General features: G+C 44.2%; 4 protein-coding genes and 1 long non-coding RNA gene across 5 annotated transcripts; 1 reads left to right on the forward strand and 4 right to left on the reverse strand.

The window, feature by feature from the left end:
• Positions 1–17,928: 17,928 nt before the first annotated feature.
• LOC141098793 (homeobox protein not2-like) lies at positions 17,929–22,474 on the reverse strand. The gene is made up of 4 exons (XM_073586778.1): positions 22,150–22,474; positions 21,694–21,887; positions 21,367–21,485; positions 17,929–17,947 (listed from the first exon to the last, which is right to left on the reverse strand). The coding sequence occupies exons 1-4, from the start codon at positions 22,472–22,474 to the stop codon at positions 17,929–17,931; spliced, it is 657 nt and encodes a 218-aa protein (XP_073442879.1).
• Positions 22,475–32,768: 10,294 nt separating this feature from the next.
• LOC141098846 (homeobox protein not2-like) lies at positions 32,769–33,948 on the reverse strand. The gene is made up of 3 exons (XM_073586807.1): positions 33,600–33,948; positions 33,136–33,329; positions 32,769–32,927 (listed from the first exon to the last, which is right to left on the reverse strand). Exons 1-3 carry the CDS (start codon positions 33,922–33,924, stop codon positions 32,769–32,771), a joined length of 678 nt encoding a protein of 225 aa, XP_073442908.1. The 5' UTR covers positions 33,925–33,948.
• LOC141098847 (uncharacterized) lies at positions 33,813–35,123 on the forward strand. Its single transcript, XR_012234376.1, has 2 exons — positions 33,813–33,954; positions 34,716–35,123. It is a non-coding gene; the product is annotated as an uncharacterized lncRNA (long non-coding RNA).
• Positions 35,124–40,856: 5,733 nt separating this feature from the next.
• LOC141098849 (homeobox protein not2-like) lies at positions 40,857–42,268 on the reverse strand. Its single transcript, XM_073586808.1, has 3 exons — positions 41,697–42,268; positions 41,222–41,415; positions 40,857–41,015 (listed from the first exon to the last, which is right to left on the reverse strand). The coding sequence occupies exons 1-3, from the start codon at positions 42,163–42,165 to the stop codon at positions 40,857–40,859; spliced, it is 822 nt and encodes a 273-aa protein (XP_073442909.1). The 5' UTR covers positions 42,166–42,268.
• A 6,653-nt stretch (positions 42,269–48,921) lies between these two features.
• On the reverse strand, positions 48,922–50,288 carry LOC141098850 (homeobox protein not2-like). The gene is made up of 3 exons (XM_073586809.1): positions 49,964–50,288; positions 49,401–49,594; positions 48,922–49,192 (listed from the first exon to the last, which is right to left on the reverse strand). Exons 1-3 carry the CDS (start codon positions 50,286–50,288, stop codon positions 49,034–49,036), a joined length of 678 nt encoding a protein of 225 aa, XP_073442910.1. The 3' UTR covers positions 48,922–49,033.
• Positions 50,289–72,089: the final 21,801 nt, after the last annotated feature.

Genomic DNA, 72,089 nt, shown 5'->3' on the forward strand with positions numbered 1-72,089 from the left:
ATTTCCTTGATCCACCCAATCAGTAATACCATCATAGAAGGAAATTAAATTAGTCTGACATGACTTATTAGTTACAAACCCATGCTGACTCTGTTTAATCACTTCATTCTTATCCAGGTATTGACATACATGTTGTTTAATAATTTGTTCAAAGATCTTTCCTGGTATAGAAGTCAGACTCACCGGCCTATAGTTGCCTGGGTCCACCTTCTTCCCCTTTTTGAAGATAGGAACAACATTTGCTCTTCTCCAGTCTTCTGGCACTTCTCCTGTTCTCCAAGAATTTTCAAAGATTATGGAGAGGGGTTCAAAAATTTCTTCTGCTATCTCCTTCAGTACTCTGGGGTGTAATTCATCTGGACCTGGAGACTTGAATACATTTAGGTTAGCTAAGTGTTTCCTCACTATCTTTCTGTTTATAGATATCCTGGATTCTTCTATTCCCTTAATAGGACAGTGAATAACAGTTGATGTTACATTTCCTTTCTGAGAGAAAACAGATGCAAAATAGGAATTTAAAAGTTCAGCCTTCTCAACATCCTGTCTTACCATTTCATCATTTTCATCCTGTAAAAATCCTATAGCATCTTTGACTTTTCTTTTACTTTTGACATATCCCCAAAATCCTTTATTATTGCTTTTGACATCTCTTGCAAGCCTCAATTCATTTTCAGCTTTAGTAATCTGATTTGTGCCTTGCAGGTTCTGCAGACAGCATTATATTCTTCTTTAGATATGCCTTCTTCTTTCCATTTTATAAACATTTTTTGCTTCCTTTTTAGCATGTGCTTAAGTTCTGTGTTCATCCATCCTGGTTTCCTTAAATGCTTCCTATTCTTCCCTCTTTTCGGAATTGTTAACAACTGTGCTTTGAGAATTTCATTTTTCAAGATTTCCCATCCTTCCTGGACATTTTTGTCTTTAAGGATATCCAGCCATTGGATCCCTCCAATTCTCTTTCTGAATCCCTTAAAATCTGCCTTTCTGAAATCTAACCTTGACGTCTGAGTCTTCACAGGTCTTCCGCCTCTAGTTATCCAAAATTCTAAAATAGCATGGTCGCTACCTCCTAGGGTCCCAGCCACTTTTACCTCCTCAACCATTTCCTCCCTGTTTATAAGGATTAGATCCAAGGTAGCAGTTCCCCTTGTTTTCTCCTTTACCTTTTGGAAGATAAAGTTGTCAGCAAGAGAGGATAAGAATTTCCTTGACCTGTTAGTTTTGCCTGAGAGAGATTCCCAACAAATGTCTGGATAGTTGAAATCTCCCATGACAACTATGTCATATTTTTTGGAGAACTTGGCCATTTGATGCATAAAGAGTTCATCCATATCTTCAGCTTGCACAGGCGGCCTGTAGTAAATGCCTACAATGGTGTCCTTTCCATTGTTCTGTCCTTGTATTCTTACCCAAACAGTTTCCACAGAACTCCCAGTCTCTGAAGCTTCAATCTCTGTGCAGATATACGCATTTCTAACATACAATGCGACACCCCCTCCTCGTTTATCAAGTCTGTTTCTTGCAAATAAGTTGTATCCTTCTAGTCTTGTATTCCAATCATGTGTATTGTCCCACTAAGTTTCAGTGATTCCAATGACATCATATTTCTTTTCCTGTGTTAGTAGTTCCAATTCTCCTTGCTTGTTGCCCATGCTTTGTGCATTAGTATAGAAACATTTTAGTTTGTGATTGGTTTCTCTTTCTCCAATATTTTTTTTTAATTAGATTCTTTCGTCTTTGTTCTTCCTTTCCACTTCTAATAGCAGAGTTCTCAGTAGCATTTGTCAGGTGTATGGCTTTTTCTGGTCTTTTGCTTCCCTTCCCATGTTGTTCTAGTTTAAAGCTCTCCTTACAAGTGTAGCAAGGCGACTTCCAAATACCTGCTTTCCAGTCTTCGTAAGGTGCACCCCATCTCTAGCAAGTAGTGCATCGTATAAGTAGTTCACTCCGTGATCCAGAAATCCAAATCGTTGCTGACGGCACCATCGACGTAGCCAGTTGTTCACCTGCAGAATCTTATTCCACCTCCTTGTTCCATGGCCATCCACTGGGAGGATGGAAGAGAAGATCACCTGCGCTCCCAGTTCTTTCACTTTCTTGCCTAAGTCTTCAAAGTCTCTGCAGATGGTTTCCAGGTCGTTTCTTGCGGTGTCATTTGTCCCCACATGTAGTAGCAGGAATGGGTAGTCATCTGTAGGTCTGAAGAGTCCTGATATCCTGTCAGACACATCTTTAATTTTTGCACCTGGAAGACAGCACATTTCTCTTGAAGTTATATCCGGTCTGCAGATAGCGGCCTCTGTTCCTCTCAACAGGGAATCCCCCATGACCACCACTCTCCGTTTCTTCTTCACAACATTTTTCTTTCTCCATCCAGGAGGACTCTGAAGGCGTACAAGGTTGCTGTTTGTTGGCAAAGTCTTATCCTGATGTATTTCTTCATCGTTTTCCTGCGTGAGAGCCTGGTACTGGTTTCTGAGCAGTATGGGTGCTGACTGCCTCCTGATCCTCCTGCTTCTCTGGGTCACATGTCTCCAATCCTCTGTTTCTTCAGGTGCACTTCGAATTTCTTCTCTTTCTGTAACATGAATAGATAATTCTGCTCTGTCCAAGAACTCTTCACCTTCCTTAATGATCTTCAACGTAGCTAACCTCTCTTCGAGATTTTGCAACTTTTCCTCCAACAGGGTCACAAGCTTGCATTTGTGGCATGTGAAGTTTGGCTTTTCCACTGGTAAATCTGAACATGTAGCAAGAAATGCAGCTCACCAAATGGCTCCTGGCCTCTTCCATCTTGAGATTTCTTAAAAAGATGAAAGATGAGCCAAAATTCTCCGATTTCCTCTTTTCAGCTGCAACGGCCAAAACCCAGTGATCGTTGAGCTCGCGGAGACTCTTCACTTATCCCAGAAGGCACTGGGAATATGCAAATGATCTCCTTAAGACTCTTCCCCTGGTTTCTCCGATTTCCTCTTTTCAGCTGCAACGGCCAAAACCCAGTGATCGTTGAGCTCGCGGAGACTCTTCACTTATCCCAGAAGGCACTGGGAATATGCAAATGATCTCCTCAAGACTCTTCCCCTGGTTTAGTATGTAGTATGTATGTAGTATATATGTAGTATGTATGTAGCATGTAGTATGTATGTAGCATGCATGTAGTATATATGTGTTATGTATGTAGCATGTAGTATGTATGTAGTATGTATGTAGTATGTATGTAGTATGTATGTGGTATGTATGTAGCATGTAGCATGCATGTAGTATGTATGTAGTATATATGTGGTATGTATGTAGCATGTAGTATGTATGTAGCATGCAGTATGTATGTAGCATGCATGTAGTATATATGTAGTATGTATGTAGCATGTAGTATATATGTAGTATGCATGTTGCATGCATGTAGTATATATGTAGTATGTATGTTGCATGTAGTATATATGTAGTATGCATGTTGCATGCATGTAGTATATATGTAGTATGTATGTTGCATGTAGTATATATGTAGTATGCATGTTGCATGCATGTAGTATACATGTAGTATGTATGTTGCATGTAGTATATATGTAGTATGAATGTAGCATGTATGTAGTATGTAGTATGAATGTAGCATGTATGTAGTATGCATGTTGTATGTATGTAGCATGTAATTTTTTTTTTTTTTTTTTTACATTCAACACATTAGCCGGATGATGGGACTACTACTGTCCCATCATTGGCTAATGTGTCAATCACTGTCATGGTAGCAGGCATCGCCTGATGGGACTTGTAGTCCCATCGGATGATGCCTGCACAGACCCCCGAAGCCTGCACAGACCACCGGCAGGCCGGCACAGCCCCCCGGCAGGCCGGCACAGACCACCGGAGCCTGCACAGACCACCGGCAGGCCGGCACAGCCCCCCGGCAGGCCGGCACAGCCCACCGGAGCCTGCACAGACCACCGGCAGGCCGGCACAGCCCCCCGGCAGGCCGGCACAGACCACCCAGAGAGGCTGTACAAGGCAAAAACAGGGTTTTTCTTATTCCAATACCGGAAGTCCCATAGACTTGAATGGGACTTCCGGTATCGGAATCGGCGATACCGATACTTTTTTTTAAGATCGGCCGATCCATTCCGATCCGATACTTTGAAGTATTGGACGGTATCGCTCAACTCTAATGACGACTACTGGTTGGCCAGCATCCTGGATCCACGCTATAAAGGCAAATTACAAAACATCATGCCACAGGAGAACCTTGACCTAATATTAGCTAATAAACAAGCAACTCTGGTAAATCGGTTGCTTGAGGCATTCCCAGCACACAGCAGCGGTGATGGTTCTCACACGAGCTGTACGGGCCGGGGGCAGCTTGGCAGAGATGTTCATGGTGCACACAGCAGAAGTGGCGTTGGAGACAGGGGTTTCATGACAATGTTGTGGACTGATTTTTCAAGTACCGCTCACACAACTGGTAATACTGCATCGATGGAAAGTGACAGGAGACAGCAGTTGTCAACTATGGTTACAAACTACTTTTCCTCCCATATCGATGTTCTCCCACAAATGTCATTCCCCTTTGACTATTGGGCCGCTAAACTGGACACCTGGCCTGAATTGGCACAATATGCCTTACAGGAGCTCGCTTGCCCAGCTGCAAGTGTGCTATCGGAAAGAGTCTTCAGTGCAGCTGGATCAATCCTGACAGAAAAAAGGACCCGTCTGTCAACCCAAAATGTGGATGATCTAACCTTCATTAAAATGAACCATGCATGGGTTTCCAAGGATTTTGTCCCACCTTCCCCTGATGACACATAGGGTGACAGAAAAATGGCTTGCTTTGGTCCACCTCTTCCTGGGACTTGACCTATTTCACCTTTTGCATCAGCTGAATGTCCAACATCAACATATGCCACTTTCTAAAACTCCCTAACTGTGCTGCCTCCCCCCCCATGGCCGGGGTCACCACCTAGCGCACGACACCGTGCAAGTGCCGTTGCCCTGGACAGGTGGGTAGGCCGACTCTTGGGTGCGGGCAATGGCACAGGGTCCCTCATAGTGCAATCAAGTGTCTCTGACGGTGGTGGTGCACACCCGCCGTCAGACACACCGCCGTACTATGAGGGGTCCAGTGCCAGTACCGACACCCACGAGTGGGCCCCCCTTGCTTGGGCAGGGTCCCAGCATTTGCAATCTTTACCTCTCCCTGCTCCTCCGCTGTGTAGTCTGGGCCGTCAAATCCATACTGTGCCTGACTCCGTCTGAGCCTGTCTCTTGATGTATAAACATATATTTTGAATGTGTACGCTATCCATACATGTTATCCGGGGATACGGTACCCTTTCTCACCTTTGTGCAATCACGTGCAAGCCATACTGGGCCTAACACCGTCTGAGCCTGCCTCCTGATGTATAGACATATATTTTGAATGTGTACGCTATCCATACATGTTATCCGGGGATACGGTACCCTTTCTCACCTTTGTGCAATCACGTGCAAGCCATACTGGGCCTAACACCGTCTGAGCCTGCCTCCTGATGTATAGACATATATTTTGAATGTGTACGCTATCCATACAAGTTATCCGGGGATACGGACCCTTTCTCACCTTTGTGCAATCACGTGCAAGCCATACTGGGCCTAACACCGTCTGAGCCTGCCTCCTGATGTATAGACATATATTTTGAATGTGTACGCTATCCATACATGTTATCCGGGGATACGGTACCCTTTCTCACCTTTGTGCAATCACGTGCAAGCCATACTGGGCCTAACACCGTCTGAGCCTGCCTCCTGATGTATAGACATATATTTTGAATGTGTACGCTATCCATACAAGTTATCCGGGGATACGGACCCTTTCTCACCTTTGTGCAATCACGTGCAAGCCATACTGGGCCAAACACCGTCTGAGCCTGCCTCCTGATGTATAGACATATTTTGAATGTGTACGCTATCCATACATGTTATCCGGGGATACGGTACCCTTTCTCACCTTTGTGCAATCACGTGTAATCCATACTGGGCGTGAGAACGGCTGGCGAGCTGTTAAGCAAGCTACAGCACCTGTGGTTTGCACACGTCAGTTTTTCATTTTTTCAGGAATGACGGTTAGGCCTAATTCCGGAACTGCGGTTGACCTGCACTTACTGGGAAATCATCGTTCGCGGGTAATAATTGTAATCAGTGATCCCCATCACTAACGTTGTTCAGCGGGTTATCTGCACCTGTAAGCGACAAACGCTGGCCTTTTCAGTGTAGCGCACATGCAGCCACGGACATGTAAGGGCATGACACACCAGTTATTGGCCAATCTCATGTGCCAGAGCCTCACGTGTCCCTCTAGTAAGCCGGACTCGGACCGCGGGGCATGACGGAGTCTCGTTCGTTAACGGAATTAAGCTTGCAATGTGTGCATCTTTTCTGTAGCTGGCATGGTTGAGGTTTCCCAGGTGGAGTCAAATTTAACCGTAGGCTACACTCCTGGTGGTGCCCTTCTGGACATTCCTTTAAGGTTCAGCTTTGCAACCATACTGCCCACGTAAAACAAACACTTTGCCTTCATGAACACTGTTTGGAGGGTCATGACTCGTGGGAATAACGCCGCCCAATCAGTTAACCTGCTAGAGAGATCCTTCGTTGCTCCCAAGCATGACATCACACTCCCTAGGAGGAAGGTAATGCCACTGTGGCGATCGTACTCCTGGGGGCGACATAAGTGCACTGATGCTCAGCCACTGCTCGATGAATCTGCTGGTACATTGACCCAGACCACTACATTCCCCTCGCATGCTACACGGCCTGAATCTGACCCTGATGAAACTCAGGTTACCCTTCCCATATACAGTTCCATCTTACACGGTGACAAAGAGGAAGCTGGCCCCCCCTGCTTGCTCAGGATCACAGCACTTGCAAGGTTGAAATACTGTGCAGTGAGATGGAAGATGGGGACGACGAGGAGTCCAGACTAGTACAGGGATTCCCTAGCGAGGAGACTTATTTGATTGTTTTCAATGTTGGGACAGCAATTTTTGGGGAGCACTATACTCTGGAGAATGATAGATGGGGCCCACCATACACTGGAACATTCCAAAGGTGGACATCAGACACTGGAGCAGCATTTACAGGGCCCATTATACACTAGAGCATTAGAAATGGGGCCCATTATGTTTGGAGCATTATTTGGGCCCATAAGACAGTGGAGCTTCATCCATGGGGACCAACATATACTGTAGCATTATGTGGAGCTCATCATATACTGTTTCAAACATTATATGGGACCAATGATTCTGTATGGAGAAATAGATGGGCCTCGTCATGATATGTAAAAAGTGAAGTATTTTTCATTGTACTATACAGCTATTTCTCTGCCGTATCGGAGCATGATGAGTTGTGGTATGTGTTAAAGGGGCGCTCTTTCACCCAGGGCACATGAAAACCTGGAGCCAGCCCTATCCCCCCTCAACTTTAGCCAAATAACCCCCATTTTTCAGTGCGTAACTTGTATTATGAAGTTAATTAAGGTTGACAAGCTTAAGTAAGAAGAATTGATGCTTTTGGCATTCAAATGGGCACTGTAGGTGTGTTTCCTGTCCTCCTCTCACTGCCGACTTTTATTCCCCATTGACTTACATTGGGTTTCGTGTTTCGGGACGACCCCGACTTTTCCCTATAATCGGCCGATCTTGCTCGACCCGACTTTTGGAAAAGTCGGGTTTCACGAAACGAAACTCAACCCTAAAAAAACAAAAGTCGCTCAACTCTAATGAGCGACTTTGCCTTTCATAGGGTCGGGTCGGGTCGGGTTTCATGAAACCCGACTTTCTCAAAAGTAGAGTCGAACGAAATCGGCCAATTACCGTGAAAAGTCGGAGGTCCGACTGAAATACGAAACCCAATGCAAGTCAATGGGGAAGAAAGTCGGCAGGGAATGGAGGACAGTAAACACACCTAGAGTGCCCATTTCAATGCCAACGACATCAATTCTTATTACTTAAGCTTGTCAACCATAATTTACTTTATAATAATAGTTACGCATTGAAAACTGGGGGTTATTTGGCTAAAGTTGTGGGGGGGTAGGGCTGGCTCCTGGTTTTCGTGTGCCCCGGGCGAAAGTGTGTCAGTGTGCCCCTTTAACACATATCACAATTCACGATGCTCTGATACGGCAGAGAAATATTGGTATAGTGCAATGACAAATACTTCACTTCTTATATTATATGACTGATACCTATTTTAAATTCTACAATAGCTCAAAAACCGGACAGTATATTCCTCCATACAGTATTATGGCCACCACATAGTGCACCATACAGAATAATGAGCCCTATATATTGCTGCATACAGAATAATTGGTCCCATATAATGTTCCATACAGTATATGATGAGCTCCACATAATGCTACAGTATATGATGGTCCCCATATAATGTGCCATACAGTATAGGACCGTCCCCATAGAGTAGAATGAGCCCCACATATTGCTCCATACAGTATAATGAGTCGCATATAAAGCTCCATACAGTATATGATGGGCCCCATATATTGCTTCATAAAGAATAGGCTCCATATAATGCTCCATACAGAATAGGCCTCATATATGCTCCATATAATGCTCCATACCCTATATGATGCCCCATGAACCCCATATGATGCTCCAGTATATGATGGACCCCATGGATGATGCTCCATTGTATGATGGGTCGATATAATGCTCCATATATAATGGGCCCCATATGATGCTGCAGTATATTATTGGCCCCATGGATGATGCTCCAGTGTATGCTGGGCCTATACACTGTGTGCAGAATTATAAGGCAAATGAGTATTTTGATCACATCATCCTTTTTATACATGTTGTCCTACTCCAAGCTGTATAGGCTTGAAAGCCAACTGCCAATTATGTAAATCAGGTGATCTGCATCTCTGTAATGAGGAGAGGTGTGGTCTAATTACATCAACACCCTATATAAGGTGTGCTTAATTATTAGGTAACTTCCTTTTCTTTGGCAAAATGGGTCAGAAGAGAGATTTGACGGACTCTGAAAAGTCAAAAATTGTGCGATGTCTTGCAGAGGGATGCATCAGTCTTGAAATTGCCAAACTTGAAGCGTGATCACTGAACAATCAAGCGTTTCATGGAAAATAGCCAACAGAGTCGCAAGAAGCGTGTTGAATAAAAAAGGCTCAAAATAACTGCCCATGAATTGAGGAAAATCAAGCATGAAGCTGCCAAGATGCTATTGGACGCCAGTTTTGCCATATTTCAGAGCTGCAACGTTACTAGAGTATCAAAAAGCACAAGGTGTGCCATACTCAGGGACATGGCCAAGGTAAGGAAGGCTGGAAAACAACCACCTATGAACAAGAAACATAAGATAAAACGTCAAGACTGGGCCAGGAAATATGTTAAGACAGATTTTTGTAAGGTTTTATGGACTGATGAAATGAGAGTGACTCTTGATGGGCCAGATGGATGGGCCCGAGGCTGGATCAGTAAAGGCCAGAGAGCTCCACTCTGACTCAGATGCCAGCAAGGTGGAGGTGGGGTACTGGTATGGGCTGGTATCATCAAAGATGAACTTGTGGGACCTTTCTGGGTTGAGGATAGAGTGAAGCTCAACTCCCAGACCTACTGCCAGTTTCTGGAAGACACCTTCTTCAAACAGTGGTACAGGAAGAAGTCGGTATCGTTCAAGAAAAACATGATTTTCATGCAGGACAATGCTCCATCACATGCATCCAAATACTCCACAGCGTGGCTGGCCAGTAAAGGTCTAAAAGAAGAAAAAATAATGACATGGCCCTCTTGTTCACCTGGTCTGAACCCCATAGAGAACCTATAGTCCCTCATAAAATGTGAGATCTACAGGGAGTGAAAACATTACACCTCTCGGAACAGTGTGGCTGTGGTGGCTGCTGCACGCAATGTTGATCATAAGCAGATCAAGCAACTGACAGAATATATAGATGGGAGGCGTTTGGCTGTCATTGGCTATGTTGGTCCCTTTTTTTTTTTTGGTTTTGAATGTCAGAAATGTTTATTTCTAAATTTTGTGTTATTATATTGGTTTACCTGGTGAAAACAAACAAGTGAGATGTGTATATATTTGGTTTTTATTAAGTTGCCTAATAATTATGCACAGTAATAGTTACCTGCACAAACCGATATCCTCCTAAGATAGCCAAATCTAAAAAAAAACCCACTCCAACTTCCAAAAATATGAAGCTTTGAAATTAATGAGTCTTTTCAGTTGATTGACAACATAGTTGTTGTTCAATAATAAAAAGAATCCTCTCAAATACATCTTGCCTAATAATAGTTATGCAAACAGTGTATAATGCTCCATATATAATGGGCCCCATTTATAATGCTCAAGTGTATAATGGGCCCTGTATATGATGCTCCAGTGTATGATGGGCATCATGGATGATGCTCCAGTGTATGATGAGCCCCATTTATAATGCTCCAGTGTATGATGGGCCCATATAAAGCTCCATATGTAATGGGCCCCATACGATGCTCCAGTGTATAATGGGCCCCATCTATGATGCTCAAGTGTATGATGGGCACCATATATAATTCTCCAGTGTATAATGCTCCCCATATGTTGCTCCAAACATTTAAAAAAAATGAAATACCTCTCCTCGCTGGGCACTGCTCTACTCTAGACTCCTCAGCATCGCCATCTTCCAGCTCTGTGCACTTGGACTGTTTAGGCAGATGGCGTACAGACGTGATGTCATCGTGCTCTCTGACCTGAATGTCACTGTCAGGAAACGCAGAAGAGGTCACAGCGGTGGAGCACGGAGAGGTAAGTATTGCAAGTGCTGGTGTCCTGAGCAAGCAGGGGGGGCCCACTCATGGGCGATGACACTGGCACAGGGCCCCTCATGGTACGACGGTGTCTGTAACGGTGAGTGGGCCCCCCCACCTGCTCAGGGCACCGCCACTTGCCCGGGTGCGTCAGGTGCTCACACCGGCCCTGGGGGGAGACAGCCCAGTTAGGGAGGTGGAAAAACTGGCATATGTTGAGGTGTAGGCTGGACGTTCAGCAGCTGCAAATGGAGGAATTGGAGAAGTCAGAGGAAGAGGAGGACAAAGCGAGCCATTTTGCTGGCAACCTATGTGTCATCAGGGGAAGGTGGGACAAAATTCTTTGAAACCCATGCATGGTTCATTTTAATGAAGGTGAGATCATCACCAGTTTGGGTCGACAGCCGGGTCCTTCTTTCTATCAGGATTGCTCCAGCAGCATGGACTCTTTCTGATAGCACACTACCAAGCAGGGCAAGCGAGCTCCTGTAAGGCATATTGTGTTAATTCAGGCCAGGTGTCCAGTTTATGACCCAGTAGTCAAAGGGGAATGAACTGTGAGGGAGGACATCGATAGGGGATGAGAGGTAATTTTGAACCATAGTTGACAACTGCTGTCTCCTGTCTGTTGCAATCGATTCAGCATTATCAGTCGTGTGAGCGGTCCTAGAGAAATCAGTCCACAACATGGTCATGAAACCCGTCTCCAACGCCAGTTCGGCTGTGTGCACCACGAACACCTTCAATTTGGCCCAGTATGGCTGGTGGTAGAACCTGCACCACGGCTCTGTGCTGGGAATGCCTCTAACAAACGGTTTACCAGAGTTGCTTGTTTGTTCACCAATATTAGCACTAGGTTCTCCTGTGGCATGATGTTCTGTAATTTGCCTTTATATCATGGATCGAGGATGCTGGCCAACCAGTAGTCGTCATCCTTCATAATTCTGACTATGCGAGGGTCCCTTTATAGGATCCGCAAGAGATAATCACACATGTGGGCCAATGTTCTGGGTGTCAATGATGCACTGACAGTGGTGGGTGAAGGAGCACTTTCTGCCAAGTCCACATCCCTCCAGTCATGCACAAACCCTGTAACTGACCTTGGCAAGCCAACATTTTCTCTTGCCCCCCGAAAAGCATCCTCCCCCCCAAAGTAATCATCCCCCCATCCTCCTCTTCCTCTTCTTCCTCCACCTCGTCCAGGACAGTTCCCTGACCAAACAATGGCTGACTGTCATCAAGGCTTCCCTCCTCTTCCACTGCAGATGCCTGATCCTTAAAGTGCATCAAAGTTTGCATGAGCAGACGCATAAGAGGGATGCTCATGCTTATGATGGCATCGTCTGGGCTTACCAGCCACGTGCATTCCTCAAAACACTGAAGGACTTTACAGAGGTCTTTCAGCTTTGACTACTGCACACCCGACAACTCTATGTCTGCCCTCAAACTGCCTGCCCGTGTATCCTCCCACAAATGCATTACAGCCTGCCTCTGTTCGCACAGCCTCTCAACCATGTGCATGGTGGAGTTCCACCTTGTTGCAACGTCTATGATTAGGTGGTGCTTGGGGAGGCTGAGCGATTGCTGCAGCCTCTGCATAAGGCTGGAGTCTACGGGCGAGCGACGGATGTGCAAGCACAGTCTTCGCACCTTATGGAGCAGGCTGTTAACTCCAGATAATTATTTAGGAAGCACTGTACCACCAGGTTCAAGGTGTGAGCCAGGCAAGGTATGTGTCTGAGTTTTGCAAGAGCTTTGGCCGCCACAAAATTACGGCCGTTATCACTGACTACCTTGCTTGGTTCAAGATGTAGATGGTCCAGCCATGACTCTGTTTCTCGCTGGAAGTAGTCGGCCAGCACCTCCGCGGTGTGTCTGTTGTCACCCAAAGACATCATCTTTAAAACAGCCTGCTGACGCTTACCACTAGCTGTTCGAGAGTGGGACACCTTGTGTGCAACACTGGCAGCTGTGGATGGAGTGCTCGTGCAACTGCACTCTGTCGACAAGCTTTCGCTTCTGGAGGAGGAGGGTCGAACGCCTACAGCCAACTGTTTCCTATACCGTGGGCTAGGCAGCACTGTTCCACTGCCACTGTCCCCTGTGGAGCCTGCATCCACCACATTAACCCAGTGTGCAGTGATGGACACGTAACAGCCCTGGCCATGCCTACTGGCCCATGCATCTGTTGTGAGGTGCACCTTTCCACTCACTGATTGTTTGAGTGCATGGACAATGCGGTCTTTCACATGCAGGTGGAGGGCAGGGATGGCTTTTCTAGAAAAGAAGAGCCGACTGGGTAGGTCATAGCGTGGGCCAGCAAAGGTCATGAGCTCTCAGAACGCTGCGCTTTCAACCAAACGGAAGGGCATCATCTCTAATGAGATCAGTTTGGCAATGTAGGCGTTCAAACCCAGTGTACGCAGATGAGAGGATGAGTACTTTCTTGTCCTACTCAGAGTGTCTGCTAGGGTGAGCTGGACTTGAGAGCTGCATAGGGGGGAACTAGTGGAGGACCTGATGGACTGAGAGGGGGTTGGTGATGGTGCTGGTGTTGATGGCCTAGATAAAGTCTTTCGCTGCAAAAGCATTGTGATTCACTGACTGCTTTGGCCTTGCGATGACACCTCAACATTTCTTGCTCGTTGTGTGCTTACTGGAAGGCTTACAGTTGGGGAAGCGATGGAGCATTGCTGGCTACCTTCAGTCGGAGCAGGTGCACATGTGCTACCTGAGGTTTTGAAGTCCGTTCACGCTTGCAAGTGCATGGTGATTAAATGTCTAAACATGCATCTGATACTCAGCTTTCGGAGATTTTTCCCTCGACTAAAGGTCCTTCCTCACTTCTTACAGATAACCTTTGCCTCATCAATAGGATTTTGGTCAAAAAAGTGCCACACTGCAGTCTTCCTACTATGGTATAAATTTTCAAGGCTTGCACGTTATGCTAATTTGACCGTCTGGGCACGCTGTCGTGCAACTCTTTGTTTTTTTACCATGTTTTTGGACAGCTACGGGCCTGCCAGAAAACCGCTGCTGCGATGTCGATGCCTGCTGCGGATCATTCTCCTCTTCTGAGCTATTGTCAGTGGCGCCTTCTTCCCCCAATGGATGACAATCCGGGTCAGCAACTGGGTCATCCATCACCTCCTCTTCAATTTCATCTGCACCTTCCTCTGTGTCACCGTGTAAGGTGGTATAGTATGCGGGAAGGGGCACCTGAGTTTCATCAGGGTCAGATTCTGGCTCAGTAGACTGCGAGGGCAATGTAGTGCTCTGGGTCAATGTACCAGCAGAATCATCTAGCAGTGGCTGTGCATCAGTGCACTCCATGTCAGATTCATCTTGGACAGGGGAATTCAGGATTTGACTTGGTAACCCAGGCATGGTATGTGAAAAGAGCTCCATGGAGTAATCTGAAGTGTGGCCTGCCACGTCCTTCACTTTTGGTGGAGGTGAAGGACACAAGGAAAGGTGTTGTTCCTGAGCAGAAGCCTGCACTGACGACTCAGTGCTTGCATTTTTTGACACTTCAGAAGAGGAGGCGATAGAGCTGGAGACTGTTTTGGCAATGTAAGCCAAAACCTGTTCCTGATGCTCCGGCTTTAAAAGCAGTTTACCTACTCCCAGAAAAGGGACTCTTCCAGGCCTTCTTGAGCCAGACGATGACACCTCCTGCCTTAGCCGCTATTGTACTTTTGGCATAACCAGCAGATGCACAACCACACAATCAGTACCAGTGCCCCCACCCATGTCCGCAGCCTCTTCCACCAAACTTCCTCATGTTTGGGAAAATGTACCAAAAATACCAGCAGATATATGGTACTGTATGAGGAGCGTACAGCTGTATACGGTGTAGGGGAAAATTTATATCTCCTTTTATATATTCCCTTAGTCACACACACACTCTCCCTGTATGTATTTGACCGTAATCCAAACAGCAGATATACAGTACTGTATCAGAAACTAACAGCTGTATACTGTGTAGGGGAAACTGTAAATATCCGTATATGTTTCCTTAGTAACACACAGACGCTCTCCCATTATGTATTTGACCATAATCCAAACAGCAGATATATGGTACTGTATCAGAAACGTACAGCTGTATATAGTGTTGGGGAAAATTTAAATCTCGGTATTTATTTCCATAGTCACGAACAGATGCTCTCTCAGTATGTATTTTACCATAATCCAAGCAGCAGATATGGTACCAAAAATACCAGCAGATATACGGTACTGTATCAGAAACGTACAGCTGTATACAGTGTAGGGGAAAATGTAAATCTCCTTTTATATATTCCGTTAGTCACACACAGAGGCTCTCCCAGTATGTATTTGACTGTAATACCAACAGCAGATATACGGTACTGTATCAGAAACATACAGCTGTATACAGTGCAGGGGAAAAATTAAATCTCTGTATTTATTTCCGGAGTCACACACAAATAGTCAGCATGTATTTGTCCGTGATACCAGCTGGTACACGATAGTGTGTGAGGAGCGTACAGCTCTATACGGTGTGGTAAAAAATGGTCAGTAACTGTGCAGAAAAAAATAAAAGTATTATTGCTGTGTAAAAAGCAGTCTGCACAGCAGTGTACACACAGCAATACAGCTATCAGGCAGCCTTATAACCAGCGCTGATGCACACAAGAAAATCCTCCCCTGTCCCTGCACACTAACTGTACAGCACAATTTCTATCAGCACAAGCACAGAATAACTTTTCTTTCCTGCCTAATTCTCTCCCTACTGAGAAACAGTGGCAGCAACCTCTCTTTATGCTTCGATCGGCAGAAGTAAGATGGCGGTCGGCGGTCAGGGCTTTTATAGCCACTGTGACGCCACACAAAGCCAGCCAATCACTGTAATGCCATTCTCTAAGATGGTGGTGGCCGCTGCCCATGTCATCTTGTTGCCCACAGTGTGCGTCCTTGCTCATTGGCTGAGAAAAGGCGCCTGCAAGCATTATGGGAAACGTGACTTTGGCGCTGGGGTCAACGACCGCATGGCCGACCTTATGCTATGGTCGGGTTTCTGTCTGCGAAACCCGACTTTGGTGAAAGTCGGCAATTTTTGAATCTGACCGACCCGTTTCGCTCAACTCTAACGATGATAAATGTTGGATATTTTTTTCTTATTTCCAGTAAAGATATGGTTTCACGGGAAAAGTGCCAAAATTGACAGGGTACGCCTTACCTGTGGAATACATACATACCGCAATGTGGAACTACTTTTGTATACAGTGCTGAGTGCCACCATTTTGGTGTCCTTATTTGCACTTTTTATGTATGTTATTTTGTATTGTCTTATGTGCTAATAAAGAGTTTTTGTACGAGTTTTTTTGAAAAAACGCTCCTATGGACCTCTTTTTTCTAGCTCTGTGATCTCTGGAGAGGTTTGTTAGTAGCTAAGTGAATTTCACTTTGCGAACGAATCAATAGGAGTCTGGGTTTTTGTTTATTGTTCTCCTTAAATTCAGCACTTGACCCATCCATTTGAACATTTTCACTGCCCCCAGACCACTTTCCAGGGTTTGACAGAAAAAAAGCTTGAATTTCACATTGACTCCCATTATACTCATTACTCGAAACGAGCACCTCAGCATTTTAGTCCTCGCTCATCACTAGTGTCAACTAATTCCAGCCAGAGCACCCTATAATGATGAGCTTCATCCCCCACATCCCTGTAATTACTACTGATACTTTTCTGCTAGAAGATCAAGTCTAGGAGACTCCTGTGGTGTCTGCTCCTCCCCAGTGTAGAGGCCTTGGCCGGGTGTGGACCTTCAACTTCAGAGCTGCAGGGTAACAAGTTTCATTCCCTGGGGCTGATAATGACTGACCTGATAACAAGGGGACTCTTATGGCCTTGTATGAACAGAAGAACCACCCTGAGGTCCAATGTGCCCCAGAGGCAAATCTCACATCTACACAGCTTTACTGAGCCCTTCGCTCCCCAAACGCATGGAGACCTCCATTGTGTGATGATTGCTACAACTAGGATGTACCTTTTTAATGCCTTTCTTTGGGGGGGGGCGGTGGTAAGGTGGGGTGTAAAAGTATATTGGCAAGATTAATATCTTTACAAAAGCTGCTCAATAACTACATTTTAAAAAAGTTTTGGTAATCTTTAACAACCGTCATCCCTGGCCATTTTCCATTTTCGTTTTTCACTCTACTTCCCAGAGCCACCATATTTTTCTGCCAACATGGCCGTGTGAAGGCTTTTTTTTTTTTTTTTTGTTTTTTTTTAGGAGGAGTTGCACTTTTGACAAGCATCAATGATTTTGCCATATAATGTACTAAAAAAAAAAAAAAAAAAATCCAGCTGCTGTGAAATTGGAAAAAAAGAGCAATTTCTCAATTTTCTCAATTTTTTTTACCCTGTTCACTAAATGTTAATACTGACCCCCCCATTATGATTCTCCAGCTCATTACAAGTTCACAGATACCGAAGATTTATAGGTTCTTTTTTTTTATTTAAGTGGTGAAAAAAAAAAATCCAAAATTTGTTGGTTTATGTTGCGGTGACCAAAAAAAAAAAGAAAAAAAAAAGTAAATTCTGAAGTTTTGAATTTTTTTTTGCACTATGCCGTTTACTGATCAGTATAATTAATTTTATATTTTGATAAAATCGGCCGTTCCTTATACCAATTTTTTTTTATTACTGTCTTATTTTGAATGGGGTAAAACTTTTAGTTTTTTTAAATACATTTTTTTTTCTACTTTGAATTTAGCTGTCATGTGCTGGAGAAGATGTCAGCTCAGCGCCGGAGCCCGCATTAAAGTGGAAGACACGACTTAAAACGTTTTTAGGAGTGATAAGCATTACAGTGAGACACTTGAGAACTAGTGAAGAGCGAACATCCTGGGGTAACGTGTTATCGAGCATGCTCAGGTTGTTATCTGAGTATCTTGGGCGTGCTTGAATAATATGTTCGAGTCCCCGGGGCACCGTTTGTCGCGGCTTTTAGACAGCAGTCACACATGCGGGATTTCCTGTTTGTGTGTTGCGACTGTCTAACAGCCGCGAGACTTGCAGCGATGGGGACTCCAAACATATTATTCGAGCACGCCCAAGATACTCGGGTAGCACCTCAGCATGCTCAATAACACGTTATCCGAGGACATTCGCTCATCAATAATGAGAACTAATTCTAAGAGAAGAGATTGACCACAAAAAGATAATTTGGTAATATAAGTATAAAAAGGTTTTATTTAAAAGTGTAGAATAAATACCAGTATAAAACATCTGATTTAAATAAAATAAACAAACATAAAATTGCACTGGTCCTTCACGAGCCACCATAGGGGCTGAGATGTATCATAGAACATTGGGTTGGGAACCCTGTCTGAGTCATATCCCTGTCTGACTCTTCTCTAATAGTCCAGAGAAGATAAAGTGGTGGAGTTCTACTGATCCACTTCTACCTCATCCTGTCCTTCAATCTTGGTGGGGTCTAGGCAGCGTCGGACTGGCCCACCGGAGAACCAGAGGATTCTCCGGTGGGCCCTGGCACCTGCTGGCATACAGGGCCAGCAGTTGCCAAGGGCCCCCGCTGCTCCAGGGGCCCCCAGCCAGTGGTGTGTCGCACACCATGCAGCTGCTATGGGGGCCCCTGCCAGCGGAGCAGCAGTGGGTGTCAGGAGGGAGGAGCCCCTGTCCCCGCTGCTAAAGAGAAATGAATATTCACTGCGAAGCAGTGAATATCATTTCAGGACTCCACCCCCAGAGGCCCCGCCCCCAGCCCAGTAAGCTGCTCTGCAGACTACAGCTGTAAATCAGGGCCGGCGCCGCCCTCAGTCCTCTCTGCTCCTGGCTCACAGCCAGTGCGCGATGACGTCACTACATCGCGCACCCGCTGTGTGTCTGGCAGAGGGGGCAGCTCCTGACACTGAAGCCGGGATCAGCGTGGGAGCGAGGAGGAGAGGTGAGTATTGTGGTTTGTTTTGTTTTTTATATCTCTCTCGCTCTATCTATCTATCTATCTATCTATCTATCTATATATATATATATATATATATATATATATATCTATCTCTCTTATATCTATCTATCTTTCTATCTCTATCTATTATCTATATCTATCGCTCTATCTTCATATCTATCTTTCTATCTCTACATCTATCTCTATATCTATCTATCTATCTATCTCTATATCTTTCTATATATATCTCTATATCTATTATGTCTATCTTACTCTATCTATCTCTATATTTATTATCTATCTAGCTACCATCTATATCTATCTATCTTTATCTATATATATATATATATATCTCTATCTAATATCTATATCTATCTCTATACCTATCTAGTCATCTATCTGTTATCTATATCTATATCTTTTCTCTGTATCTATCTCTATATCTATATCTCTCGCTATCTATCGCTCTATCTCTATATCTATCTCTATATCTATGTCTATATCTATCTCTATATCTCTCTATAACTATCTATCTATATATCTCTATCTATCTCTATATCTATCTCTCTGTATATCTATCTATCGCTCTCTCTATATCTATCTATCTTTCTCTCTCTATTTATCTCTATATCTTTTCGCTGTATCTATCTCTCTCTATATTTATCTCTATATATATCTATTATCTCTATATCTATATCTATTTCTCTCTATATCTATCTATTTATCTCTATATCTATCTCTCTGTATATCTATCTATCTATCTCTATATCTATCTCTATATCTATCTATCTTTCTCTATCTATCTATCTCTATTATCTATATCTATCTCTATCGCTCTATCTCTATATCTATCTTTCTATCTCTACATCTATCTCTATCTCTATATCTATCTATATCTATATCTAGCTATCTCTATTATCTATATCTACCTATCTCTATATCTTTCTATCTTACTCTATCTCTATATCTATCTGTTATCTCTATATTTATTATCTATCTTTATCTATCTCTATCTATTATCTATATCTATCTATTTATTGATCTCTGTATCTATCTCTCTATATCTATCTCTCTACCGCTCTCTCTATTTCTATCTATCTTTATATCTATCTAGCTCTATATCTATCTATTATCTCTATATCTATCTACCTATCTATCTCTATATCTATCTACCTATCTATTTCTATATCTATCTCTATATCTACATCTGTTTCTCTCTATATCTATCTCTATATCTCTCTCTATAGCTATCTATATATTATCTCTATCTATCTATATATTATCATCTCTATATCTATCTGTTATCTCTATATCTATCTATCTCTATATCTATCTTTCTATCTAACACTATATCTCTATATCTATCTCTATATCTCATTATCTATCTATCTCTATCTCTTTATCTATCTATTGATCTATCCATCTATCTCTGTATCTATCTATTATATCTATCTATTATCTCTATTATCTATATCTATCTATCTATCCATCTATCTATCTAGCTATCTCTATATCTCTCTATATATCTATCTATCTTTCTAACTCTATATCTGTCGATCTCTATACATATCTCTATATCTAGCTATTATCTCTATATCTGTCTCTATATCTATCTATCTCTATATCTATTATCTCTATATCTATATATCTCTATATATATATCTCTATATCTATTTTTTATTTATAGCCATCTATCTATATATATATTTATCTCTATATCTATCTATATGTCTATATTATTATTATTATATCTGTATATCTCTATCTATTATCTATCTCTATCTATATATCTCTATATCTTTCTATCTATAGCTATCTCTCTATATCTATCTATCTATCTATCCATTATCTATTTTCTATCTATCTCTATATCTATCTACCGATCGATCTATCTATCTTTCTTTCTATATCTATCTCTATCTATCTATCTCTATCTCTATGAATCTTTCTATCTATCCATTATCTACTTTCTATCCATTATCTACTATCTATCTCTATATCTATCTATTTCTACATCTATCTTTCTATCTATATCTATCTAACTCTATATCTATATAGCATTATTCCCTATGAGGGGGCAGCATTATACCCCTATGAGGGGGGCAGCATTATACCCCTATGAGGGGGGCAGCATTATACCCTATGAGGGGGGCAGCATTATACCCTATGAGGAGGCAGCATTATTCCCTATGAGGGGGTGCATTATACCCCTATGGGGGGCAGCATTATACCCCTATGAGGGGGGCAGCATTATTCCCTATGAGGGGGTGCATTATACCCCTATGGGGGGCAGCATTATACCCCTATGAGGGGGGCAGCATTATACCCCTATGAGGGGGGAAGCATTATACCCTATGAGGGGGGTAGCATTATACCCTATGAGGAGGGCAGCATTATTCCCTATGAGGGGGGGGCAGCATTATTCCCTATGAGGGGGTGCATTATACCCTATGAGGGGGTGCATTATACCCTATGAGGGGGCTACCCCAACTCCTGCTACATAATTAAGACATGTACAACCTTATATTATACCCGGATATTAGCGTGTTTTACCGCATAATTGGTGGTCTGGTATTTAACTCTATGCAGCTACATAGTGGGCCCCAAGAATGATTTTCTCTGGTGGGCCCAAGGTGTTCCAGTCCGACGCTGGGTCTAGGGCTGGTGGTTCTTCGGGAAGGACTCTAAATTTTGACAGCGTGGCATTCTTCTGTTCCAGACTTTGCTTTCTCCACTTAATCCGGCGGTTCTGGAACCAGACCTTCACCTGTGAAGAAAGGAGAAGACGTTGTTGAGAACTGGGATCTGGCAAATATGTGAAACTCTTTAGTTACATCACAGTGACCCAAATTATGAGTGTGAATATATATATAGGAAAATTCCAAAGCAAATGTGTTCAGCTAAAAAAATACATTGTCAAACCAAAAAGGGCTCAAGTTGAACAACAGTTACAAAGAGCATGTACCGGCTCTTACCTGGGTTTCTGTGAGGCTAAGTGTGGCAGCCAAGTCCACCCGCTCTGTCCCCACCATATACTGCCGCTTTAGGAATTCCTTCTCCAGCCTTTCCAGCTGTTCTGGAGTGAAAACTGTCCTAAATCTCTTCAGCTTGTGGGATCCTGTGTTGCAGGGCAGAGATCCTATTGGGCAGTTGGTGAAGGACGAATAACCTGGAAGAAGCAGAAGGTGGCGCTGTCAGAGAAAGAAAGAAAGAAAGACGCTCCTTGGACTGGAGAGCACAGACCTACAACTTCTCATAGTGAGATTCAAGATAACTATTCTGATGTGAGAAATACAAGTCTCAGCAATTCTTATCCTGAAGAACAAAAATCCACATCTCTCCTGATATAACCAACTTTTTGTAGAGATATTATTAGCACCAAAAACTAATTATGAGATAGAATTAATATAGCATAAGGAGTGTGGACTCACCTCTGTGGCTGCACAGGGGGTCTGGACATCTGCACCCTCCACTGAAGTGCTGCTGGGGCTGGACATAGCCAGGGAAGGCTGCAGGTTGGCAGAGCCACACTGGAGAGTAGGACATGGCCCCATAGGTATAGCCATGGGGTGCAGGGGGCATCTGCCAGACGGGTTCCTCCACAATGACTCGGGGAGCCCGTCTGTCCTCCCTGGACAATATCGAGTCTATATCAAAGGCGTTCCTTGGTCTTGTCTGGTCCTGAATGGCCGCTGGCAGAGCAGGAGTCTGATCCAAATGGTGGCCAAGCCTTGGGAAGATGGGAGTAGGCTGCATGATGGCTGCGAGAAGGGAAAGTATCCTCAGGTGATTAGAAGTACTTGGAGCAGGTGATCTCTGCTGGAGAATGTAGGGTCCTGAGCTCTGAGCCTCCTTATATCCAGATCTGGGCTCTGTGAATTGCAAATACACTATTAGCATGCCAATAGCCCAGAGCAGAGATCAGCACTGAGTGGAGGAGTGGGCTCGGCACACAGACCCCACACTGCCCCCGAGAGGAGAGGAAATGGCCATGGGGCAAAGCTTCCTACAACCTCCCCCAGCTGGACCCAAAACCCAGGGGACACAGGACACCTGTAATGAATCCATAATTAGCGGGAATCGTGTGATGAGTGTAACTATATCTATATATCCACGTGTCTATACACCGACCTGTGATCCACCCGTCCACGGGGCGCAGGATTCTGTTATCTGCTCATCTATGTATACAGCTCATATTTAGCTGGTAGTTATTAATGGATCTCATATTTCACTGATTATCCACTTATCTATGTATCTAACGCTACATCTCACATATTTATTATCTATCATGTTTATCTGTCTATTTATCTCATAACTGTTATCTACTTATTGATGTATCGATCTCCTATTTATCTATTGTTCTTCACCGGCAGAAATAGAAATAATGGATGGATAGAAACTAGATAAAGACGGACTTTATAGGATGTGAGAACAATCTATAGAATGGCTTTAAAAGGCTAATTATTATTATTATTATTATTATTATTATTATTATTAATAGATTCTATATAATTATCTCCAGATCTCCGGCCCCCGCTATCAGTAGCCGCCTAATATCCTCTGAGGGCAGCGCCCCCGTATGTCTCCATATCTGCTGTTCTCGCCGGTCCTGGTAATTACAGAGAATTGCTCTAATGATACATTACACTGAGGAGAGATCCCCAGATCTCAGGAGACCTCCAGGACCAAAACACCGAGCAAGAGGCACAAAGTCGCTTTCTACATCGATGAGGATCGAAATGTGTAATAACCGGACATTAGACAGATCCATAATGATCTCCTCTCTGCTGCCAGGGTGGGCTCTCCTGGGGTCATACCGGGGTCCAGCTCCGAGCCCCTTATATTATGGATTTTTAGGGACATATTTTCCATTTCTCTTTATATTCATCCATCTCTTACTTTCTAAATAAATTTCATCATTGAAACATTTTTAGTAAATTGTGAAATATCTTTTTTATTTTGTCATTTTCAAAGTAACATTTTTCCTCCTTTATTCTCCCAGACAATAGATGATTGTACAATGTGACACTTACATTTTATTTCTGTTGTATACATTCAGTAGACGTCTTGGAAACAATCAAGTTTTTCACTGGTTTTCTTTTTGCTCCAGTTTTGCTATTTTTTTTCTTATGACAGAGATCTGATATTTTTTACATTTTCACTTTGACAATGTCTTTACACGTATAAGGCTGTGTGCACACGTAATTGGAAATGCTGCCGATTTTGAAAAATCCACAGGTCAAAATACCTGCAGTTTAGCCCTGCGGTTTCATACCTCACAATGGTGAAGGTGTGAAACCGCAGCGGAATCCGCACCAAGAATTGACATGCTGCGGATTGTAACCCACGGAAAAATCTGCAGCATGTGCACAGCGTTTTTGGTTTTACCATTGAAAACAATGGTACTGTACAACACAGCAGAATCTACACCGTGTGCACAAAGCCTAAGTGACTGGGTTTAATAACAGAGGTGACGTTGTTTCATTTTTATTCCACTTTTCCCCTCATTTTCATGTCCTTCCTACTTTTTACACTTTTTTTGCTTTACTTGGATTATTGATAATTTTTTATAGCAAGTCACTAGTTTTGCTTTTTGTTCCAGTGAAGTTTTTTCTTTTCTTTTTTATGTCCTTTCCATTTAACACATATTTCCTCTCTCTTTGTATCGCTGTCTTCAGTATAATTAATCTCCTGATAACACCAACAAAGGTCAAACTACTCAAATAAAAAACAGCATCAATTACATAACAATAAAAATACAAACAATTACAAAACTGCAGTAAAGGGGGTGAGTGTGTACAGAGCCTGAAGTGGTAATTCATGATCTGTATATCTCATTTCATATAGCCTAAACATCACGGTATAATATCAATGTGTTCCGTCTTCCATGGAGAGACACAGTAGAAATAGAAGTAATGCGCATACAAAATACAAGTCGTCAGACCCCTCAGGAGAATCACAAAACATCTCCAGCTTTTATTACCTTTATTTGGGTAGTTTGATCTTTGTTGGCGTTTTCTGTTATTCCTTAAAACTCCCGCCCATTAGCTGCTGCCCCAGAATTGTTTAATTAATTCATCTCTTGGTTAGACATTGGGCTGCTCCGACCCCTCATCTCCATACAACGTGTAAGTCTGCATGTGTAGCCCATTCACTATCTCCATCCATCCCTCACTCCATCAGGATGGCCGGGCCATCATTGTAAATACACACCTTGGCGCTATATAAAGATTATTATTATTATACAATGAGGTGTGATTGGATAATTAGAGGAGATCTGATTAATCAGTGTCGTCTTCTTCTCCTGGTCGGTGTCTGCTGTTTCTCACCTCGGCCGAGACGGAGGACAATCTCGGTCACTGTAAGAGATGAAGATGGTGGCAGCTCCGGTGGCTCCAGCCCAACAATCCACATTTGGTGACAGTTCCTCCATTGTTCTGTGGGAATCCTTGTGCTCCACATATTGTTCTCAGTTTGACATTTTTCTTTCCTCTTATTCCAGTTCTGATCCTTTATAATGTGATTATTCCGATCATGAAATCACTTTTTCCTTTATCTAAGCATCAATCCTCCTTATATAACACCAATCCTCCTCAGATCTCACCGATCCTCCTCAGATCTCACCAATCCTCCTCAGATCTCACCAATCCTCCTCAGATCTCACCAGTCCTCCTCAGATCTCACCAGTCCTCCTCAGATCTCACCAGTCCTCCTCAGATCTCACCAGTCCTCCTCAGATCTCACCAGTCCTCCTCAGATCTCACCAGTCCTCCTCAGATCTCACCAATCCTCGTCAGATCTCACCAGTCCTCCTCAGATCTCACCAGTCCTCCTCAGTTCATCAATTCTGATATTTTGCAATCATTCTATTCTTGTATTAACCCCATATGAGCCGGTAACCAAGTCTTCGGAATTATATGACACTATACTACAAAACTACTTACAAAGGATCAGTGGTAAATGTTGGATATTTTTTTCTAATTTCCAGTAAAGATATGGTTTCACGGGAAAAGTGCCAAAATTGACAGGGTACACCTTACCTGTGGAATACATACATACCGTAATGTGGAACTACTTTTGTATACAGTGCTGAGTGCCACCATTTTGGTGTCCTTATTTGCACTTTTTATGCATGTTATTTTGTATTGTCTTATGTGCCAATAAAGAGTTTTTATACAAGTTTTTTGAAAAACCGCTCCTATGGACCTCCTTTTTCTAAATATGTGATCTCTGGAGAGGTTTGTTAGTAGCTAAGTGAATTTCACTTTGCGAACGAATCAATTGGAGTCTGGGTTTTTGTTTTTTGTTCTCCTTCCATTCAGCACTTGACCCATCCATTTGAACATTTTCACTGCCCCCAGACCCCTTTCCAGGGTTTTAAAGAAAAAAAAAAGCTTGACTTTCACATTGACTCCCAAACGAGCACCTCACCATTTTAGTCCTCGCTCATCACTAGTCTCTACTAATTCCAACCAGAGCACCCTATAATGATGAGCTTCATCCCCAACATCCCAGTAATATCTACGGTCATTTTTCTGCTAGAAAGTCAAGTCTAGGAGACTCCTGTGGTGTCTGCTCCTCCCCAGTGTAAAGCTCTTGGCCGGGTGTGGACCTTCCACTTCAGAGCTGCAGGGTAACAAGTTTCATTCCCCGGGGGCTGATAATGACTGACCTGATAACAAGGGGACTCTTATGGCCTTGTATGAACAGAAGAACCACCCTGAGGCCCAATGTGCCCTAGAGGCAAATCTAACATCTGCACAGCTTTAGGGCGGTTTCACACATCCAGATAATTCTGGTACTGGGAAAACTGGTACCGGAGTGGTCCGTGTGGATACGTGTGCTATCCGTATTTCCGTGTGTACCATCCGTGTGTGATCCGTGTCCTGTCCGTATGTCCGTGTAGTGAAATAATTGGTTTCAATATTAACCCTTTGACTCCTAAAAACGCACACGGATGGCACACGGACGCCATCCGTGTGCGGTACGTGTTTACACGGACCCATTGACTTGTATTGGTCCATGTGATCTGTGCTGTTGCACAAAAACGGACATGTCAACGTATTGTGCACACGGACACAGTCCGTGAAAACACGCTGACATCTGCATAGACATATTCATTAGAATGTGTGTCTATGTGTGTCAGTGTCTCCGGTACGTGAGAAAACTGTCACTACATGTACCGGAGCCACTGACATGTGAAACCGGCCGTACTGAGCCCTTCACTCCCCAAATGTATGGAGACCTCTATTGTGTGCTGATTGCTACAACTAGGATGAACCTTTTTAATGCCTTTTTTTTGGGAGGGGAGGTGGTAAGGTGGGGTGTAAAAGTATATTGGCAAGATTTATATCTTTACTAGATTATGGCCCGATGCTATCGCATCGGGAGGATGCGATAGCATCACACCTCTTGCCATGTTAACCCTCAACACACACACTCCTCAACACACACTCCTCTCATCTTTCACCATCTCCACTCACTCTTTCACTCCACATACGACCCCTTCTCTCACTCCGTCTCTCATACTCACGCCGTCATCGCCGCAGCTCCACGATCCCCGACATCTTCTTCCGCCGGCGCCATCCTGGATCCAGACGTTGTCCACGCCGGCGACATGTTCTTGCGGCGACGCCATCTTGAGTATCGTGAAATCCCGCGATAGTCAAGATGGCGTCGCCGGAAGAACATGTCGCCGGCGTGGACGACGTCGGGATCCAAAATGGCGTCGGCGAAATCTCGCGAGTTTTCGCCGACGCCATTTTGGATCCCGACGTCGTCCTCGCCAGCGACATGTTCTTGCGGAGACGCCATCTTGACTATCGCGGGATTTCGCCGATCCAAAATGGCGTCGCCGCAAGAACATGTCGCCGGCGTGGACGACATCGGGATCCAAAATGACGTCGGCGTAATCTCGCGAGATTTCGCGGACGCCATCTTTTTGGATCCCGAGTCGTCCACGCCAGCGACATGTTCTTGCGGCGACGCCATCTTGAATATCGCGGGATTTCACGAAATCCAAGATGGCGTCGCCGCAAGAACATGTCGGCGGCCTGGAGAACGTCTGGATCCAGGATCGCGGCGGCGGAGGAAGATGTCGGGGCAGCGACGATGACGGTGTGAGTATGAGAAACGGAGTGAGAGAAAGGAACTTATGTGGAGTGAAAGAGTGAGTGGACGTGAGTGGAGGTGAAAGGTGAGAGGAGTGTGTGTTGAGGTGGTGTGGTGTGTTGAGGGTTAACATGTGCGTGTGTGTGCGGTGACGTCACCGGTTACAACTGGACGGAAGTTGTTACAACCGGAAGCTGCTTAGGGCATTTATTATTAGAGATAAAAGCTGCTCAATAACTACATTATAAAAAAGTTTAACCCCTTCATCTCTGGCCATTTTCCGTTTTTCACTCTCCTTCCCAGAGCCACCATATTTTTCAGATTTTTCTGCCAACATGGCCGTGTGAAGGCTTTTTTTTTTTTTTTGTAGGAGTAGTTGCATTTTGGAGAAGCATCAATGATTTTACCATATAGTGTAACTAAAAAAAAAAAAAAAACAGAAAAACAATCCAGCTGCTGTGAAATTGGAAAAAAAAAAAAGTGCAATTTTCTCAATTTTTTTTTACCCAGTTCACTAAATGTTAATACTGACCCCGCATTATGATTCTCCAGGTCATTACAAGTTCACAGGTGCCAAAGATTTCTAGGTTCTTTTTTTTTAAATTATTTAAGTGGTGAGAAAAATCCAAAATTTGTCAGCTTATGCTGCGGTGACCAAACAAAAAAAAAACAAGAAAAACAAAAAAAAAAAAAAAGTAACTGAAGTTGTTAATATTTTTTGCACTATGCCGTTTACTGATCAGTATAATTCTTTTTATATTTTGATAACATCGGCCGTTCCTTATACCAATTTTTATTTTTTTATTATTGTTCTATTTTGAATGGGCAAAACTTAAATAGGTTTAAAAACTTTTTTTTCTACTTTGAATTTAGCTGTCATGTGCTGGAGAAGATGTCAGCTCAGCGCCGGAGCCCGCATTAAAGTGGAAGACACGACTTAAAACGTTTTTAGGAGTGATAAGTAGTGTTGAGCATTCCGATACCGCAAGTATCGGGTATCGGCCGATACTTGCTGTATCGGAATTCCGATACCGACTTCCGATATTTTTTCAATATCGGAATTCGGCATCGGAATCGGAAGTTCAGTTGATTGACGGCCTGACGTCATCATGATGCGCGGTGTGTGCGCATCATGATGCGCCGTCATTTCGGGCCTGCCGGGGGTCTCTGCCGGCCTGCCGGGGGGCTGTGCCGGCCTGCCGGGGGGCTGTGTGGACTGCCCGGGGTGTGTACCGGCCTGCCGGGGGGCTGTGCCGGCCTGCCGGTGGTCTGTGCACCCTGTGGGGGTCTGTACCGGCCTGCCGGGGGGCTGTGCCGGCCTGCCGGGGGGCTGTGCCGGCCTGCCGGGGGGCTGTGCTGATGTCCGGGGGTCTGTGCAAGCATCGTCCGATGGGACTACAAGTCCCATCGGGCGATGCCTGCTACCATGACAGTGATTGACACATTAGCCAATGATGGGACAGTAGTAGTCCCATCATCCGGCTAATGTGTTAAATGTTAAAAAAAAAAAAAAAATACTACATACATACTACATGCATGCTACATACATACTACATGCTACATACATACTACATATATACTACATACATACTACATACATGCTACATACATACTACATGCATGCTACATACATACTACATATATACTACATACATGCTACATACATACTGCATGCTACATACATACTACATACATACTACATACATACTACATGCATGCTACATACATACTACATATATACTACATGCATGCTACATACATACTACATACTACATACATACTACATACATACTACATACATACTACATGCTACATACATACCACATACATACTACATACATACTACATATATACTACATGCATGCTACATACATACTACATGCTACATACATACCACATATATACTACATACATACAATACATACTACATACATACTACATACATACTACATACATACTACATACATACTACATACATACTACATACATACTACATGCTACATACATACTACATATATACTACATGCATGCTACATACATACTACATGCTACATACATACCACATACATACTACATACATACTACATGCTACATACATACTACATATATACTACATGCATGCTACATACATACTACATGCTACATACATACCACATACATACTACATACATACTACATGCTACATACATACTACATATATACTACATGCATGCTACATACATACTACATGCTACATACATACCACATACATACTACATACATACTACATACATACTACATGCTACATACATACTACATATATACTACATGCATGCTACATACATACTACATTTCCCACACAGCAATGGCATAAAGTGAGACTAGGGACTTTTTCTTTTTTAAGTGGCGGAGGAATACAGTGCGGAAGGATACCTACCTTCCGTCATTGGATTCCTGCAGCCCGTAGAGAACGGCAGCAACAGCTGATGCTGCAGTTCTCTACCCAAGATCGTCGTGGGACACACTCGTGGACTGCTTCGGATCGTGGGTGAGTATTTTTGTGGTTTGTTATGTTAATATTTATTCCGTAGACGACAATGGCTTCGGGGAACAATGTGACAACTATTGGTAAGTATGTTACTCTATGTTATATGTACTGTATGTCTATGTATGTATTGTATGAATGTATTGTATGTATGTAGTATATATGTGGTATGTATGTAGCATGTAGTATGTATGTAGTATGTATGTAGCATGCATGTAGCATGCAGTATGTATGTAGCATGCATGTAGTATATATGTAGTATGTATGTAGCATGTAGTATGTATGTAGTATGTATGTAGTATGTATGTGGTATGTATGTAGCATGTAGTATGTATGTAGCATGCATGTAGTATATATGTAGTATGTATGTAGCATGTAGTATGTATGTAGTATGTATGTGGTATGTATGTAGCATGTAGTATGTATGTAGCATGCATGTAGTATATATGTAGTATGTATGTAGCATGTAGTATGTATGTAGTATGTATTGTATGTATGTAGTATATATGTGGTATGTATGTAGCATGTAGTATGTATGTAGCATGCATGTAGTATATATGTAGTATGTATGTAGTATGTATGTGGTATGTATGTAGCATGTATGTATGTAGCATGCATGTAGCATGTATGTAGTATGTAGTATGCATGTAGTATATATGTAGTATGTATGTAGCATGCATGTAGTATGTATGTAGTATGTATGTAGTATGTATGTAGCATGCAGTATGTATGTAGCATGTATGTAGTATATATGTAGTATGTATGTAGCATGCATGTAGTATGTATGTAGCATGCATGTAGTATGTATGTAGCATGTATGTAGTATGTATGTAGTATATATGTAGTATGTATGTAGCATGTAGTATGTATGTAGCATGCATGTAGTATGTATGTAGCATGCATGTAGTATATATGTAGTATGTATGTGGTATGTATGTAGCATGTAGTATGTATGTAGTATGTATGTAGCATGTAGTATGTATGTAGTATGTATGTAGCATGCATGTAGTATGTATGTAGTATATATGTAGTATGTATGTAGCATGTAGTATGTATGTAGCATGCATGTAGTATGTATGTAGCATGCATGTAGTATATATGTAGTATGTATGTAGCATGCATGTAGTATATATGTAGTATGTATGTGGTATGTATGTAGCATGTAGTATATATGTAGTATGTATGTAGCATGTAGTATGTAGCATGCATGTAGTATATATGTAGTATGTATGTAGCATGTAGTATGTATGTAGCATGCATGTAGTATATATGTATGTAGCATGTAGTATGTATGTAGCATGCATGTAGTATGTATGTAGCATGTAATTTTTTTTTTTTTTTTTTTTTTACATTTAACACATTAGCCGGATGATGGGACTACTACTGTCCCATCATTGGCTAATGTGTCAATCACTGTCATGGTAGCAGGCATCGCCCGATGGGACTTGTAGTCCCATCGGACGATGCCTGCACAGACCACCGGCAGGCCGGCACAGCCCACCGGCAGGCCGGCACAGCCCCCCGGCAGGCCGGCACAGCCCCCCGGAGCCTGCACAGACCACCGGCAGGCCGGCACAGACCACCGGAGCCTGCACAGACCCCCTGGCAGGCCGGCACAGCCCCCCGAAAGGCCCGTACAGACCCCAGAGAGGCTGTACAAGGGCAGGAAAGGGTTTTTCTTATTCCGATACCGGAAGTCCCATAGACTTGAATGGGACTTCCGGTATCGGAATCGGCGATACCGATACTTTTTTTAAAGATCGGCCGATACCATCCGATACGATACTTTGAAGTATCGGACGGTATCGCTCAACTCTAGTGATAAGCATTACAGTGAGACACTTGAGAACTAGTGAAGAGCGAACATCCTGGGGTAACGTGTTATCGAGCATGCTCAGGTTGTTATCTGAGTATCTTGGGCGTGCTTGAATAATATGTTCGAGTCCCCGGGGCACCGTTTGTCGCGGCTTTTAGACAGCAGTCACACATGCGGGATTTCCTGTTTGTGTGTTGCGACTGTCTAACAGCCGCGAGACTTGCAGCGGTGGGGACTCCAAACATATTATTCGAACACACCCAAGATACTCGGGTAGCACCTCAGCATGCTCAATAACACGTTATCCGAGGACATTCGCTCATCAATAATGAGAACGAATTCTAAGAGAAGAGATTGACCACAAAAAGATAATTTGGTAATATAAGTATAAAAAGGTTTTATTTAAAAGTGTAGAATAAATACCAGTATAAAACATCTGATTTAAATAAAATAAACAAAATATAAAAATTGCACTGGTCCTTCACGAGCCACCATAGGGGCTGAGATGTATCATAGAACATTGGGTTGGGAACCCTGTCTGAGTCATATGCCTGTCTGACTCTTCTCTAATAGTCCAGAGAAGATAAAGTGGTGGAGTTCTACTGATCCACTTCTACCTCATCCTGTCCTTCAATCTTGGTGGGGTCTAGGGATGGTGGTTCTTCGGGAAGGACTCTAAATTTTGGCAGCGTGGAATTCTTCTGTTCCAGACTTTGCTTTCTCCACTTAATCCGGCGGTTCTGGAACCAGACCTTCACCTGTGAAGAAAGGAGAAGACGTTGTTGATAACTGGGATCTGGCAAATATGTGAAACTCTTTAGTTACATCACAGTGACCCAAATTATGAGTGTGACTATATATAGGAAAATTCCAAAGCAAATGTGTTCAGCTAAAAAAAAATACATTGTCAAACCAAAAAGGGCTCAAGTTGAACAACAGTTACAAAGAGCATGTACCGGCTCTTACCTGGGTTTCTGTGAGGCCAAGTGTGGCAGCCAAGTCCACCCGCTCTGTCCCCACCATATACTGCTGCTTTACGAATTCCTTCTCCAGCCTTTCCAGCTGTTCTGGAGTGAAAACTGTCCTAAATCTCTTCAGCTTGTGGGATCCTGTGTTGCAGGGCAGAGATCCTATTGGGCAGTTGGTGAAGGACGAATAACCTGGAAGAAGCAGAAGGTGGCGCTGTCAGAGAAAGAAAGAAAGAAAGAAAGAAAGACGCTCCTTGGACTGGAGAGCACAGACCTACAACTTCTCATAGTGAGATTCAAGATAACTATTCTGATGTGAGAAATACAAGTCTCAGCAATTCTTATCCTGAAGAACAAAAATCCACATCTCTCCTGATATAACCAACTGTTTGTAGAGATATTATTAGCACCAAAAACTAATTATTAGATAGAATTAATATAGCATAAGGAGTGTGGACTCACCTCTGTGGCTGCACAGGGGGTCTGGACATCTGCACCCTCCGCTGAAGTGCTGCTGGGGTTGGACATAGCCAGGGAAGGCTGCAGGTTGGCAGAGCCACACTGGAGAGTAGGACATGGCCCCATAGGTATAGCCATGGGGTGCAGGGGGCATCTGCCAGACGGGTTCCTGCACAATGACTCGGGGAGCCCGTCTGTCCTCCCTGGACAATATCGAGTCTATATCAAAGGCGTTCCTTGGTCTTGTCTGGTCCCGCATGGCCGCTGGCAGAGCAGGAGTCTGATCCAAATGGTGGCCAAGCCTTGGGAAGATGGGAGTAGGCTGCATGATGGCTGCGAGAAGGGAAAGTATCCTCAGGTGATTAGAAGTTCCAGGAGCAGGTGATCTCTGCTGGAGAATGTAGGGTCCTGAGCTCTGAGCCTCCTTATATCCAGAGATGTGCTCTGTGAAATGCAAATACACAATTAGCATGCCAATAGCCCAGAGCAGAGATCAGCACTGAGTCGAGGAGTGGGCTCGGCACACAGACCCCACACTGCCCCCGAGAGGAGAGGAAATGGCCATGGGGCAAAGCTTCCTACAGCCTCCCCCAGCTGGCCCCAAAATCCAGGGGACGCAGGACACCTGTAATGAATCCATAATTAGCGGGAATCGTGTGATGAGTGTAACTATATATATCCACGTGTCTATATACCGACCTGTGATCCACCCGTCCACGGGGCGCAGGATTCTGTTATCTGCTCATCTATGTATACAGCTCATATTTAGCTGGTAGTTATTAATGGATCTCATATTTCACTGATTATCGACTTATCTATGTATCTAACGCTACATCTCACATATTTATTATCTATCATGTTTATCTGTCTATTTATCTCATAACTGTTATCTACTTATTTATGTATCGATCTCCTATTTATTTATTGTTCTACACCGGCAGAAATAGAAATAATGGATGGATAGAAACTAGATAAAGACGGACTTTATAGGATGTGAGAACAATCCACAGAATTGCTTTAAAAGGCTAATTATTATTATTATTATTATTATTATTATTAATTATTATTATTATCGTTATTATTTATTATTATTGATAAATTGTATATGATTATCTCCAGATCTCCGGCCCCCGCTATCAGTAGCCGCCTAATATCCTCTGAGGGCAGCGCCCCCGTGTGTCTCCATATCTGCTGTTCTCGCCGGTCCTGGTAATTACAGAGAATTGCTCTAATGATACATTACACTGAGGAGAGATCCCCAGATCTCAGGAGATCTCCAGGACCAAAACACCGAGCAAGAGGCACAAAGTCGCTTTCTACATTGATGAGGATCGAAATGTGTAATAACCGGACATTAGACAGATCCATAATGATCTCCTCTCTGCTGCCAGGGTGGGCTCTCCTGGGGTCATACCGGGGTCCAGCTCTGATCTCCTTATATTATGGATTTTTTAGGGACATATTTTCCATTTCTCTTTATATTCATCCATCTCTTACTTTCTAAATAAATTTCATCATTGAAACATTTTTAGTAAATTGTGAAATATCTTTTTTATTTTCTCATTTTCAAAGTAACATTTTTCCTCCTTTATTCTCCCAGACAATAGATGATTGTACAATGTGACACTTACATTTTATTTCTGTTGTATACATTCAGTAGACGACTTGGAAACAATCAAGTTTTTCACTGGTTTTCTTTTTGCTCCAGTTTTGCTATTTTTTTTCTTATGACAGAGATCTGATATTTTTTACATTTTCACTTTGACAATGTCTTTACACGTATAAGGCTGTGTGCACACGTAATTGGAAATGCTGCGGATTTTGAAAAATCCACAGGTCAAAATACCTGCGGTTTAGCCCTGCGGTTTCATACATCACAATGGTGAAGGTGTGAAACCGCAGCGGAATCCGCACCAAGAATTGACATGCTGCGGATTGTAACCCACGGAAAAATCTGCAGCATGTGCACAGCGTTTTTGGTTTTACCATTGAAAACAATGGTACTGTACAACACAGCAGAATCTACACCGTGTGCACAAAGCCTAAGTGACTGGGTTTAATAACAGAGGTGACGTTGTTTCATTTTTATTCCACTTTTCCCCTCATTTTCATGTCCTTCCTACTTTTTACACTTTTTTTGCTTTACTTGGATTATTGATAATTTTTTATAGCAAGTCACTAGTTTTGCTTTTTGTTCCAGTGAAGTTTTTTCTTTTCTTTTTTATGTCCTTTCCATTTAACACATATTTCCTCTCTCTTTGTATCGCTGTCTTCAGTATAATTAATCTCCTGATAACACCAACAAAGGTCAAACTACTCAAATAAAAAACAGCATCAATTACATAACAATAAAAATACAAACAATTACAAAACTGCAGTAAAGGGGGTGAGTGTGTACAGCGCCTGAAGTGGTAATTCATGATCTGTATATCTCATTTCATGTAGCCTAAACATCACGGTATAATATCAATGTGTTCCGTCTTCCATGGAGAGACACAGTAGAAATAGAAGTAATGCACATACAAAATACAAGTCGTCAGACCCCTCAGGAGAATCACAAAACATCTCCAGCTTTTATTACCTTTATTTGGGTAGTTTGATCTTTGTTGGCGTTTTCTGTTATTCCTTAAAACTCCCGCCCATTAGCTGCTGCCCCAGAATTGTTTAATTAATTCTTCTCTTGGTTAGACATTGGGCTGCTCCGACCCCTCATCTCCATACAACGTGTAAGTCTGCATGTGTAGCCCATTCACTATCTCCATCCATCCCTCACTCCATCAGGATGGCCGGGCCATCATTGTAAATACACACCTTGGCGCTATATAAAGATTATTATTATTATACAATGAGGTGTGATTGGATAATTAGAGGAGATCTGATTCATCAGTGTCGTCTTCTTCTCCTGGTCGGTGTCTGCTGTTTCTCACCTCGGCCGAGACGGAGGACAATCTCGGTCACTGTAAGAGATGAAGATGGCGGCAGCTCCGGTGGCTCCAGCCCAACAATCCACATTTGGTGTCAGTTTCTCCATTGTTCTGTGGGAACCCTTGTGCTCCACATATTGTTCTCAGTTTGACATTTTTCTTTCCTCTTATTCCAGTTCTGATCCTTTATAATGTGATTATTCCGATCATGAAATCACTTTTTCCTTTATCTAAGCATCAATCCTCCTTATATAACACCAATCCTCCTCAGATCTCACCGATCCTCCTCAGATCTAACCAATCCTCCTCAGATCTCACCAATCCTCCTCAGATCTCACCAATCCTCCTCAGATCTCACCAATCCTCCTCAGATCTCACCAATCCTCCTCAGATCTCACCAGTCCTCCTCAGATCTCACCAATCCTCCTCAGATCTCACCAGTCCTCCTCAGATCTCACCAGTCCTCCTCAGATCTCACCAGTCCTCCTCAGATCTCACCAGTCCTCCTCAGTTCATCAATTCTGATATTTTACAATCATTCTATTCTTGTATTAACCCCATATGAGCCGGTAACCAAGTCTTCGGAATTATATGACACTATACTACAAAACTACTTACAAAGGATCAGTGGTAAATGTTGGATATTTTTTTCTAATTTCCAGTAAAGATATGGTTTCACGGGAAAAGTGCCAAAATTGACAGGGTACACCTTACCTGTGGAATACATACATACCGTAATGTGGAACTACTTTTGTATACAGTGCTGAGTGCCACCATTTTGGTGTCCTTATTTGCACTTTTTATGTATGTTATTTTGTATTGTCTTATGTGCCAATAAAGAGTTTTTATACAAGTTTTTTGAAAAACCGCTCCTATGGACCTCCTTTTTCTAAATATGTGATCTCTGGAGAGGTTTGTTAGTAGCTAAGTGAATTTCACTTTGCGAACGAATCAATTGGAGTCTGGGTTTTTGTTCTCCTTCCATTCAGCACTTGACCCATCCATTTGAACATTTTCACTGCCCCCAGACCCCTTTCCAGGGTTTGAAAGAAAAAAAAATGCTTGACTTTCACATTGACTCCCAAACAAGCACCTCAGCATTTTAGTCCTCGCTCATCACTAGTCTCTACTAATTCCAACCAGAGCGCCCTATAATGATGAGCTTCATCCCCAACATCCCAGTAATATCTACGGTCATTTTTCTGCTAGAAAGTCAAGTCTAGGAGACTCCTGTGGTGTCTGCTCCTCCCCAGTGTAAAGCTCTTGGCCGGGTGTAGACTTTCCACTTCAGAGCTGCAGGGTAACAAGTTTCATTCCCCGGGGGCTGATAATGACTGACCTGATAACAAGGGGGCTCTTATGGCCTTGTATGAACAGAAGAACCACCCTGAGGTCCAATGTGCCCTAGAGGCAAATCTAACATCTACACAGCTTTAGGGCGGTTTCACACATCCAGATAATTCTGGTACTGGGAAAACTGGTAACGGAGCGGTCCGTGTGGATACATGTGCTATCCGTATTTCCGTGTGTACCATCCGTGTGTGATCCGTGTCCTGTCCGTATGTCCGTGTAGTGAAATAATTGGTTTCAATATTAACCCTATGACTCCTAAAAACACACACGGATGGCACACGGACGCCATCCGTGTGCGGTACGTGTTTACACGGACCCATTGACTTGTATTGGTCCATGTGATCTGTGCTGTTGCACAAAAACGGACATGTCAACGTATTGTGCACACGGACACAGTCCGTGAAAACACGCTGACATCTGCATAGACATATTCATTAGAATGTGTGTCTATGTGTGTCAGTGTCTCCGGTACGTGAGAAAACTGTCACTACATGTACCGGAGCCACTGACATGTGAAACCGGCCGTACTGAGCCCTTCACTCCCCAAATGTATGGAGACCTCTATTGTGTGCTGATTGCTACAACTAGGATGAACCTTTTTAATGCCTTTTTTTTGGGAGGGGAGGTGGTAAGGTGGGGTGTAAAAGTATATTGGCAAGATTTATATCTTTACTAGATTATGGCCCAATGCTATCGCATCGGGAGGATGCGATAGCATCACACCTCTTGCCATGTTAACCCTCAACACACACACTCCTCAACACACACTCCTCTCATCTTTCACCATCTCCACTCACTCTTTCACTCCACATACGACCCCTTCTCTCACTCCGTCTCTCATACTCACGCCGTCATCGCCGCTGCTCCACGATCCCCGACATCTTCTTCCGCCGGCGCCATCCTGGATCCAGACGTTGTCCACGCCGGCAACATGTTCTTGCGGCGACGCCATCTTGAGTATCGTGAAATCCCGCGATAGTCAAGATGGCGTCGCCGGAAGAACATGTCGCCGGCGTGGACGACGTCGGGACCCAAAATGGCGTCGGCGAAATCTCGCGAGTTTTCGCCGACGCCATTTTGGATCCCGACGTCATTCTCGCCGGCGACATGTTCTTGTGGCGACGCCATCTTGACTATCGCGGGATTTCGCCGATCCAAAATGGCGTCGCCGCAAGAACATGTCGCCGGCGTGGACGACATCGGGATCCAAAATGGCGTCGGTGTAATCTCGCGAGATTTCGCGGACGCCATCTTTTTGGATCCCGAGTCGTCCACGCCAGCGACATGTTCTTGCGGCGACGCCATCTTGAATATCGCGGGATTTCACGAAATCCAAGATGGCGTCGCCGCAAGAACATGTCGGCGGCCTGGAGAACGTCTGGATCCTGGATCGCGGCGGCAGAGGAAGATGTCGGGGCAGCGACGATGACGGTGTGAGTATGAGAAACGGAGTGAGAGAAAGGAACTTATGTGGAGTGAAAGAGTGAGTGGACGTGAGTGGAGGTGAAAGGTGAGAGGAGTGTGTGTTGAGGCGGTGTGGTGTGTTGAGGGTTAACATGTGCGTGTGTGTGTGTGGTGACGTCACCGGTTACAACTGGACGGAAGTTGTTACAACCGGAAGCTGCTTAGGGCATTTATTATTAGAGATAAAAGCTGCTCAATAACTACATCATAAAAAAGTTTAACCCCTTCATCTCTGGCCATTTTCCGTTTTTCACTCTCCTTCCCAGAGCCACCATATTTTTCAGATTTTTCTGCCAACATGGCCGTGTGAAGGCTTATTTTTTTTTTGTAGGAGTAGTTGCATTTTGGAGAAGCATCAATGATTTTACCATATAGTGTAACTAAAAAAAAAAAAAAAAAAAAAACAGAAAAACAATCCAGCTGCTGTGAAATTGGAAAAAAAAAAAGTGCAATTTTCTCAATTTTTTTTTACCCTGTTCACTAAATGTTAATACTGACCCCCCGATTATGATTCTCCAGGTCATTACAAGTTCACAGGTGCCAAAGATTTCTAGGTTCTTTTTTTTTAAAATTATTTAAGTGGTGAGAAAAATCCAAAATTTGTTAGCTTATGCTGCGGTGACCAAACAAAAAAAAAAACAAGAAAAACAAAAAAAAAAAAAAGTAACTGAAGTTGTTAATATTTTTTGCACTATGCCGTTTACTGATCAGTATAATTCTTTTTATATTTTGATAAAATCGGCCGTTCCTTATACCAATTTTTATTTTTTTATTATTGTTCTATTTTGAATGGGCAAAACTTAAATAGGTTTAAAAACTTTTTTTTCTACTTTGAATTTAGCTGTCATGTGCTGGAGAAGATGTCAGCTCAGCGCCGGAGCCCGCATTAAAGTGGAAGACACGACTTAAAACGTTTTTAGGAGTGATAAGCATTACAGTGAGACACTTGAGAACTAGTGAAGAGCGAACATCCTGGGATAACGTGTTATTGAGCATGCTCAGGTTGTTATCTGAGTATCTTGGGCGTGCTTGAATAATATGTTCGAGTCCCCGGGGCACCGTTTGTCGTGACTTTTAGACAGCAGCCACACATGCGGGATTTCCTGTTTGTGTGTTGCGACTGTCTAACAGCCGCGAGACTTGCAGCGATGGGGACTCCAAACATATTATTCGAACACACCCAAGATACTCGGGTAGCACCTCAGCATGCTCAATAACACGTTATCCGAGGACATTCGCTCATCAATAATGAGAACGAATTCTAAGAGAAGAGATTGACCACAAAAAGATAATTTGGTAATAGAAGTATAAAAAGGTTTTATTTAAAAGTGTAGAATAAATACCAGTATAAAACATCTGATTTAAATAAAATAAACAAAATATAAAAATTGCACTGGTCCTTCACGAGCCACCATAGGGGCTGAGATGTATCATAGAACATTGGGTTGGGAACCCTGTCTGAGTCATATGCCTGTCTGACTCTTCTCTAATAGTCCAGAGAAGATAAAGTGGTGGAGAACTACTGATCCACTTCTACCTCATCCTGTCCTTCAATCTTGGTGGGGTCTAGGGATGGTGGTTCTTCGGGAAGGACTCTAAATTTTGGCAGCGTGGAATTCTTCTGTTCCAGACTTTGCTTTCTCCACTTAATCCGGCGGTTCTGGAACCAGACCTTCACCTGTGAAGAAAGGAGAAGACGTTGTTGAGAACTGGGATCTGGCAAATATGCGAAACTCTTTAGTTACATCACAGTGACCCAAATTATGAGTGTGAATATATATAGGAAAATTCCAAAGCAAATGTGTTCAGCTAAAAAAATACATTGTCAAACCAAAAAGGGCTCAAGTTGAACAACAGTTACAAAGAGCATGTACCGGCTCTTACCTGGGTTTCTGTGAGGCCAAGTGTGGCAGCCAAGTCCACCCGCTCTGTCCCCACCATATACTGCCGCTTTAGGAATTCCTTCTCCATCCTTTCCAGCTGTTCTGGAGTGAAAACTGTCCTAAATCTCTTCAGCTTGTGGGATCCTGTGTTGCAGGGCAGAGATCCTATTGGGCAGTTGGTGAAGGACGAATAACCTGGAAGAAGCAGAAGGTGGCGCTGTCAGAGAAAGAAAGAAAAAAAGAAAGAAAGAAAGAAAAAAAGAAAGACGCTCCATGAACTGGTGCGCACACAGCTACAACTTCTACTAGTGAGACAAGATAACTATTCTGATGTGAGAAATACAAGTCTCAGCATTTCTTATCCTGAAGAACAAAAATCCACATCTCTCCTGATCTAACCAACTTTTTGTAGAGATATTATTAGCGCCAAAAACTAATTATATAGAATTAATATAAGATGAGGAGTGTGGACTCACCTCTGTGGCTGCACAGGGGGTACAGACATCTGCACCCTCCACTGAAGTGCTGCTGGGGCTGGACATAGCCGGGGAAGGCTGCAGGTTGGCAGACCCACACCGGAAAGTAGGACATGGCCCCATAGGTATAGCCATGGGGTGCAGGGGGCATCTGCCAGACGGGTTCCTGCAAAATAACTCGGGGTGCCCGTCTGTCCTCCCTGGATAATATAGAGTCTATATCAAAGGCGTTCCTTGGTCTTGTCTGGTCCTGAATGGCCACTGGCAGAGCAGGAGTCTGATCCAAATGGTGGCCAAGCCTTGGGAAGATGAGACTAGGCTGCATGATGGCTGGGAGAAGGGAAAGTATCCTCAGGTGATTAGAAGTACTTGGAGAAGGTGATCTCTGCTGGAGAATGTAGGGTCCTGAGCTCTGAGCCTCCTTATATCCAGAGCTGGGCTCTGTGAATTGCAAATACACTATTAGCATGCCAATAGCCCAGAGCAGAGATCAGCACTGAGAGTGGAGGAGTGGGCTCGGCACACAGACCCCACACTGCCCCCGAGAGGAGAGGAAATGGCCACGGAGCAAAGCTTCCTACAGCATCCCCCAGCTGGACCCAAAACCCAGGGTAAACAAGACTCCTGTAATGAATCCATAATTAGCGGGAATCGTGTGATGAGTGTAACTATATCTATATATCCACGTGTCTATATACCGACCTGTGATCCACCCGTCCACGGGGCGCAGGATTCTGTTATCTGCTCATCTATGTATACAGCTCATATTTAGCTGGTAGTTATTAATGGATCTCATATTTCACTGATTATCCACTTATCTATGTATCTAACGCTACATCTCACATATTTATTATCTATCATGTTTATCTGTCTATTTATCTCATAACTGTTATCTACTTATTTATGTATCGATCTCCTATTTATCTATTGCTCTACACCGGCAGAAATAGAAATAATGGATGGATAGAAACTAGACAAAGACGGACTTTATAGGATGTGAGAACAATCTACAGAATTGCTTTAAAAGGCTAATTATTATTATTATTAATTATTATTATTATCGTTATTATTTATTATTATAGATAGATTCTATATAATTATCTCCAGATCTCCGGCCCCCGCTATAAGTAGCCGCCTAATATCCTCTGAGGGCAGCGCCCCCGTATGTCTCCATATCTGCTGTTCTCGCCGGTCCTGGTAATTACAGAGAATTGCTCTAATGATACATTACACTGAGGAGAGATCCCCAGATCTCAGGAGATCTCCAGGACAAAACACCGAGCAAGAGGCACAAAGTCGCTTTCTACATTGATGAGGATCGAAATGTGTAATAACCGGACATTAGACAGATCCATAATGATCTCCTCTCTGCTGCCAGGGTGGGCTCTCCTGGGGACATACCGGGGTCCAGCTCCGAGCCACTTATATTAGGGATTTTTTAGGGACATATTTTCCATTTCTCTTTATATTCATCCATCTCTTACTTTCTAAATAAATTTCATCATTGAAACATTTTTAGTAAATTGTGAAATATCTTTTTTATTTTCTCATTTTCAAAGTAACATTTTTCCTCCTTTATTCTCCCAGACAATAGATGATTGTACAATGTGACACTTACATTTTATTTCTGTTGTATACATTCAGTAGACGACTTGGAAACAATCAAGTTTTTCACTGGTTTTCTTTTTGCTCCAGTTTCGCTATTTTTTTTTCTTATGACAGAGATCTGATATTTTTTACATTTTCACTTTGACAATGTCTTTACACGTATAAGGCTGTGTGCACACGTAATTGGAAATGCTGCGGATTTTGAAAAATCCACAGGTCAAAATACCTGCAATTTAGCCCTGCGGTTTCATACATCACAATGGTGAAGGTGTGAAACCGCAGCGGAATCCGCACCAAGAATTGACATGCTGCGGATTGTAACCCACGGAAAAATCTGCAGCATGTGCACAGCGTTTTTGGTTTTACCATTGAAAACAATGGTACTGTACAACACAGCAGAATCTACACCGTGTGCACAAAGCCTAAGTGACTGGGTTTAATAACAGAGGTGACGTTGTTTCATTTTTATTCCACTTTTCCCCTCATTTTCATGTCCTTCCTACTTCTTACACTTTTTTTGCTTTACTTGGATTATTGATCATTTTTTATAGCAAGTCACTAGTTTTGCTTTTTGTTCCAGTGAAGTTTTTTCTTTTCTTTTTTATGTCCTTTCCATTTAACACATATTTCCTCTCTCTTTGTATCGCTGTCTTCAGTATAATTAATCTCCTGATAACACCAACAAAGGTCAAACTACTCAAATAAAAAACAGCATCAATTACATAACAATAAAAATACAAACAATTACAAAACTGCAGTAAAGGGGGTGAGTGTGTACAGCGCCTGAAGTGGTAATTCATGATCTGTATATCTCATTTCATGTAGCCTAAACATCACGGTATAATATCAATGTGTTCCGTCTTCCATGGAGAGACACAGTAGAAATAGAAGTAATGCGCATACAAAATACAAGTCGTCAGACCCCTCAGGAGAATCACAAAACATCTCCAGCTTTTATTACCTTTATTTGGGTAGTTTGATCTTTGTTGGCGTTTTCTGTTATTCCTTAAAACTCCCGCCCATTAGCTGCTGCCCCAGAATTGTTTAATTAATTCTTCTCTTGGTTAGACATTGGGCTGCTCCGACCCCTCATCTCCATACAACGTGTAAGTCTGCATGTGTAGCCCATTCACTATCTCCATCCATCCCTCACTCCATCAGGATGGCCGGGCCATCATTGTAAATACACACCTTGGCGCTATATAAAGATTATTATTATTATACAATGAGGTGTGATTGGATAATTAGAGGAGATCTGATTCATCAGTGTCGTCTTCTTCTCCTGGTCGGTGTCTGCTGCTTTCTCACCTCGGCCGAGACGGAGGACAATCTCGGTCACTGTAAGAGATGAAGATGGCGGCAGCTCCGGTGGCTCCAGCCCAACAATCCACATTTGGTGTCAGTTTCTCCATTGTTCTGTGGGAACCCTTGTGCTCCACATATTGTTCTCAGTTTGACATTTTTCTTTCCTCTTATTCCAGTTCTGATCCTTTATAATGTGATTATTCCGATCATGAAATCACTTTTTCCTTTATCTAAGCATCAATCCTCCTTATATAACACCAATCCTCCTCAGATCTCACCGATCCTCCTCAGATCTCACCGATCCTCCTCAGATCTAACCAATCCTCCTCAGATCTCACCAATCCTCCTCAGATCTCACCAATCCTCCTCAGATCTCACCAGTCCTCCTCAGATCTCACCAGTCCTCCTCAGATCTCACCAGTCCTCCTCAGATCTCACCAATCCTCCTCAGATCTCACCAATCCTCCTCAGATCTCACCAGTCCTCCTCAGATCTCACCAGTCCTCCTCAGATCTCACCAGTCCTCCTCAGATCTCACCAGTCCTCCTCAGATCTCACCAGTCCTCCTCAGATCTCACCAGTCCTCCTCAGATCTCACCAGTCCTCCTCAGTTCATCAATTCTGATATTTTGCAATCATTCTATTCTTGTATTAACCCCATATGAGCCGGTAACCAAGTCTTCGGAATTATATGACACTATACTACAAAACTACTTACAAAGGATCAGTGGTAAATGTTGGATATTTTTTTCTAATTTCCAGTAAAGATATGGTTTCACGGGAAAAGTGCCAAAATTGACAGGGTACACCTTACCTGTGGAATACATACATACCGTAATGTGGAACTACTTTTGTATACAGTGCTGAGTGCCACCATTTTGGTGTCCTTATTTGCACTTTTTATGCATGTTATTTTGTATTGTCTTATGTGCCAATAAAGAGTTTTTATGCAAGTTTTTTGAAAAACCGCTCCTATGGACCTCCTTTTTCTAAATATGTGATCTCTGGAGAGGTTTGTTAGTAGCTAAGTGAATTTCACTTTGCGAACAAATCAATTGGAGTCTGGGTTTTTGTTTTTTGTTCTCCTTCCATTCAGCACTTGACCCATCCATTTGAACATTTTCACTGCCCCCAGACCCCTTTCCAGGGTTTTAAAGAAAAAAAAAAGCTTGACTTTCACATTGACTCCCAAACGAGCACCTCAGCATTTTAGTCCTCGCTCATCACTAGTCTCTACTAATTCCAACCAGAGCGCCCCTATAATGATGAGCTTCATCCCCAACATCCCAGTAATATCTACGGTCACTTTTCTGCTAGAAAGTCAAGTCTAGGAGACTCCTGTGGTGTCTGCTCCTCCCCAGTGTAAAGCTCTTGGCCGGGTGTGGACCTTCCACTTCAGAGCTGCAGGGTAACAAGTTTCATTCCCCGGGGGCTGATAATGACTGACCTGATAACAAGGGGCCTCTTATGGCCTTGTATGAACAGAAGAACCACCCTAAGGCCCAATGTGCCCTAGAGGCAAATCTAACATCTACACAGCTTTAGGGCGGTTTCACACATCCAGATAATTCTGGTACTGGGAAAACTGGTACCGGAGTGGTCCGTGTGGATACGTGTGCTATCCGTATTTCCGTGTGTACCATCCGTGTGTGATCCGTGTCCTGTCCGTATGTCCGTGTAGTGAAATAATTGGTTTCAATATTAACCCTTTGACTCCTAAAAACGCACACGGATGGCACACGGACGCCATCCGTGTGCGGTACGTGTTTACACGGACCCATTGACTTGTATTGGTCCATGTGATCTGTGCTGTTGCACAAAAACGGACATGTCAGCGTATTGTGCACACGGACACAGTCCGTGAAAACACGCTGACATCTGCATAGACATATTCATTAGAATGTGTGTCTATGTGTGTCAGTGTCTCCGGTACGTGAGAAAACTGTCACTACATGTACCGGAGCCACTGACATGTGAAACCGGCCGTACTGAGCCCTTCACTCCCCAAATGTATGGAGACCTCTATTGTGTGCTGATTGCTACAACTAGGATGAACCTTTTTAATGCCTTTTTTTTGGGAGGGGAGGTGGTAAGGTGGGGTGTAAAAGTATATTGGCAAGATTTATATCTTTACTAGATTATGGCCCGATGCTATGGCATCGGGAGGATGCGATAGCATCAAACCTCTTGCCATGTTAACCCTCAACACACACACTCCTCAACACACACTCCTCTCATCTTTCACCATCTCCACTCACTCTTTCACTCCACATACGACCCCTTCTCTCACTCCGTCTCTCATACTCACGCCGTCATCGCCGCAGCTCCACGATCCCCGACATCTTCTTCCGCCGGCGCCATCCTGGATCCAGACGTTGTCCACGCCGGCGACATGTTCTTGCGGCGACGCCATCTTGAGTATCGTGAAATCCCGCGATAGTCAAGATGGCGTCGCCGGAAGAACATGTCGCCGGCGTGGACGACGTCGGGATCCAAAATGGCGTCGGCGAAATCTCGCGAGTTTTCGCCGACGCCATTTTGGATCCCGATGTCGTCCTCGCCAGCGACATGTTCTTGCGGCGACGCCATCTTGACTATCGTGGGATTTCGCCGATCCAAAATGGCGTCGCCGCAAGAACATGTCGCCGGCGTGGACGACATCGGGATCCAAAATGGCGTCGGCGTAATCTTGCGAGATTTCGCGGACGCCATCTTTTTGGATCCCGAGTCGTCCACGCCAGCGACATGTTCTTGCGGCGACGCCATCTTGAATATCGCGGGATTTCACGAAATCCAAGATGGCGTCGCCGCAAGAACATGTCGGCGGCCTGGAGAACGTCTGGATCCAGGATCGCGGCGGAGGAAGATGTCGGGGCAGCGACGATGACGGTGTGAGTATGAGAAACGGAGTGAGAGAAAGGAACGTATGTGGAGTGAAAGAGTGAGTGGAGGTGAAAGGTGAGAGGAGTGTGTGTTGAGGTGGTGTGGTGTGTTGAGGGTTAACATGTGCGTGTGTGTGTGGTGACGTCACCGGTTACAACTGGACGGAAGTTGTTACAACCGGAAGCTGCTTAGGGCATTTATTATTAGAGATAAAAGCTGCTCAATAACTACATTATAAAAAAGTTTAACCCCTTCATCTCTGGCCATTTTCCGTTTTTCACTCTCCTTCCCAGAGCCACCATATTTTTCAGATTTTTCTGCCAACATGGCCGTGTGAAGGCTTATTTTTTTTTTGTAGGAGTAGTTGCATTTTTGAGAAGCATCAATGATTTTACCATATAGTGTAACTAAAAAAAAAAAAAAAAAAACAGAAAAACAATCCAGCTGCTGTGAAATTGGAAAAAAAAAAAAGTGCAATTTCCTCAATTTTTTTTTACCCAGTTCACTAAATGTTAATACTGACCCCCCATTATGATTCTCCAGGTCATTACAAGTTCACAGGTGCCAAAGATTTATAGGTTCTTTTTTTTTTAAATTATTTAAGTGGTGAAAAAAATCCAAAATTTGTCAGCTTATGCTGCGGTGACCAAACAAAAAAAAAAACAAGAAAAACAAAAAAAAAAAAGTAACTGAAGTTGTTAATATTTTTTGCACTATGCCGTTTACTGATCAGTATAATTCTTTTTATATTTTGATAACATCGGCCGTTCCTTATACCAATTTTTATTTTTTTATTATTGTTCTATTTTGAATGGGCAAAACTTAAATAGGTTTAAAAACTTTTTTTTCTACTTTGAATTTAGCTGTCATGTGCTGGAGAAGATGTCAGCTCAGCGCCGGAGCCCGCATTAAAGTGGAAGACACGGCTTAAAACGTTTTTAGGAGTGATAAGCATTACAGTGAGACACTTGAGAACTAGTGAAGAGCGAACATCCTGGGGTAACGTGTTATCGAGCATGCTCAGGTTGTTATCTGAGTATCTTGGGCGTGCTTGAATAATATGTTCGAGTCCCCGGGGCACCGTTTGTCGTGACTTTTAGACAGCAGCCACACATGCGGGATTTCCTGTTTGTGTGTTGCGACTGTCTAACACCCGCGAGACTTGCAGCGATGGGGACTCCAAACATATTATTCGAGCACGCCCAAGATACTCTGGTAGCACCTCAGCATGCTCAATAACACGTTATCCGAGGACATTCGCTCATCAATAATGAGAACGAATTCTAAGAGAAGAGATTGACCACAAAAAGATAAATTGGTAATATAAGTATAAAAAGGTTTTATTTAAAAGTGTAGAATAAATACCAGTATAAAACATCTGATTTAAATAAAATAAACAAAATATAAAAATTGCACTGGTCCTTCACGAGCCACCATAGGGGCTGACATGTATCATAGAACATTGCGCTGGGAACCCTGTCTGAGTCATATGCCTGTCTGACTCTTCTCTAATAGTCCAGAGAAGATAAAGTGGTGGAGTTCTACTGATCCACTTCTACCTCATCCTGTCCTTCAATCTTGGTGGAGTGTAGGGCTGGTGGTTCTTCGGGAAGGACTCTAAATTTTGACAGCGTGGCATTCTTCTGTTCCAGACTTTGCTTTCTCCACTTAATCCTGCGGTTCTGGAACCAGACCTTCACCTGTGAAGAAAGGAGAAGACGTTGTTGAGAACTGGGATCTGGCAAATATGCGAAACTCTTTAGTTACATCACAGTGACCCAAATTATGAGTGTGACTATATATATAGGAAAATTCCAAAGCAAATGTGTTCAGCTAAAAAAATACATTGTCAAACCAAAAAGGGCTCAAGTTGAACAACAGTTACAAAGAGCATGTACCGGCTCTTACCTGGGTTTCTGTGAGGCCAAGTGTGGCAGCCAAGTCCACCCGCTCTGTCCCCACCTTATACTGCCGCTTTAGGAATTCCTTCTCCAGCCTTTCCAGCTGTTCTGGAGTGAAAACTGTCCTAAATCTCTTCAGCTTGTGGGATCCTGTGTTGCAGGGCAGAGATCCTATTGGGCAGTTGGTGAAGGACGAACAACCTGGAAGAAGCAGAAGGTGGCGCTGTCAGAGAAAGAAAGAAAGAAAGAAAGAAAGAAAGAAAGAAAGAAAGAAAGAAAGAAAGAAAGAAAGAAAGAAAGAAAGAAAGAAAGAAAGAAAGAAAGAAAGAAAAGAAAGAAAGAAAGAAAAAAAAAAAAGAAAGACGCTCCATGAACTGGTGCGCACACAGCTACAACTTCTACTAGTAAGACAAGATAACTATTCTGATGTGAGAAATACAAGTCTCAGCATTTCTTATCCTGAAGAACAAAAATCCACATCTCTCCTGATCTAACCAACTTTTTGTAGAGATATTATTAGCGCCAAAAACTAATTATATAGAATTAATATAAGATGGAGTGTGGACTCACCTCTGTGGCTGCACAGGTGGTCCGGACATCTGCACCCTCCACTGAAGTGCTGCTGGGGCTGGACATAGCCGGGGAAGGCTGCAGGTTGGCAGACCCACACCGGAGAGTAGGACATGGCCCCATAGGTATAGCCATGGGGTGCAGGGGGCATCTGCCAGATGGGTTCCTGCAAAATAACTCGGGGAGCCCGTCTGTCCTCCCTGGATAATATAGAGTCTATATCAAAGGCGTTCCTTGGTCTTGTCTGGTCCTGAATGGCCACTGGCAGAGCAGGAGTCTGATCCAAATGGTGGCCAAGCCTTGGGAAGATGGGAGAAGGCTGCATGCTGGCTGGGAGAAGGGAAAGTATCCTCTGGTGATTAGAAGTACCAGGAGAAGGTGATCTCTGCTGGAGAATGTAGGGTCCTGAGCTCTGAGCCTCCTTATATCCAGATCTGGGCTCTGTGAATTGCAAATACACTATTAGCATGCCAATAGCCCAGATCAGAGATCAGCACTGAGAGTGGAGGAGCGGGCTCGGCACACAGACCCCACACTGCCCCCGAGAGGAGAGGAAATGGCCATGGGGCAAAGCTTCCTACAACCTCCCCCAGCTGGCCCCAAAATCCAGAGGACACAGGACTCCTGTAATGAATCCATAATTAGCGGGAATCGTGTGATGAGTGTAACTATATATCCACGTGTCTATATACCGACCTGTGATCCACCCGTCCACGGGGCGCAGGATTCTGTTTTCTGCTCATCTATGTATACAGCTCATATTTAGCTGGTAGTTATTAATGGATCTCATATTTCAATGATTATCGACTTATCTATGTATCTAACGCTACATCTCACATATTTATTATCGATCATGTTTATCTGTCTATTTATCTCATAACTTATCTACTTATTTATGTATCGATCTCCTATTTATCTATTGTTCTACACCGGCAGAAATAGAAATAATGGATGGATAGAAACTAGATAAAGACGGACTTTATAGGATGTGAGAACAATCTATAGAATGGCTTTAAAAGGCTAATTATTATTATTATTTTTATTATTACCGCCTTTCCCAATCATTTCCAGATGACATCAGATAAATTGTATATGATTATCTCCAGATCTCCGGCCCCCGCTATCAGTAGCCGCCTAATATCCTCTGAGGGCAGCGCCCCCGTATGTCTCCATATCAGCTGTTCTCGCCGGTCCTGGTAATTACAGAGAATTGCTCTAATGATACATTACACTGAGGAGAGATCCCCAGATCTCAGGAGATCTCCAGGACCAAAACACCGAGCAAGAGGCACAAAGTCGCTTTCTACCTTGATGAGGCGCGAAATGTGTAATAACCGGACATTAGACAGATCCATAATGATCTCCTCTCTGCTGCCAGGGTGGGCTCTCCTGGGGACATACCGGGGTCCAGCTCCGAGCCCCTTATATTATGGATTTTTTAGGGACATATTTTCCATTTCTCTTTATATTCATCTTTTACTTTCTAAATAGATTTCATCATTGAAACATTTTTAGTAAATTGTGAAATATCTTTTTTATTTTGTCATTTTCAAAGTAAAATTTTTCCTCCTTTCTTCTTCCAGACAATAGATGATTGTACAATGTGACACTTACATTTTATTTCTGTTGTATACATTCAGTAGACGACTTTTAAACAACCAAAGTTATTCACTGGTTTTATTATTTTTGCTGCAGTTTTACTATTTTTTTTCTTATGACAGAGATCTGATATTTTTTACATTTTTACTTTGACAATGTCTTTACACGTATAAGTGACTGGGTTTAATAACAGGTGACTTTGTTTTATTTTTATTCCACTTTTTCCCCTCATTTTCATGTCCTTTCAACTTCTTACACTTATTTTTGCTTTATTTGTATTATTGATAATTTTTTATAGCAATTCACTAGTTTTGCTTTTTTTTCCAGTGAAGTTTTTTCTTTTCTTTTTTATGTCCTTTCCATTTAACACATATTTCCTCTCTCTTTGTATCGCTGTCTTCAGTATAATTAATCTCCTGATAACACCAACAAAGGTCAAACTACTCAAATAAAAAACAGCATCAATTACATAACAATAAAAATACAAACAATTACAAAACTGCAGTAAAGGGGGTGAGTGTGTACAGCGCCTGAAGTGGTAATTCATGATCTGTATATCTCATTTCATGTAGCCTAAACATCACGGTATAATATCAATGTGTTCCGTCTTCCATGGAGAGACACAGTAGAAATAGAAGTAATGCGCATACAAAATACAAGTCGTCAGACCCCTCAGGAGAATCACAAAACATCTCCAGCTTTTATTACCTTTATTTGGGTAGTTTGATCTTAGTTGGCGTTTTCTGTTATTCCTTGAAACTCCCGCCCATTAGCTGCTGCCCCAGAATTGTTTAATTCTTCTCTTGGTTAGACATTGGGCTGCTCCGACCCCTCATCTCCATACAACGTGTAAGTCTGCATGTGTAGCCCATTCACTATCTCCATCCATCCCTCACTCCCTCAAGATGGCCGGGCCATCATTGTAAATACACACCTTGGCGCTAAATAAAGATTATTATTATTATACAATGAGGTGTGATTGGATAATTAGAGGAGATCTGATTAATCAGTGTCGTCTTCTTCTCCTGGTCGGTGTCTGCTGCTTTCTCACCTCGGCCGATACTGAGGACAATCTCGGTCACTGTAAGAGATGAAGATGGCGGCAGCTCCGGTGGCTCCAGCCCGACAATCCACATTTGGTGTCCGTTCCTCCATTGTTCTGTGGGAACCCTTGTGCTCCACATATTGTTCTCAGTTTCTGACATTTTTCTTTCCTCTTATTCCAGTTTTGATCTTTCATAATCTGATTATTCCGATCATGAAATCAATTTTTCTTTTCTCTAAGCATCAATCCTCCTATCTCACTGATCCTCCTTATTGCTCACTGATCCTCCTCAGATCTCACCAATCCTCCTCAGATCTCACCAGTCCTCCTCAGATTATCACTTCTGATATTTTGCAATCATTCTATTCTTGTATTAAACCCCATATGAACCGGTAACCAAGTCTTCGGAATTATATGACACTATACTATAAAACTACTTACAAAGGATCGGTGGTAGATGTTGGACATTTTTTCTAATTTCCAGTAAAGATATGGCTTCACGGGAAAAGTGCCAAAATTGACAGGGTACGCCTTACCTGTGGAATAAATACATACCGTAATGTTGAACTACTTTTGTATACAGTGCTGAGTGCCACCATTTTGGTGTCCTTATTTGCACTTTTTATGCATGTTATTTTGTATCGCTTTATGTGCCAATAAAGAGTTTTTATACAAGTTTTTTGAAAAACCGCTCCTATGGACCTCCTTTTTTTTGCTCTGTGAGCTCTGGAGAGGTTTGTTAGTAGCTAAGTGAATTTCACTTTGCGAACGAATCAATAGGAGTCAGGGTTTTTGTTTATGGCCGGAGTCACACTGGCGAGGAATACGGGTGCGTGAGAGGCGCAAAAAGCACGCATTAGACACGGACAAATGATTCTCTATGGGGTCCCTCGCACCAGCCGTATATTTCTCATCCGTATCCTACGCTCAGTGCCAAATCGCAGCATGCTGCGATTGTCAGCGTACTACGCCCGTAGTACGCCAATGCAAGTCAATGGGTGCGCAAAAAATACGGATTACACACGGAACACACGTGTGACCTGCGAGCAATACGCAGGTCTTTTGGCTGGTGACAGGAAATGGGCCAATCCATCATCAGGAAGCCTAGAAATGCAAATGAGCTCAAAAAGCGTTCCAGACATCCAGGAAGTACGCCTCCACGGAGTACAGCAGCAGCATGGCGTCCACATATATTAATGTTGAGATGCTAATTGTGCTGGTGCAGGAGCGTCCTGAAATATGGGCCCCACGTGATGCAAATTATGCGAACCGGACAAGAAAGGAGACGCCATGGAGGCGCATCTGTCGCCAGATGTACCATGACTTTGGTGACAGACCACGTGATGAGCAGCATAAAATTCGTAAGTGCAACCATAAAAACATCATTAACCTTAGCGCGCGCTAAAAAATGATTCTACAATCAGCACCCCCCTTCCTGTGCATGTAATTTTATTAGCCTCATGAGGCCGTTACATTTGGATGTGCCACGTGGCTTCACACAGCCATAATTAGGGGTTAAGCCACAAGCTCCTCATCCTCATAGCCAATAAAATTAGTTTAAGTGTAGCTAATGAGACCCTGTGTATCAGCCCAATTACATATGCCACCATGGGTAGAACGCACACCCCAGAAGGCCCCATGCCTAGACTACTGTTAGAAAATGTGACCTCTCAAATATGTGAATTTGACAATATTTCCTGTCACATTGCAGTGGAAGATGTGATGAAACGCTGGCGAAGCATCCGGGACCAGTTCCGCCGGGAACGCCAGCAGCGGTCCAGGAGTGGGGATGCTGGACATGTGAAACGAAAAAATATATACTATGACCGGCTGAACTTCCTCGCCCCAATTCTGGATCTGAGACCGTAAGTACATACCTCACACCACATTACACAAATACATTACACAAATACTTTACAGGGACAAAAATATTGATGTATTTTTGCCTCTGTTCTATTTCATAACAGAACTCAATCCAACCTTACGGATCGAGGAACGGCCTCAGAGGCAGAGCCCATTATAGATCCTGTAGGGGATGAGGTGGCTGGCCCATCTTCTCCCCCTACAAGAAGGATGGCTGAAGATGAGGCATCACAAGACCACACAATGGCTGCCCTACACACCACACCACCAGGACGGTCTGCTGCTGCAACCTCACCCATCCTGGAAGAGCCGGGCAACTTGAGCAGCAGCCCAACTGCCCAGATCAGGTCCTCCCCACAGGCTGCTCTAGCATCACGGCGAACAAGAAGAAGGCGCCAGGTCACTATTCAAGAGAGCAGGACCAATGTGGACACAGGGGTGCTCAATTATTTGTCCAGAGTAACTACAGATGATGGGGAGGAGGCCTATGCACGTAGCCTCACCCTTTATCTCCGTGCCCTTACCCGTGAGGTCAGGCTCCGTATTAGGGGATGTATTCAGATCCTGCTTGATGCAAGCACCCCCCCCCAATACCCCATATGAGGTTTTTGAATTTCTGGAGAGGTGGCAGCTCTCACCACGAAATTTAATGCGCATGAGACCATCCACACAGATGCTTGCTCAAGCAGGGTCTGAACAGCCCCTAATACGTGGGCCAACACCTCAACCCCTTCCTCCCCCTACCCAACCTTCTATTCCGCAGCCACAAATGTCTTCCTCAAGCCAACCCCACCAATATGGCCACTTGTACCCACCCAGTGTTGGAGGCTGGTCCCAACCTGGTTGGGGACGATCTGGCTATCTTGGTGGGTATGAGCCACGGGCCTACCAGAGCCAACAAGAAGCCCCCCACCATCATCATTACTCTGGCCAGTATCCCCAACAGTCCCAGGAGGCTGGACAATTCCAGCATCATGGGCAACAGTATGGTCCCACACAGGGCGATGTTGGCCACAATGTCCAGCAGCACCCACAGGCTGTTCTTCCACGTTCCCTTTCCCCAACATATGAGGATTTATGATTCTGATGGTTGGAGATGTCCAGTGAGATGTAACTGGTGCTCCTAATCTAAATGAAAAAAGAGTTGTTCTCCTTCACCAACATTTAGAACATAATTTAACATTCACATTTTTAAAATATGTTTTCCAAACATATGAAACAATCCATCATGACAGGCAACGCTACCTCACGCCTTTCAGACAGATATTACATGTGTGTAGAAAAGAGAATATTTAAATGCGCTATACTGTAAAATGAAAAGGATGAAAATACACTACTCACTTGCTAACGCCTAGGAAAGGCGTGCTGGCCTTAGTGAAGTAGTCACCTTTTTTGTTAGCAATCTCTAGTCAAAAAATTCTAGGCGACCAGCTTTCAGAATACCACGCTCTCTCTATGTCTTAACAAGTGAGTTTTGTATTTTCATCCTTTCCAGTATAGCATGCTTAAATATTGTCTGTTCTACAGACAGGTAATATCTGTGTGAAAGCTGTGAGGTAGCCTTGCCTGTCATGGTGGAATCTTTCTATGATTGGATAACATTATGAGGAAATGTGAGTGTTATCTTGTTTTCTTTATTTTGGTGATGGAGCTCACCTTTTGTTGGCAAATCTAGGTTAATCTAGTCATGCAGCAATGTTGTTTTTGACTAATGTTTGTTGCTGTTTTGTTATGTAATGTTCATTTTAGAACAAGTTAAGGAAGGCACAAAGGGTCATTTTGGCCATTGCCAAATTTGTCTTATGGCAAAATTATGTTTGCCTTTAAGCGAAAAAAAAAAAAAAAGGCAAAACTAAAAATTTGTCTACTCTAGTTAACGTCTGTGATTTTTCACAATCCCTCACAACATACTAACAGACACCAACCAATGCAATGAAACACTCAAAGAATCATAAAGGCTTGAGTAATATATATTTTGACACACTTAAAGCAACAAATTCTAACATAGACACAGCATGCTCTCGCCAAGAAGTTGCCCCCTCAGATGAGAAAGTAATTAGTGAAGATATCACGCACTTTTAGGCCAGAGAGCGGTCTACGTTGAGGGTTCATAGGTGGTCTCACCCTGCACACATTGTCCGGCCTACGCACAACACCATCAGAGGAGGAGCAATCATGTATCCTCGTGAAGTTATGCAGAACAACACAGGCTTTCACAACTTCATTCACATATTGCTCACTCAACTGAATGGCAGACTGGAGTACCCACCATTTGGCACAAAGAATCCCAAAGGAACACTCCACCAGTCGCCTAGCACGTGATAGGTGCAAGTTAAAAATTCTGCGCCTGTGGTCAAGGTTGCGCTGGGGATATGGCCTCATGAAATTGCGCGATAACTGAAAGGCCTCATCTGCCACAAGGACATAAGGGACTGATTGTTCGGGGGAGCCTGGTAGCTGTCGTGGTGATGGTAGATCCAACTGGTTTGTGCATAGCCGCCGAGCCATTACGGAAGTATTGAAGACTCTAGAGTCTCCCGTCCTTCCATAGGCCCCAATGTCAACAATAGAGTTGAGCGACTTTTGGTTTTTTAGGGTCGCGTTTCGTTTCGTGAAACCCGACTTTTCCAAAAGTCGGGTCGAGCAAGATCGTCCGATTATAGGGAAAAGTCGGGGTCGTCCCGAAACACGAAACCCAATGTAAGTCAATGGGGAATAAAAGTCGGCAGTGAGAGGAGGACAGGAAACACACCAACAGTGCCCATTTGAATGCCAAAAGCATCAATTCTTCTTACTTAAGCTTGTCAACCTTAATTAACTTCATAATACAAGTTACGCACTGAAAAATGGGGGTTATTTGGCTACAGTTGTGGGGGGGGGGGGAGGGCTGGCTCCAGGTTTTCATGTGCCCTGGGCGAAAGAGCGCCCCTTTAACACATACCACAACTCATCATGCTCCGATACGGCAGAGAAATAGCGGTATAGTACAATGAAAAATACTTCACTTTTTACATCTCATGACGAGGCCCATCTATTTCTCCATACAGAATCATTGGTCCCATATAATGTTTGAAACAGTATATGATGAGCTCCACATAATGCTACAGTATATGTTGGTCCCCATGGATGAAGCTCCACTGTCTTATGGGCCCAAATAATGCTCCAAACATAATGGGCCCCATTTCTAATTCTCTAGTGTATAATGGGCCCTTTAAATGCTGCTCCAGTGTCTGATGTCCACCTTTGGAATGTTCCAGTGTATGGTGGGCCCCATCTATCATTCTCCAGAGTATAGTGCTCCCCAAAAATTGCTGTCCCAACATTGAAAACCATGAAATAAGTCTCCTCGCTATGGAATCCATGTACTAGTCTGGACTCCTCGTTGTCCCCATCTTCCATCTCACTGCACAGTATTTCAACCTTGCAAGTGCTGTGATCCTGAGCAAGCAGGGGGGGCCCACTCGTTGGCGACAGCACTGGCACAGGGCCCCTGATAGTACGGTGGTGTGTCTGACGGTGGGTGGGCCAAACCTGCACTTTCATCTGCAGCTTCCTCTTTGTCACCGTGTAAGATGGAACTGTGTATGGGAAGGGTAACCTGAGTTTCATCAGGGTCAGATTCAGGCCTTGTAGCGTGCGAGGGGAATGTAGTGGTCTGGGTCAATGTACCAGCAGATTCATCGAGCAGTGGCTGAGCATCAGTGCACTTGTGTCGCCCCCAGGAGTACGATCGCCACAGTGGCATTACCTTCCTCCTAGGGAGTGTGATGTCATGCTTGGGAGCAACGAACGATCTCTCTAGCAGGTTTAACTGATTGGGCGGCGTTATTCCCACGAGTCATGACCCTCCAAACAGCGTTCATGAAGGCAAAGTGTTTGTTTTACGTGGGCAGTATGGTTGCAAAGCTGAACCTTAAAGGAATGTCCAGAAGGGCACCACCAGGAGTGGAGCCTACGGTTAAATTCGACTCCACCTGGGAAACCTCAAACATGCCAGCTACAGAACAGATGCACACATTGCAAGCTTAATTCCGTTAACGAACGAGACTCCGTTATGCCCCGCGGTCCGAGTCCGGCTTACTAGAGGGACACGTGAGGCTCTGGAACATGAGATTGGCCAATAACTGGTGTGTCATGCCCTTACATGTCCGTGGCTGCATGTGCGCTACACTGAAAAGGCCAGCGTTTGTCGCTTACAGGTGCAGATAACCCGCTGAACAACGTTAGTGATGGGGATCACTGATTACATTACCCGCGAACAATGATTTCCCAGTAAGTGCAGGTCAACCGCAGTTCCGGAATTAGGCCTAACCGTCATTCCTGAAAAAATGAAAAACTTACGTGTGCAAACCACAGGTGCTGTAGCTTGCTTAACAGCTCGCCAGCCGTTCTCACGCCCAGTATGGATTACACGTGATTGCACAAAGGTTAGAAAGGGTACCGTATCCCCAGATAACATGTATGGATAGAGTACACATTCAAAATATGTCTCAGGAGGCAGGCTCAGACGGTGTTAGGCCCAGTATGGATTGCACCAAGGTTAGAAAGGGTACCGTATCCCCAGATAACATGTATGGATAGCGTACACATTCAAAATATATGTCTCAGGAGGCAGGCTCAGACGGTGTTAGGCCCAGTATGGATTGCACGTGATTGCACAAAGGTTAGAAAGGGTACCGTTTCCCCGGATAACATGTATGGATAGCGTACACATTCAAAATATATGTCTCAGGAGGCAGGCTCAGATGGTGTTAGGCCCAGTATGGATTGCACGTGATTGCACAAAGGTTAGAAAGGGTACCGTTTCCCCGGATAACATGTATGGATAGCGTATACATTCAAAATATATGTCTCAGGAGGCAGGCTCAGACGGTGTTAGGCCCAGTAAGGGTTGCACGTGATTGCACAAATGTTAGAAAGGGTACCGTTTCCCCGGATAACATGTATGGATAGCGTACACATTCAAAATATATGTCTCAGGAGGCAGGCTCAGACGGTGTTAGGCCCAGTATGGATTGCACGTGATTGCACAAATGTTAGAAAGGGTACCGTTTCCCCGGATAACATGTATGGATAGCGTACACATTCAAAATATATGTCTCAGGAGGCAGGCTCAGACGGTGTTAGGCCCAGTATGGATTGCACGTGATTGCACAAAGGTTAGAAAGGGTACCGTATCCCCAGATAACATGTATGGATAGCGTACACATTCAAAATATATGTCTCAGGAGGCAGGCTCAGACGGTGTTAGGCCCAGTATGGATTGCGCGTGATTGCACAAAGGTTAGAAAGGGTACCGTTTCCCCGGATAACATGTATGGATAGCGTACACATTCAAAATAAATGTCTCAGGAGGCAGGCTCAGACGGTGTTAGGCACAGTATGGATTGCACGTGATTGCACAAAGGTTAGAAAGGGTACCGTATCCCCGGATAACATGTATGGATAGCGTACACATTCAAAATATATGTCTATACATCAGGAGGCAGGCTCAGACGGCGTCAGGCACAGTATGGATTTGACGGCCCAGATTACACAGCGGAGGAGCAGGGTGAGGTAAAGATTGCAAATGCTGGGGCCCTGCCCAAGCAAGGGGGGCCCACTCGTGGGCGTCGGTACTGGCACTGGGCCCCTCATAGTACAGCGGTGTGTCTGACGGCGGGTGTGCACCACCACCGTCAGAGACACTTGATTGCACTATGAGGGACCCTGTGCCAGTGCCCGCGCCCAAGAGTCAGCCTACCCACCTGTCCAGGGCAACGGCACTCGCACGGTGTCGTGCGCTAGGTGGTGACCCCGGCCATGGGGGGGGAGGCAGCACAGTTAGGGAGTTTTAGAAAGTGGCATATGTTGATGTTGGACATTCAGCTGATGCAAAAGGCGAAATAGGTGAAGTCCCAGGAAGAGGTGGACCAAAGCAAGCCATTTTTCTGTCACCCTATGTGTCATCAGGGGAAGGTGGGACAAAATCCTTGGAAACCCATGCATGGTTCATTTTAATGAAGGTTAGATCATCCACATTTTGGGTTGACAGACGGGTCCTTTTTTCTGTCAGGATTGATCCAGCTGCACTGAAGACTCTTTCCGATAGCACACATGCAGCTGGGCAAGCGAGCTCCTGTAAGGCATATTGGGCCAATTCAGGCCAGGTGTCCAGTTTAGCGGCCCAATAGTCAAAGGGGAATGACCTGTGTGGGAGAACATCGATATGGGAGGAAAAGTAGTTTGTTACCATAGTTGACAACTGCTGTCTCCTGTCACTTTCCATCGATGCTGTATTACCAGTTGTGTGAGCGGTACTTGAAAAATCAGTCCACAACATTGTCATGAAACCCGTCTCCAACGCCACTTCTGCTGTGTGCACCACGAACACCTCTGCCAAGCTGCCCCCGGCCCGTACGGCTCGTGTGAGAACCATCACCGCTGCTGTGTGCTGGGAATGCCTCAAGCAACCAATTTACCAGAGTTGCTTGTTTATTAGCCAATATTAGGTCAAGGTTCTCCTGTGGCATGATGTTTTGTAATTTGCCTTTATAGCGTGGATCCAGGATGCTGGCCAACCAGTAGTCGTCATCGTTCATAATTTTGGCAATGCGGGGGTCCCTTTTTAGGATCCGCAAGGCATAATCTGACATGTGGGCCAATGTTCCCGGTGTCAATGATGCACTGCGAGTGCTGGTTGGAGGAGCACTTTCTGGCAAATCCACATCCCTCCAGTCACGCACAAACCCTGTACCAGACCTTGCCACGCCAACATTTTCACTTGCCCCACGAGATGCATCCTCCTCCCCTAAGTAATCATCCCCATCATCATCCTCCTCCTCCTCTTCTTCTTCCTCCACCTCGTCCAGGAGAGGTCCCTGAGCAGACAATGGCTGAATGTCATCAAGGATTCCCTCCTCATCAACATTGGCTGCAGACGCCTGATCCTTAAGGTGCGTCAAAGTTTGCATGAGCAGACGCATAAGTGGGATGCTCATGCTTAGGATGGCGTCGTCTGCGCTTACCAGCCGTGTACATTCCTCAAAACACTGAAGGACTTTACAGAGGTCTTTCAGCTTCGACCACTGCACACCTGTCAACTCCATGTCTGCTCTCAAAGTGCCTGGCCGTGTATCCTCCCACAAATGCATTATGGCCTGCCTCTGCTCGCACAGCCGCTCCACCATGTGCAGGGTGGAGTTCCACCTTGTTGCAATGTCGATAATGAGGCGGTGGTTGGGAAGGTGGAGCAATCGCTGCAGCTTCTGCATACGAACGGAGTGTACAGGCGACCGGCGGATGTGCGCGCACAGTCTTCGCACCTTCTGGAGCAGGGCTGTTAACTCCGGATAATTTTTGAGGAAGCACTGCACCACCAGGTTCAAGGTGTGAGCCAAGCAAGGTATGTGGCTGAGTTTTGAAAGGGCTATGGCTGCCACAAAATTACGGCCGTTATCACTAACTACCTTGCCTGCCTCAAGATGTACACTGCCCAGCCATGACTCAGTTTGTCGCTGAAAGTACTCGGCCAGCACCTCGGCGGTGTGTCTGTCGCCCAAACACATCATCTGCAACACAGCCTGCTGACGCTTTCCACTAGCTGCTCGATAGGGGGACACATCGTGTGCAACAGTGGCAGCTGCAGATGGAGTGCTCGTACGACTGCGCTCTGTGGACGAGCTTTCGCTTCTGGAGGAGGAGGAGGAGGAGGAGGAGGAGGGTGGAACGCCTACAGCCAACTGTTTCCTATACTGTGGGCTAGGCAGCACTGTCCCACCAACGCTGTCCCCTGTGGACCCTGCATCCACCACATTAACCCAGTGCGCAGTGATGGACACGTAACGGCCCTGGCCATGCCGACTGGACCATGCATCAGTTGTGAGGTGCACCTTTCCGCTCACTGACTGCTTGAGTGCATGGACAATGCGGTCTTTCACATGATGGTGGAGGGCTGGGATGGCTTTGCGAGAGAAGTGGCAACTGGGTAGGTCATAGCGTGGTACTGCATAGGCCATGAGTTCGCGGAAAGCTGTGCTTTCCACCAACCGAAAGGGCATAATCTCAAACGAGATTAGTTTGGCAATGTGGGCGTTCAAACCCAGTGTACGCGGATGAGAGACTGAGTACTTTCTTGACCTACTCATAGTGTCTGGGAGGGTGAGCTGGACTTGAGAGCTGCATATGGTGGAAGTAGCGGTGGACAGGGCGGACTGAGAGAGGGTTGATGATGGTGATGGAGTTGGTATTCTTTCTGATGGCCTAGAATCAGTCTTTCGTTGATATAACAGTGGGATTCCCTGACTGCTGTGGCCTTGCAACGACACCTCAACATTTGCTGCTGTGCTAACCGGTGGGCTTACAGTATGGGAAACAATGTAGCGTTGCTGACTACCTTCGTTGTGATCAGTTACACATGTGGCACTTGAGGTTTGGTGTTGTGTCCACGCTTGCAAGTGCATGCTGGTTAAATGTCTAAGCATGCAACTGGTATTCAAATTTTTCAGATTTTTCCCTCGGCTAAAGGTCTTTGCGCACTTCTTACAGATAACCTTGGCCTGATCATGAGGATTTTGTTCAAAAAAGTGCCACACTGCACTCTTCCTACTTTGGCAGACATTTTGCGGCCTAGCACGCTGTGATCTTTTGACCCTCTGGACAAGCTGTCCAGCAACTCTTTTGATGTTTGGAACCTGTCTTTGGAGTGCTCCGGGCCTGCCAGATAACAGCTGTTGCGATGTCGATGTCTGCTGTGGATGCTCCTCATCTGAGCTATTGGAAGCAGCACCCTCTTCCCCCAATGGATGCCAATCTGGGTCAACAACTGGGTCATCCATCACCTCCTCTTCTATGTCATGTGCACCTTCCTCTGTGTCACCGTGTATGGTGGTATATTGTGCGGGAAGGGGCACCTGAGTCTCATCAGGGTCAGAATCTGGCTCTGTACACTGCGAGGACAATGTAGTGCTCTGAGTGAATGTACCAGCAGAATCATCCATCAGCGGCTGTGCATCAGTGCACTCCATGTCAGATTCATCTTGGCCTGGGTAATTCACCATTTGACTTGATAATCCAGGCATGGTAAGTGAAAACAGCTCCATGGAGTAATCAGTAGTATGACCTGCGTCATCCTTCAATCTTGGTTGGGGTGAAGGACACAAGGAAAGGTGTGGTTCATGAACATGAGCCTCCAATGACGACTCAGTGCTTTTACTTTTTACAACTGAAGAAGAGGAGGCGATAGAGCTGGAGGCTGAGTCAGCAATGTAAGACAAAACTTTTTCCTGATGCTCTGGCTTTAAAAGCGGTTTGCCAACTCCTAGAAAACTAAGCGTTCAAGGCCTTATGTAGCCAGACGATGACGCAGGCTCAACACCTCCTGCATTCGGTCCCATTTTGCTCTTGCCACTACCATCAGATCCACCACCAACACCATCATTACCAGCTGCGAACCCCCGCCAAATTCCACGGCCTCTTCCACCAGCCTTCCTCATTTTTGGTAGAAATGTAGACAAAATCCAACAAACTATATAGTATGTAAAACAAGGTACAAGGTGTCTATAGGACAGGGGAGATTTTGAATTTCTGCACACACTTTTGGACACTGGACACTTTTGGATTGTGTGAGGCCCACTGATATCTGAGCGCTATGTGACAGGCTCGATGGCACAGCTGTGACCAAAGTGACTAGAGGATAAGGGAGATTTTGAATCTCTGCACACACTTTTGGACACTGGACACTTTTGGATTGTGTGAGGCCCAATGAATATCTGAGCGCTATGTGACAGGCTCGATGGCACAGCTGTGACCTAAGTGACTAGAGGATAAGTGAGATTTTGAATCTCTGCACACACTTTTGGACACTGGACACTTTTGGATTGTGTGAGGCCCAATGAATATCTGAGCGCTATGTGACAGGCTCGATGGCACAGCTGTGACCTAAGTGACTAGAGGATAAGGGAGATTTTGAATCTCTGCACACACTTTTGGACACTGGACACTTTTGGATTGTGTGAGGCCCAATGAATATCTGAGCGCTATGTGACAGGCTCGATGGCACAGCTGTGACCAAAGTGACTAGAGGATAAGGGAGATTGGATTGCTTTTAAAAAAGCAGTTTGCGGAGCAGTGGGTAAACAGCAATGCCAGCCTGTCAGGAAGCCTTAGAAGGCAGCCCAACAACCAACACCACTGATACACCACTATATAGCCTCCCCTTGCACTGGACACACAGTGACTGGTGTGTTGTGCAGGCCAAATCGCTAGCAGCAGAAGCAGTTTTTTGTCTTCTTCCCTGCCTAACGCTCTCCCTACAGAATCAGCAGCAACCTCTCCCTATGCTAAGATCGGCAGAAGTAAGATGGCGGTCGGCGTGCACGCCCTTTTATACCCCCTGTGACGCCCACCAAAGCAAGCCAATCACTTGCATGCCCTTCTGAAAGATGGTGGTGACCCCTGCCTATGTCATCACGTTGCCCACAGTGTCCGTGGATCCTGATTGGCTGAAAAAGAGCGCAAAACAAACTTTTGAAACGCGACTTTGGCGCGTAAGTCGCCGACCTCGTGGCCGACCTCATCCTAGGGTCGGGTTTCGTTTCATGAAACCCGACTTTGCCAAAAGTCGGTGACTTTTGAAATTTTTCGACCCGTTTCGCTCAACTCTAGTCAACAATTATAAACTTGTATTGAGGGTCTACCAGAGCCAACAATACAACAGAAAAGTATTGTTTATAATTGAAGAATTGGGAGCCTGAGTTCGGCGGCTTACGCACCCTGATATGTTTGCCATCCAGGGCCCCAATACAATTTGGAAACTGGCAGTCCTCCTCAAAGTCCCTTGATATCCTTAACCAGTCTTCCATCCTGGGCTCGGGCATGACCACTTGATGGCGTCTTGTCCAGATTTGTGCACATGTAGACCTCACTATGCCTGAAATGGTTGACTTTCCAATGAGAAACTCATGGTGGAGGGCGGCATAAGACAGGCCAGTGGACAGGAAGCTGTAGAACAACAGAAATAGTAGTTTAGAATGTCTAAAGTAAAAAAAAATCAGTTACATGCCGACCAAACTTGTTAGGAAATGAGAGAGAAGAACACACACATATTTGGTGGCACAATGACTAAGTGTTATGCTGGACATATAAGGCCTCTTTCACACATCAGGTTTTCGCCGTCAGGCGCAATCCGGCGCTTTTGACAGAAACCGGATCCGGCGAAATGCAATGCCGGATCCGGTTTCCCCCCCTTGACTTGCATTTGCGCCGGATCGCGCCGGATGGCCATGCGTTTCATCCGGTTTTCGCCGGATCCGGCAATGTGTCGCGATCCTGCGTCTGGAAAAAACGGCTACTGTAACGTTTTTTGTCTCCGGCGAAAAAGCCGGACACGCCGGATCCGGCGCGTCCGTCTTTTTCACACAATGAAAGCCTATGAGCGCCGCAATGCGCCTGATCCGGCGAAAGCCGGATCCGGTGGCCGGATCCGTTTTTTTTGGTCTGAGCATGCTCAGTAGCTCTGCCCACAAGACATATATAAAAGCAAGACAGTGGGACCCACAGCCACACCCAACATGCCACCCAAGAAAGCAACCAAGCACAGCAGGAGAAGGCAGGAGACCACTGCAGCACCATCAGCACCACCACCACCCCAAATGGAGCAGCAAATGGAACATGCTGAGGAGGGGAGGCCAGCAGCAGATGAGAGACGATAATTATCAAATCCCCCATTCCTCCAAACTAGGGCTATTGAATATCAAGATATTCATTGGCCCTTTATTTCTCTTTATTCAACAGCCGCCCAATAGATGCAGCAGCAGCAGCAGCAATGGCAGCAGCTGGAACACCACCCACAGGCATGGAGTGTGGCCACCAGGAAGACAGCACATCATCTTCTGGGAGCCCTCCCTCGCATCGTCAGCGTTTGACGGTAAGTTTTTATTTCCAAAATCCATCATCTCTGTAATACATGTCTATTCATTGCCTTTTATTTCAAAACAGGATTCACAAGATGAAGAGGAGCTCCCAGAAGAAGAAGGAAGGGGTGGACAGACACCTGGAGTGGGCTCACAATTGGTAAGTTTTTTGCATCAAACGCAGAAACACAACATCACACTACACACAACACATAGAAAACAATGTTCTGCAGACCACACACAGCAAACAAATGCCTACATCCAAAGACATAACATTTTTTGTTTTCTTCTCTAGTCTTCCCAATCTGGTGCTCGGCCAAGAGGTCCTCGCAGTGCCTCCCAGGGTCGTCGGCGACAGCAACGCGGCGGTCACCAGCGTGTAAGTATAAATATTTTTGCTTTGTTTTTTTGCACTTTTTATTTCATTTCTTTTGTGGAGGCTAATTATGTTATTTTTGTCTTTTTCTTTAACAGCCTTCACAGCGTGCTCCCGACTCTGACGGTGAGGATGGAGGACTCGATGTGGACCACCTCATCGATCTCGTCAGAGAAAGGGAGCCGCTCTGGAATATGGCTGACCGCCGCCACGCTGACATTATCGTTACCCGACGACTCTGGGAGGAAATCTGTTCGCTCCTTGTGGGCCGCTGGGAGGACCTCGATGTTCGGGCCCAGTTTAATGACTTATGGATATGGGACGGACCCCCACTCCATGTTAAAACCACCATAACTACAGTAAACCTAGGCACCAGAATAAATACACAACACATTATTTTTGGTTGTCAAAATGGCCACAGCTTTATTTAAATCACAGGATTAACACAATCTCAGTAGGAGTGAGGTGAAGTGCTAGTACATTGGGATTGACAAGTACTGCGATATCCCAGCTGTCTGACATACAGAACCAGGCCAGACAGCCATAAAGGGGCGGCACACACTGGCTTGCCATTCAAGCAGAGCCAGTAAACTTTCAGGGCACCAATGACCCTATTATCCTCACTCCTGTGCTTAACCACTGTGGCCGCCCCTGATTGACGTTACCATTACAACGTCCTTGAGGCTGGCCACAAAAGCCGAGCCTGTTCACCACCATGAGGTTTTACATCCTCTATTAGTTAAAATGAGTCCACCTTAACTTGCCTGCAACTTCCACCTGACTCCTAAACCGCCACCAGAGAGGCCATTTGACACCTTAAATGGACTCGCCCCCACCAACCATGCCTAATAAAGCCATCAACCATTTCTACATGCTATGGAAAGTCTGTGCACACAAGTAATAAGATTAAAATTCCAGAGCTCCGACAGATTAATTTTATCGATGCCATGCTACCAAGTTATGATCGATTATATGGTAACTACAGCAAAATAACAGTTGTTAAACATCCTGCAATGAGGATCCCATAATGGGGAATGTGGAAAGTAAGCCATAATTAAGGTCATAGCCACAATCTGAATACCTGCATAATGACATCTGTCATGCCTCAAAAAACTATTATACCGCATGTATTGTAGCCAGCTCTAATAATTCACCAAATCACAGATTTTAGTTCTAGAAACCACCATTATTTACAGTAGCTGTGCAGTAAAATGTCTTAAACCCACTTACTATCACTACCCGAAAAGTGATGAACATATCAATAGAAAGATATTATAAATAGGGAGTAATTAAAACTATACACAATATAACATCAACATTATAACCGACCATAAAATAACATTCAGAATATCTGGAAGCAGCAATTTAAATAAACCTAAAGCAGAAATAAAGTCTACAAAGGCATTATTAATAACCTGGCCACGCCATTGTTAATTGTTTTTTATGCACTTGATAACATTTACTGTTGACCTCTCCAACTGGGTCAAAGGCATTGGGAATAGGCATATTGCCCTTTTTGTTAATGCACTTAATTACTTTACCCTTAGCGGCTCCCACTGGCTCAAGGGCACCGGGAGTAGGCATACTGCCCTTTGTGTTAATGCACTTGATGATACCCTTAGCCGCTCACACCAGCTCAAGGGCATCGGGAATAGGCATATCGCCCTTCATGTTAATGCACTTGATTACTTTACCCTTAGTCACTCCCACTGACTCAAGGGCACACTGATTAGGTACATTGCTCTTCAGTTTTGTGCACTAGATAACTGCATTGTCCAGACGACAACCTTGTTCTCTTCACCCCTCCAGCCGCCGTCCCTGGCACAGAGGAGCCAATTTCTTCTGTAGGCATGCAAAATATGATTGCCCTGACCCCAGGGACATTACCCTAACAGGGTCCTAAAAAATATAAATGCTTCTGGAGACCAGGGGGCCATACCTTGATGGTCACCCCTCCATAACAGGGGGCCATACCCGAGATGGTTACCCCCTCCACACCAGGGGGCCATACACGAGATGGTTACCCTCCACACCAGGGGGCCATACACGAGATGATTACCCCTCAAAACCAGGGTGCCATACCTGAATTGGTTATCCTTCCAAACCCAGGGGGGGGTCCGCGGCCAGTTTATTAACAAATAACAAACATTTACAATAAGTATTAAATACACAATCATATACGACATGAGGGGAGGGTTCTTGGAGCCCCAAAAATACTGGCTAAATATTTTGGCAAACACACAAGAGCTTACAAAATCCACGTTACCCACAGCCGTAAACCACCAGCTCGAGGGCACCAAACATCCCATTCCGGTAAGTCCAACCACCGAAAGCTCCCGGGTAACACCCCGTCCAGAGTTACCCGTCCAGAGCCGTAACCAAAAGCCAGATCCAGAATTTTAACTTCCAATTCCTTTTTGCTGATTCAGCATCAACTCCAAGAACCCCACCCAGAGGTCCATACTTAATATGTTTACCCCTACTGACCAATTTATAAATAGCTTCCAGGACCCACTAAAAGGAAAACAAATGTTTGTTTTTTTTTTTTTTTAAATTCATGTTCTTATTAAAATAAACATAAAATAAACTTTAAAGCATAAATCACATTAATACGCTGGGGGGAGTCCTTGAAGCTCCCAAATCTGGTGATTACCAAACATAAAATGTACCAACAATTACACCCAGCTGTTACCCCCACTAGATTGGGAGCACATAGCCACAAGGGTTCCAACGTTCACTTGAATTTCCTCCACCTTTCACCAGGTCCAGAACCATATTAACTTGCAAAAAGAGGAATCCATATCCCAATGAATCCCCCAGACCAATTTCTAACCAACTTCTAGGACCCCCCTAACCACCAGGCTCCAGGTAATCCACTCAGGCCTGTGCCATCTGCCATCTTAAGTAATATAAAATAAGCACTTGGTGAGTATACACTGATCCCCTTTTTTTTTTTTTTTTTTTTTAAGTTATTATTCACACCTTTATTAAAACAAACATACCATAAAACATCAAAACATAAATAATATTAACACGCTGGTAGGAGTCCTTGAAGCTCCCAAAATCCAGTGATTACCAAACATAAAGTGAACATAAAATGTACCAACAATTACTCCCAGCCGTTACCCCACCAGCTCGGGAGCACCATAACCACAAGGGTTCTGATGTTCACTTGAATTTCCTGGGGATCCGACAAACCCTTGCCAAAACTCCCCTCCACCTTTCACCAGATCCAGAACCATATTGAATTCCAAAAGGAGGAAACCATATCCCAATGGATCCCCCAGACCATATTTAACCAACTTCTGGGACCCCCCCAACCGCACAAAATGTGGGATAATTGAGGGTGAAAAACTCACAGGTTTACAACCAAGGTATACAACAGGTTAATAATGGAAAATATCCCATCGTAAGGTCCAGAAATAGACAGAGATGGGCAATGCTGTGTTATATGAGAAGCCGCCTGCTCCTCTACAGCAGTTACAGACTCTAATCACCGGCTGCGCATAAATGGTAAGAAATATGTAGGTGTAATATAAGCTGCCTGCAGCCATAGGTGTGTGAGCAGAAAACTGCAAGTTCTGTATCCCAGTCACTCTACTACATACAATTACAACAGACGAGAGACAGGGCTGAAAACTGGGCCCATGATGTGTCCTCCAGAGCAATGTGCAGCCTCACACTAGGAGTGCCCACTCACTGCCCGCCATGTGCTGAGTTATTAGTGCACACTCACTGCCCGCCATGTGCTGAGTTATTAGTGCCCACTCAAATGTGCCGAGTCACTCACCGATTATTTATTTTACACATGATAAAACATAAACCATTCAGGCCTGTTCCATCCACCATCTTAGGTAATATAAAATAAGCTCTTGGTGGGTACACTCTGATCATGCAATATATGAGGGGGAGGACTAAAGGCAGCAATCGCTACAGAAATCAAGCACTAAGCTGGAAGTCATGTCCAGGTTATATGTACAGCCAGGAAAATGACCTGGAGGCACAGGATGTCTATACCCAGCATGATCCGTATATAGCAGAGTGAGGAGTGATATCATGTATACAGGCCTGTGGTACAGGTGAAGTATACAGCACAGGAATAGAGCCTTTACACATATACCACATATAGTGAGTAACCTGGTTACACAGGATCTGCACACCCAGCCTCACAGTGTGTAACAGAGATGAGGTCACATACAGCTCATCAGACTCCATAACTGGGAAGGGGGGTAATCAGAACACAGCAGGGTCAGTATACAGTGCACTGACATGAAGTGCAGCCTCTCATCATCATACATATACCATCCCCCGACTGCTCCTCTCACCATCATACATATACCATCCCCCGACTGCTCCTCTCACCAGTGTCTCTAATACATGTGACTGCCCAGCTCCACCATAGTAATGGCAGACACTGTATGCGTCCCTGCTCTCTCCTATCATACATAAACCCAGCACTCATGAAGACTCTGTATAATACAGCAGTAATGTGGGATATCAGAAATGTCTGCAGGGAGGTCACACAAAAGCTGCCTCTGCAATAAGTGAGGAAACATGGCAGCTACATGAATTTCTGAGGTAATCTTGATCCCAGATATGATGTAGGAGCGGATACTACCCTAGTACACACTACACAATGTCTGAGGTGAATGCAGAGTAGTATCAAACATGTCTGCAGGGAGGTCACACGGAAGTTATCTCACAGTCTGTGAGGAAAATGCAGCATGCACATGAGGGACATGAATTGCTGAGGTAATATTGGTCCCATACATAATGTAGGAGCTGATACTACACTAGTACATGATGTCTGAGGTGAATGTGCTCCTATCATCTGTCGTGTGAGGTGATCTCCCCAGTATTATACTCCCTGAAACTGCAGACATGCTTCCTCCTGTTCATCCTGTCCAAGAAAGAGGGAAGAGACACAGATTTCCTGCTCTATATAAGCCCCACCCTCCTCACAGTAACTCACCAGGCACAGACATACTGTGCTTCTTACTCTGAAAGCAACATCACTCTAGCTTAAAAATCTACACTATACCAAAAAGCTGCAGGAGTAAAGGTCCACCCATCCCCAAGTCATGTCCTCCTCCGCCTATGGCTCCAGTGGTTTCTAGAGCGTAAGTATATACAGTACCGGTTGCTTGATGTAAACCAGTGTTTCCCGAACTCCAGTCCTCGTGGTCCCCACGGATCATGTGTTCAGGATTTCTATTTACTATGGAAATCCTGAAAACATGACCCCTGGGGACCATGAGGACTGGAGTTTGGGAAACACTGATGTTGTATACTAACCACTCCTTTCTCGTTTCAGGGAACAGAATTGTGAATCGGTGGCGGTCTGTGAGGGAT

This window comes from Dendrobates tinctorius, unplaced genomic scaffold (genome assembly GCF_039654945.1).
Source record: "Dendrobates tinctorius isolate UK_male_01 unplaced genomic scaffold, ASM3965494v1 ptg000095l, whole genome shotgun sequence".
Lineage (NCBI taxonomy): Eukaryota > Metazoa > Chordata > Amphibia > Anura > Dendrobatidae > Dendrobates > Dendrobates tinctorius.

Coding starts and splice junctions, on each gene's coding strand:
- LOC141098850 (XM_073586809.1), bottom strand. CDS start 50,288: ATGCAGCCTTCTCCCATCTTCCCAAGGCTTGGCCACCATTTGGATCAG. Junction 49,595..49,963: donor CCACCTGTGCAGCCACAGAG/GTGAGTCCACAC, acceptor TGCTTCTTCCAG/GTTGTTCGTCCTTCACCAAC. Junction 49,193..49,400: donor TTGGCCTCACAGAAACCCAG/GTAAGAGCCGGT, acceptor CTTTCTTCACAG/GTGAAGGTCTGGTTCCAGAA.
- LOC141098849 (XM_073586808.1), bottom strand. CDS start 42,165: ATGCTAATAGTGTATTTGCAATTCACAGAGCCCAGCTCTGGATATAAG. Junction 41,416..41,696: donor CCCCCTGTGCAGCCACAGAG/GTGAGTCCACAC, acceptor TGCTTCTTCCAG/GTTATTCGTCCTTCACCAAC. Junction 41,016..41,221: donor TTGGCCTCACAGAAACCCAG/GTAAGAGCCGGT, acceptor CTTTCTTCACAG/GTGAAGGTCTGGTTCCAGAA.
- LOC141098846 (XM_073586807.1), bottom strand. CDS start 33,924: ATGCAGCCTACTCCCATCTTCCCAAGGCTTGGCCACCATTTGGATCAG. Junction 33,330..33,599: donor CCCCCTGTGCAGCCACAGAG/GTGAGTCCACAC, acceptor TGCTTCTTCCAG/GTTATTCGTCCTTCACCAAC. Junction 32,928..33,135: donor TTGGCCTCACAGAAACCCAG/GTAAGAGCCGGT, acceptor CTTTCTTCACAG/GTGAAGGTCTGGTTCCAGAA.
- LOC141098793 (XM_073586778.1), bottom strand. CDS start 22,474: ATGCAGCCTACTCCCATCTTCCCAAGGCTTGGCCACCATTTGGATCAG. Junction 21,888..22,149: donor CCCCCTGTGCAGCCACAGAG/GTGAGTCCACAC, acceptor TGCTTCTTCCAG/GTTATTCGTCCTTCACCAAC. Junction 21,486..21,693: donor TTAGCCTCACAGAAACCCAG/GTAAGAGCCGGT, acceptor CTTTCTTCACAG/GTGAAGGTCTGGTTCCAGAA.